Raw genomic sequence first — 72089 nt, 5'->3', positions numbered from 1 at the left:
CACAGATGATCATAATTAGCCTCCTTCCAAACCTGAGGAAAAGACAAAGCTTAGATGGTGGGAATGGAACAGCTGTTGCACAAAGAAACACAAAGTTTCTTAAAACTACAAATAATCAGAAATAACCAACAGCAATGGCTTTGTTGTTGTTCAAGGCTAATGCTAAGCTACTTGAGTCACATCTGACTTTTTGTTGGTTAATTGGAGATGTGTGTCATGGACATTCTTGCCTGCCTAGCTATGAACCACAATTCTCCAAGCCATGGGGATGGCTCTTTGTTGTGTTTTGCTGGCTTAGGAGAGATAATCCTGGGAGACCTGGCTAATTGTATTTGACACATTGTTCAGCTGGCACTGTTTATACCCTTCTCTTTTTTTGCTGGCATTGGGGCTTGAACTCAGGGCCTTTGAGCTGTCCCTGAGCTTCTTTTGCTCAAGGCTAGTACTCTACCACTTTGAGCCACAGTGCCACTTGGATTTTTCTGAGTAGTTTACTGGAGATAAGTGTCTCATGGCCTTTCCTGCCTGGGCTATATTTGAATCATGATCCTCAGATCACAGCCTCCTCAATAGCTAGGATTACAGGCATGAGTCCCTGGCACCTATTGGGTCAGTGATTGCATTCATTCAATTGGTACTTAGGCCAAATTTCTAAACAGTTTAGGTTTTTGTCTGTTTGTTTTGATATTGTCCAGTTGATACTGAGACTAAATTTCTAAGCAGACACTTTTCTTTTGATTTTAGATCTGGTTTCCAACCCCAAATTGCTAGCCTTTGAGAGGGAACCTGGGGGAGGGGGTCCCTGGGATCCAGCCTGTGTTCCATTCTAGAAGGCACAAGCCAAAAGACTGGGCCATTAAGACCAATTTTCTACCCTATAAGACATTTTGGCTTGAGTAGAATATCTAAAGAGAGAAGGAGACATCCCAAGAAAGTGTCCTGGCTGGAGCATGACCGGTGGCACCCCAATGGAACCAGATGCTCAAGCAGGGAGTCTGGTGAGGATGTAGGGGGTGGGAGTTGCATAGAAGGTGAAAGGGAGTAGTCATATAGGATGTAGAGGGAAGAAGCCTTGTAAGACATAGGGGCGTGGCTCTGTGGGAAGGAGAATGGGAAGAGTCTCTAAAGACATAGAGGGCCTGGTTCCAAAGGACCATAGAGGGATGGAGACAGTAGAAAGGTGTGGTCTCCTAGGTGTAGGGGAGTGTGGTTCTGCAGCACTTAGAGCTTGAGGTCATGTAGACCACAGAGGGAGAGGATTCTGATGAGTGTTAAAACCCTTAGGAATGGTTGATGCCTGATCCATTCCCAGAGGCTTTTCCAAAGTGAGGCTCTATACACAGGTTTGAGGTTTCTTCCTCTTTCTTAAGGGATCCTGGGATAAGAGACACAAGAAACTTATTTTTATTCTTGCTCAAATCTGAATTGTACTCTCCTCATTCATTTCTTTGTGTGACTTCAGAAACAGAACAAATAGTACTGGCAGGTAAAATAGAGGAGGCTGAACGATGTTGGAAAAAAAAAAAACCACACAGATCTTCATATACGTAAACCTGACCTGTGTATACCAAAGGTGCTTCTCCCATTGGTAAACAGTAGTTTAACTACGTATTTACACCATAGGAGATAAATTATAATACTGGAACTTCTAATACATTTAATACAGGTACTTAAATACATGGAATTAGCCTATCATACTGTCTACACAATAAAGTATCAAAATCAGATGTGGAACTCTAGGACTGTACATTTCTTGACCACAGCAATGGGAACACTGGGGAAACAACACATGGGATTTTTTCTCATGAGTGGCATCAGAATCATCGTCTGTTTAATTTGGATTTCTTGGTCATGAACAACATGCCACTTTCAAGAACAGGAAGGAAGAAAGTACCAGTGCAGAGCAAAGAATGCTCACAAAAGCTGCAGAGGAAAACACTAAACAAGATGAGGAATGAAGAACTATAACAGGGAAAGTCTGTCGAAAAAAAGAAAGGAAAATGGAGTTCTGGCTTTCATAGACTTATAGCAAGTCACAAAACAGTTTCAGTCAAAATGCAAATATGTATAGATTCACATGTCGATGACTTATACCTATACTTATGGCTGCTCAAGAGGCTGAGATCTGAGAATCACAATTCAAAGCCTATCCAGCCAGGAAGGTCCATGAGCCTATCTCCACTGAACCATAAAAAGCCAGAAGTGGAGGTGTGACTCAAGAGTAGAGCACTAACCCTTGAGCAAAAATAATGCTCAGGGATAGCATTCAGGCCCTGAACTCAAATCCCGGTACTGTCATAAAAAAGCAAGCAAGCAAGCAAGCAAGCTATACTTGAGAAACTACACATTAGTTTAGAACAGCATAGGGAAAACACTAGAAGAACCCCTTCTTGAGAGGAGGATGCTGCAATGCTATGTTAGGTGATAAGGAAATTCAGCCAACAATTTATTATATAAGCATTTTTCCTCATTCAAGATTCTACATTTAATTTCTAATATTTTTTTGCTTATGATATATCTCAGTGTAGGATATAGACATTATCTACTTAGATTTTATTGAGCCTCTTTGGATTTATATGTGGTTTCCCACTGATAGGGCACATTTTCTTCAAATCTCTATCCATTTCTCTCTTCTTCTGAGACTATCATAACATATATGTAGGTCTGTCTCATGCTATCCCTGAGACCTTTGTGTACTAGCCAGCTTTAACCTTCTTTCGTCGATTAGCCTTCTTTTTCTTCCTTTTTTTTGGTCAGTCCGGGGTTTTGAAATCAGGGCCTGTACACTATCCCTGAGATCCTTTTTCTCAAGGCTAGTGCTCTACCACTTGAACCACACAATACCACTTTGGCTTTTTCTGAGTAGTTTACAGAAGATAAGTCTCATGGACTTTCCTGCCCAGGCTGGCTTTGAACCATGATCCTCAGATCTCAGCCTCCTTAGTCGCTAGGATTACAGGTGTGAGACACCAGCACCGGACATTAACTGCTTGATCATTTCTACTGCTTTGTTTTTTCATGTCTATCCATGGAGTCTTATACTGGGTCTCAGCTTCCACTGAATCTCTCTAGTGACAAGTTTAATCTATTCATTTCAAGTTTTGATCTCAGATTCTAGTATATGCCTCTCTACAATTCCTCGCTTAGTATTGATATTACTACTTTTCATACATTGTTATGTCTTTATGTCTTCATACATCTTCTAGCTTATCTTTTTGAATATGCTTAAAATACTTGTTTGGAAGTGTTTCTCTAAGAAGTTGGATGTCTGTGCTTCTTCAGAGACCTTGGGGCATAGTTTTCTTTGAGTGGACTGTTTTTCTTCTTTATACATTGTGATCTGGTTGTTTTTGAAAACATTTGGTTAATATGATAGAGAGATTTGGGAATTTGATCCTCTGTCTTTCACATAGTTTTCTCTGTGTGTGTGTGTGTGTGTCTCTGTGTGTGTGTTTCCTATTGTGCAAAGATATAGCATTCTATATTGCCTGTGACTTTATCAGCCTTATTCTGCAGACTACTTGTCATTGTGAGCACTAAAGCCTTTTGTCCTACTGATCATGTTCATCTAAACTTTTGACACGTATTTCTTTGAATGTTCAAAGACATTTTTTGGCAAGCTGATTTTTTTTAACATAAGAACTTCTGGTAGACAAATTTACTCTGAGTTGAAGCTTCTCCAATGTGTGCATTTAAGATTTCCTTTTTTTGGCTTATTCATGAACTAAGGGCCTGGGCACTGTCTCTGAGCTTCTTTTCTGAAGGTTAGCACACTACTACTTGAGCCACAGCACCACTTCTGGCTTTTTCTAAGTAGTTTATTGAAGATAAATCTCACAGACATTCCTGCCTGGGCTCTCTTTGAATTGTCATCCTCATATCTCATCCTCCTGAGTAGCTAGGATTACAGGCATGAACCATCAGTGCCCAGCTTCCATGTAAGATCTTCATGTCCTCTAACAGAGAGTACTGTGAACCAGAAACTCACCTGTCTGTTAAATGGCCACATAGTGTATTTCCCAACAAAATCCCAAGTGTCAATATGAATTTACTTATTGAAGTTAGTAACTGAAGTTCACACACCAGGTCCCACTGAAAGAGAAGGAAATGAGCACAACAGAGCTTATAGTCTCTCAGTGTAATCTGAGCAAATCTGCCTAACATGACCTACAAGTTTCCTTTTTCAACCTAACAAGACTTCTCTCATTTAGGTTAAAACTTAACTGTCTCCAGCAAACTGCCTTTAAACGAATAGGTTTGCTATGGAAATGATCCCCTTTAATCCATGTTGAATTCATTTTGGGACCTTAAAGCATTTTCTGAATCCTGACTACCACAGTAGGTCCTCCAGGTGATTCTCCTAAAAGAACATTGTGAGCATGTACATTTGCTCCATCTCCAGGAAGTTGCTAATGTATAAACACATTTGTGTAACATGGACTGAGCCTAACATTTATAATGAAACACGAGTTGCTTATGCACTGTATTAATAGTGTCTATTTACTATTTACTGTCAAATTCATTAGACTCATTGTATATGTGTCTTATACTTAATAAAGATGCAGTCAATATAGACTAAAAGAAAGAAGAATCACCTTAAAGTGTGGGAAGGATTTGTGTTATTTCTAAACACCCAAATCCTGAACTCCTAACTGGAAAATGAAGCTTCCTACCTCAGTTACGATGGTGGAGACAAAGGAGCTGCGGTCATACACCCAGCCGTCCACACAGGGCTCTGTTTCTGCCTCACTCAGGTTCCAGAAGGTGCTGTTCAGGTGGAGGAGCTGCCATTGGGGATGGACAAAGCGCCGGCACTTCTCTGGCCTGAGGTTGGAGTCAAGTGGGATGGAGATTCTCAGGAGGTCCTCCTGGCTGAGGAGCCCAGTGCCATTGTCAGAGAGGGTGTCATTGTCGAGGATGCCCACCCAGCAGCGGTGCTCAGGCACGGCTGCCGTGAAATTCTCCAAGGCAACATGAGTGTAAGCCAAGATATTACATATTATAAAGAAAGCCAACTGAAGGATCTGGAATCTTCCCAGGCTTCCAACGTGATCCAGAATTTCCTGAAAGGCCATTGGGGCTAAATAAATATCTCCAGTTGGAGGCAAAAGTATAAAATCTAGACTGTTTAAGGAAAATTAGTGCCATTTCACGGGATACATGACGGGAGGTTGGTCCTGAACCAACTTCCTTTCTCTTCTGTAGCCAGGCGGTAGAATGAGTATCCTCTCGTGATTATTTTTCAAGTCACAGAAATGTTCGACTGGTTGGCTTTCTCTAATTTTATCTGTTAAAGATCAACTTTCTGGAAAATAATTGTGTCCTGAACAATGTTTCACATTCACCTGTGGACATTGATCTCCAGGTTCCCAGTAACAAACCAGAACAGACCTACTATTGATATGTAGTCTTTCACAAATACATAATTTATAAGACTCCAAAGTGAAGTGCTTTAAATTTTTATTTTTTATTTTTTTGTTGGCTTGAACTCTGAGCCTGGGTGCTGCCCCTGAGCTCTTCAGCTCAAGGCTAGCACTCTACCACTTGAGCTAGTGCACCACTTCCAGTTTTCTGAGTAGCTCATTAGAGATAAAAGTCTCATGGACTTTTGTGCCCAGGCTGGCTTTGAACCCTGATCTCAGCCTCCCGAGTAGCTAGGATTATAGACATGAGCCATCAGTGCCCAGTAATTTTTAAAATAATTTTTAATATTTCTTGAACAGCAGAAAATGTTTTGAAAGGACTGAATTTTATTAAAAAGAGCTCATGAAAACAATCTCGAGGTACAATTCTTTCTGTTGAGAAATTAGCAAACCAAAACAACACTGAGTTTCCATTTCATCCTAGTTAGAATGGCCATCATCAAGAACATAGACAAAACCAAATGCTGGCATGGAGGTGGGGAAAAGGAACCCTAATACATTGTTATTGGGAATGTAAACTGGTGTAACCACTCTGGAACACAGTTTGGAGATTCCTCAAAAAATTAAACAGAATTATCCTATGATCCTTTGATACTACTCTTGGGCCTTTAGCCAGAAGATTACAAATATGGATACAGCAAAGCAGCATGCACAACCATGCTCATTGCTGTATTATTCATGAGATCCAAGATATGGAAACAAGTCCAGATGCCCTCGATGGATGAATGGATCAAGAAAAAGTAGTATACATAGGTTGTGGAATTTTACTCATTCATAAAGAAGAATGATATTACATCATTTGCAACAAAATGAACAGATCTGAAAAAAATATGATGAGTGACGTAAGTCAGGTCCAGAGAAACAAAGGGTGCATATTATTTTTCATATATGGAAGCTAGGTCTGATTGGTAAATATTAAGGGAAAACATAAGGGATCATATGCATATGTACGCAAACACGTAACTAGATTTTCGAGAATGGAAATGGTGGAACACTTTAGAACCACTAACTCACAGTCTAACAAAATGAATACCAGACAGCTAATACTTGAGATGTGTATGGGAGAGGTCAAGGGGAGGGAGGTAGATAAATTCACACAGGAAGTGGTAAAGAATGCATTCATCATATTTAATGCATATTCTAGGAAACTAGGGAAATTGAGGGGAGGGATGAGGTTGAGAGGGATGAGAGAGAATGATGAAAGGAATATTACTGATCATGATGAATTATACTCAGAAACTGACATGCTGAATCCTTTTATACTACTAAAGATAATAAGTACATAATTAAAAAAATTCCTTCCCTATTGATAACTTACTTTCTGCTTCTGGTCAAACCATAGCAAATTTTTTTTTGAAATTATGTTTCTCCCCATGTGGTAATATTGGATGATGCCAGAAGTTAGCCAATTCTAACTGCAAAGTTTTTTTTTTTATTAATTGATTCAAATAGTAATTTCAGTTTCTGTTCTAATAGCATAAATAGAGTAAGTTAAAGACAACTTTTTGTTTTGTGTGGAGCTTAAATTCAGGGACTCATACTCTCTTATTTTTTTTTTGTCCGTCGTGGGGCCTGATCTCTGGGCCTGGGCTGTGTCCCTCAGCTCTTCAGCTCAAGGCTAGCACTCTACCACTTGACCCATAGCACTACTTCTGGCTCTTTCTGCTTATGTGGTACTGAGGAATCGAACGCATAGCCTCATGCATGCAAGGCAAGCACTCTACCACTGAGTCACCTTCCCAAACCGTTGGCTTTCTTTATATAAACACTTTAATTGTTATTATAAAGGTGATGTGCAGAGGTATTACAGTCATGTAAGTCACGTACAGAGTACATACCTTTTTGGACAATGCCATCTCTTCCCTCACTCTCTCCCAGTTTTTCCCTCCCGTCCCCACACACAAATTGTATAGTTCATTTTCAACATAGCGTCTAGTAAGTACCACTGCTGTGTTTGTTTACCCTTTGTCCCCCATTTATGTGCTCCCCCTTATCCTCCCAAATACAGATAAATGAACAAACAAGACAAAAAGAAAACAAAAACAAAGAAAAAACTTTTGTTTTCATTTCTTGGAGTTCATTTCAATAAATATTATTTTATATGATCAGAGACACATAGTCTCTGTACCTTGTGCTCCCCGTCTAAGAATATCCTCCTTTGATCTCACTGTGTGGCTCAGTATATTTTAGATATATCTAGTTTTACATATGAGAGAAAACCATGTGTCTCTCTGAGCTTGGTTTACCACATTTATGATGTATTTTAGGTTCATCCATTCACCTTGCCTTCTTGCTCAAGTCTGGTGCTTTTCAACTTGAGCCATGGTTTCCAGTCTAGCCTTTTCTGGCTAATTGGAGATAAGAGTCTGTCTCATAATGTTCAACCCAGTCTGACACTGGATTATGATTCTCTACTCTCACTCTCTGGGTAGCTAAGATTACAAGTGGGAACCACTGGCACTTGACTAAGACACATTTTAAGGAGTTCATAATTTAGTAAGATATGAAATACATAATTATTCTGTTATAAATATTTTTGTGTACATCTATGTATTTGTATGCATGTATATCTATGTATGTTTATATTTGTACACACATGTGAGTATATATTTCATGTCTGTATGTATATATGATATTCAATGCAGAGTGGACTGGAAAGAGTTGATGAAAAAATACGGTAGAAAATGTCATTGAAAAAGACTAAACATCTATTAACAATTATATTTCCATTAGCTAGAATTGTTTTACTATACAAGTAACTCTTTGAAACGTGTGCATGTATGTGTCTGTGTGTGTACGCACACATGTGCACGCTGGTCCTTGAGCCAGAACTCAGAGTCTAGCTGCTGTTCCTGTCTATGTGCTTTTATATCCCTCAAGGCTAGTGTTTGAGTTGGAGCTACGTCTGATTTAATAGCTTTTTTGTAGAGACTTTGGAATTTAGATTTTATTGTTGATTTTGGAACCAAGGAAACCTTTGGAGGGTGTTAGGATCAAATCAATACATTTTGGGGTAATTCAAATTCTTTTTAAAATCTTCATTTCATTCATCAGTGTTTCTCCAATTTTATCATAGAAGTGCTAACTTTTAGTCAAGTTAATTCCTAAATATGTTATATTTTTACAGCTGTTGCTTTGTTGATTCATTCTTTGGGTAGGTTGTTGCTGGTGTAGAGAAATTGCATTGATTTTTATAGATTGATTTTTTTGTGTCCTTTCACTTAAGAGAAGTGACTTTTAGTTCTCAGAAGATTTAAAAAAATTATGTTTTGTTGTATATAACATTACATCTACAAATAGATAGAATTTGACTTTTTGCTTTCCAAACTTGTATTTTTACTTTTCTCTCCCAATTACCCAAGCTATGAATATTCATTTTATGCTAAAGAGGTGAGTGCTCATCTTTTCCACATTTCAGATCTTAAGGGAAAAAAACTATCAGTGTTTCAAGTTCAATTGGTATTTTATTATATAAATTCTGCTTCATCTGCACCCACTTTATCTACTTTGTGTTCCATCTGTACCTACTTCATTGAGAATTTAAAATATATAATTGTATTATTGTTTGGGCCTCGTACAGAGGCATTACTATTTCCTAAGTCAGGTAATGAGTGTATTTCTTTTTGGGCACAATGTCATCCTAGTGAGAGTCTTAATTATAATTTCACTGATTGCTTTTTTTCTGTATCTACTGAGATCTCCTTTATATTGTGTTCTTCAATCTGTTGATGACATTGGTCATACTACTGATTTGCATATGTTGAGCTGTTTTGAAAGCCTGGGATAAATCTCACTTGGTGTACATAATGAGTAGTATGCTGTTTCATTCTGATTGCTAGTATTTTGTTTTTTAAAAGAGTGTTTCTAGTGACGCTGTAGCTCAAGTGGTAGAGCGCTCGCCTTGAGTTGAAGGGCTGAGGGACAATGCCCAGGCCCAGAGTTCAAGCCCCACGACCGACAAAAAAAGAAACCAACTATATAGAGCACTCAGAAGAGTGTTTCTGCTGGACACTGGTGGCTCACACCTGTAATCCTAGCTACTCAGGAGGCTGAGATCTATGGGTCGCAAAGTCCTGGACACCCTTGTCTCCAAATTAACCCCCAGAAAATGGGAAGTGGCACTGTGGCTCAAAGTGTTAGAGTGCTAGCCTTTAGCAAAAGGAGCTCAGCAACAACATCCAGGCCCTGAATTCAAGCCCCACAACAGAAAAAAAAGAAAAAAAAGTTTCTGTCAGTCCAACCTACTGGGTTTGGGGTTGGACAGCTCACTTGTCAGGAATCATTGCTAAAGCTTCAGAGTGAACTTCTTCAACTACTTGGAGCTTGTTGCCTTTCAGAGGCATATCCAGAGAGCATGAGAAACTTTAATAAGGCAGACCTCAGCCTTCTGAGTAACTAGGATTATAGGCATGAGCCACTGGTGCCCCCCGACTGAAATAGGCTTTTAAGCTACTTAGTGACATTAAAAAAAAAAAAAAAAACAGAAACTGCACACTTCTTTTCTGCTTACAAACAAAGGAATTTTGTTTCCTCCAAGTTATGAAGATTCCTGCAATCCTGATGTCTTAACATCACATTTATGATGCATAGATAGGGACCAGGGAGAAATGAGTCCCTAAAAATATCCTAATGTGAAAGACCCCACACACAAGAGAAGGGACCATCGTGTGCGAAATGGATACAATGCAAGTCCTAAACACTACATACTTCAATTTGTAGGGAACTCTAGAGTGGAGTTGTGAGGCCTGCAAAGGGTTCAAAGCTTGGAAGGCCAGCTCAAACAGTACCCAGAAGGCTGAGCACTGGGCCCTGGAAAGATTTTTAAAAAAGTCTAAGCAAACTAAAGGATCAACTTTCTACCCTAAGTATGAGTTGCTTGGGTTCCAAAAGTTTAAGACTTTAGAGATAAAAGTCTCTGTTGGAGTGTTTATTGCTCCCCTCTGCTTCCTAAAATCACAGGGGTCACTTAACACTTGTATGCAAACCATTTCTCCTTAATGGTTGTAACTTCAAAAGATGCATTGATACCCTAGTCTCTGCCCTTACCAGTGGTCACCTCCTCTGTACTGAACTAAATGAAAATATAAAAATCACGGGGGAGTGGGGCTGGGAAGGTGGCCCAGTGGTAGAGCGCTTGCCTTGCATGCCTGAGGCCCTGGGTTCGATTCCTCAGCACCACATAAGCAAAAAGAAAAAAGCTGGAAGTGGTGCTGTGGCTCTAGTGGTAGAGTGCTAGCCTTGAGCTGAAGAGCTGGGGGACAGTGCCCAGGCCCAGAGTTCAGGCCCCATGACTGGATTCCCACCCCCCCCCCAAAAAATAATGGGATCTCAGGACTCAGAAGCTGGCAGTGAGTTCTGAATCCCATGGCCCATCCCCCGCCACCTTTTCTATCCTTTCTGTTTTCTTATTTTTTGCCTTGGTAGTTCTTTTAGCTCTATCCACACAAGAGTCACTCTCCTTTTTGGCTGCTTGTCATAGCAGCAAATAATTACAGGAAATATCAATACTTAAAAATTTCATCACACAAAACATAAAAAAAGATAGAAAAGACTACTTTTCTCACACCATGACATTTATACATTAAAATGTTAGATTTGAACATGTTCACACACACACACACACACACACACACACATACACACACACACTTATGTTTAAGAGTTTTAAGGCTCACTTATGTTTGACAACTGAAAATTGGGGCTGGGAAGGTGGCTCAGTTGTAGAGTGCTTGCCTTGCATGCATGAGGCCCTGGGTTTGATTCCATAACACCACGTAAGCAGAAAAAGCCAGAAGTGGCAATGTGGCTCAAGTGGTAGAGTACTACCCTTGGGCTGAAGAGTTCACGGACAGCACCCAAGCAAGCCCAGGGTTCAGGCCCCACGACTGACAAAAATAAACATTTTTTTTTAAAAAAGAAAAATAAATTGGCTGTGTACATTTTCTGGATCTCCAGTGGCAAATGACATTGTTTTGCCCAATATGATAGAATCATGTGGTTAACACTAGAAAAATAAAGACTAAGCAACACAAATACAAAACAAAACACAAAACACAAAATTGTTGCCAACAACAACCAGGATCTTTTAGAGATAACCAAGAACAGAATATGTTTAGTCAACTTAGCTAGCAAGATATATTAGCTTATGAATTGACCTTTGACCATTTCCTAGAAGGGCCTCAGTCTCCAGGGTCTGTAAAGAGAATTGGGGAAAGGAAGGGCACCTCTCCTATATTACTTTGTAACAGAAGTCTATAGAAGGGTCTAGCAACCCATCCTACACCAAGAGAGTAATTTAACTTCTACAGGACTCCTTGCTAGGAGTTTTTATTTTCTCAACAATTCCTTTACATGTGCCCCATTATTCCACGTCCAAAACATTTTGTGTTTTTTGAGACCTGATTACTCAGGAGGCTGAGATCTGAGGATTGCCATTCAAGGCCACCCCTGGGTCAGAAAATCCCTGTGAGTCTCATCTCCAATTAACAACTCAAAACCCAGAGGTGGAGCTGAGGCTCAAAGTGATAGAGCACTACTAGCCTTGAGCACAAAAGGTCAGAGACAGTGTTCAGTCCTTGAGTTTAAGCCCCAGGACTGGTACTAAAAAACAAACAAACAACAAAATCAATTCAAAATGGATCTGAAACTTTTTTGTACTTTGCTGTGAAACTTTAGAACTCCCATAGGGAAATACCTGAAGATGTAAACAGAGGCCATGACTTTATGAATAGGACTAACAGCTCAAAGAATAAAAAGTGAGGAATGGCAAACTGGAATGCATCCAATCTCTCTCTTTTCTTTGGATGTGTTTGTCTCTAGTGACTTTGGAATTTAGCTTTGGACTCTGGCACATGCTTTTCTCTAAATCCAGAAAGTTTTGAAATATTACAGAAAGGAAATAATTAACAAATCAAGTCTATAGTATAATTAACAAATTATTATTTAACACAAAGTGGAATTTGTCCAGATTGCTATCTGTTGGTAACAGCTATTATATTTCAATTTCATTCTTAACAGGAACCAATAGTAATTTTTTAGACAGGTTCACTGCAGATTTATACTAGCCTCTAAAGAGCTAATAGATATGTCCCTTTCATAAAACAGGAAGGGAATAAGCTACCTGCCCATTATGCGACTTATTATTCTGATAGCAAAACTGCATAAGAACACAACATGAAAATATCAACACTTCTGATGAACATAGACATGAAAACTTTTTAATTTTGCATTTCTTTATATTAATTATAAAAGGAGGTTTACATTTTTGTACATCCACAGATTTACCTGCCTTCCTTTTCTTTCATTTCTTTCCCTCCCTTCCTTCCTTTTGCTCTGTCTTTCTCCCTTCCTTTCTCTCTCTCTCCCTCCCTCTCTTTTTTCTTTTTTTGTATATCCCTTCGCTCTGCCTTTTAATCTCCCCTTCTTTTTACTACCTTACAACACTCACTGACTCTCTCCACCCTCCCTTCCTTCCTTCCTTTGCGGTCTCCCTTCCTCTCTCTCCCTCCCTCTTTCTTTCTTTCTTTCTTCTTTCCTTCCTTCCTTCCTTCCTTGTTTCTTTCTTTCTTTGTATATCCCCTTTAACTTTGCCTTGCAATCTCTCTTTCTTTTTATTTCCCTCCAGCTCTCTCTCTTTCCCTCTCCCGGCCCCTCCTCCTTCTAGCCTTTCTGCCCACAATGACTTCAACAGGTTTTCTCCAGGACACCCTTCTGTTATGAGGTACAACCTCCCCAAAGCTCTGAAGCAGTATAACTGTAAGGTAAATTATAGAAGGCCCCCAATGAATGACGCCACCACTGTGGAATCCAGGCAGGAAGAGAAGTTATTTATTCCAAATTGCCTGCCCCACGTGCATGGTGGAGAAGCACAGGGCTGAAAAGGGGCCTGCCACCCCAGGGCCAGGACTTATCTAAGCCAGGGGACTGGGGGGCAAGGGAAGGTGTGTCTAGGTGTGGGAAAGCTGTAGAAACACTGGATTTGGATGAGAACTCAAGGCCACTGGATTTGGATGAGAACTCAAGGCCTGGGTCTCACTCACATTCTAAAAGGAGGCATGACCTGGGCAGCCCAGGATGTGACCTCAGAGGAGGGGGAGATGACTGCTACCAAGTATTCCAGTTACCTAGGTAACACAGACACTGGGCAGAGGATTATGCAGGAGGGGGGGAGATGTCTGCACAGGGCCTGAATAGTCAAGGGTCTATGGACTGAAAGCCCTGAATAACACTTTGCCCCTTTTCAGTGAGCTTTCTCAGGTGTTTGGTCACAGCCACGCAAAGCTGAATTAACGGCACCTCACCTGGAAAAGCAATACATAGCTACAAAAGTATTTCCTATCAGGATTGCTTTCAAGACATTCCAGTTTCCTTCAACTGTCAGATTCTGATTAAACTAGCTATTATATAGACAGGAGTTCAGTGTCAAACATTTAAATGTGATCCATGTTTTCTAATATGTCGATTCATTAAAAAATATTTACTAGTACGTGGGAAGAATACTGATTTTGTTTTTCCTTTTTCTTGTTCTTTCATAGATGTAGGTCAATTACCAGAATTGCTTAAAACTGTGTTACTTTGATGACGGTATCTTCCTGCTTTGCTTGTCTTGAGCCTTTCCTCCTGGAAAAGATACAAGAGAAACAGCAAGGCAACATGTAAATGAAAAGACACAAAGAAAACATGTTTCTCCTGCCTTCTTCAGAAAAAGCTTATCTTTCATGTCTTGGCATTGGCCATATCAATGCCTTGCCTAAAGATTCGAAACCAGTCTCTCTGGAAGTAGTTGCAAAGGCAGTTATGATCATTTCTACTACAAATTTTATACATTTTGACATAGTACAAGAGGATTGGTGTGTATGGGAAAATTGGGATGCATACCAAGGTCAAAATCCTCCTCATTCTTCATTTTCAAACCCTTTATAGCTAGTGCTGGTGGTTCATGCCTGTAATCCTACCTACTCAGGAGGCTGAGATCTGAGGATCCTATTTCAAAGCCAGCCTGGGCAGGAAAGTTGTTCAGACCCTTAGCTCCAATTATCTACCAGAAAACTGGAGGTGGTGTTGTGGCTCAATGTAGTAGAGTGCTAATCTTGAGCAAAAGAGTTCATGGACAGTGCCAAGACCCTGAGTTCAAGTACAACAACAAAGAAACCTTTTATTTACCACTCCCTTCCTCTCTTTTGTGAACACCTTCATTCACAATGAATCGCACAGACAACACAATTAGACTATTCCCCAATGCTACATAGTCACTTGCCAGAGGTTCTCTAGAGCTTTCTGTGATCTCCCCCAAGTGATGGAGCAGATCTGAAGCTACAGGAAATGCTGACTGCAAGTATCTTATCACCACTAGCTGGGATGGGGGGTTCCAGTGTCTAGAAGGTTATATAAGGTGCTAATGTTTGTTATCTGCCTGAATGTACCATATTTAGTGTGAGAAAAGCAACCTCTGCAATCACACTAAAATGTCTCCATCTTATAACCAGTCACCATTTTATACTAATATATTCTGGAATTATTTGCTTGTTCATTTCAATTGTAACTACCTTCTGTTTGTAAACAGCCAGCAATGTCAAAAGTATGAGTCCTTACCAATGGAGTTGAAGATTAGACATTCTTCCTTAAAGTGGGAACTCTGTGCTGACTTACCAGCCTCCTCCAACTGTGACCATCAGCAGTGTCCCTATTCCCAACCCTATTTCCAGCCAGCTGTGATGAGAACAATGTATACCTTTGCCCATTCCCTAGTAGCGTTCTTTCACTGATGCCTAGAGTGTTCTCTAACTTCCTTGTATTTATTACCCCATCACCCTGGTAAACTGATTGTAAAGAAAATGTGAGCCTGAATCCTTAGCAAAAGGAGAAGGGGCAGCATTACCCTTTGGGTTAGGCCAAACTGAGCTGGCCACTCTGCCCAGTGCACCGGCCTAGCTCTGGGGAGAGTGGCAGATCACCCTTGTATACAGAAGTAAAATGCCTTGACAAACTCTATCTTTTGGGTATCTATTCATTTTGTGACACTGGAGGGGTGTGCTTCCAACACTAAAATGGATAGGGTCATTGGGATGTATAGGGGAGAAGGAAATTTCCCTTACTTAGTACTTGTCTTGCTGTTACCCTCTGTGTAATCTAGAAAGCCTCCCGGGACAAGCAAAAACTACCACAAAACACATGAATGGATAAGATGAAACTAAACCATAATAGATATGATACTTCCTGTACCAATGGCACTGACTGGTTAGAAAGAGCCTCTCTAGGTCTGCTGGGAAACCATGGCCCTGAATGGTGTTTGGCCTTCCTCTTTCCAGACCCTTAGTACATGACTTCATGAGTAACAGCCAGAAGTTTAACTCACTCATTTTCCACATCTTGGATGGAGTCAGGCAGAGGTTGGTTTCTGGTTTCAGGAAGGAGGAGGACTATAAAGCCACCAAGAACAGAGAAGGCACCATAGATCATCCATGGCAAGGGAGCAGAATATATTGCAAGAATCATCAGCAGGGGAGCCAGTGAGGACCCAAGGCTACCAGCAATTCCAATGATTCCTAAAGCTGTGGCCCTTAGAGCACAAAGCACAATACAGAAACAAAATGTTAGAAATACTCACGTGGACTTTGGCACTTGTGACTTATCTTACAATATGGGATTGAGGAAGCAGTGTATTTAGGCATATGAAGATTGTGGATTGACTCTAGCCTTTGAAATTCCTGTTGCTTTGCTAGCATTTCCTCACAGCATACATAGACATCTGTGTATCATTTAGCAATGCCACTCTTCATGGCATCTACTTTTAGGTAATACCAAAGATTACAGGAGTGGGGCACCAACGGCTCATGCCTCTAATCCTAGGTACTTAGGAACATGGTTCAAGGCCAGCTTGGGCAGAAACGTCCACATGAGACTCTTCTCTCTAATTAACCACTCAAAAACTGGAGGTGGCACTGTGTCTCAAGGGTAGAGCCTAAGCCTTGAGCGCAAAGAGGCTCAGTGACAGTGCCCAGGCCTGGAGTTCAAGCCCAACAACTGACCAAAAATAAAAATCCAAACAACAGCAAGATTGCAAGAGGCCTAGTGGAAGGATACATTCAGCGGATTTCACAGTACCTTGGCAAAAGCAAGCTTTCACTCAACTGTGGCTGGAGGTGTTTTCATTGCAATGATTTGCCTTTGTGAAATATCCTGCCCCCTCCCTTTTTTAATTTTTTTAATTAGTTTGAAGAATGAAGGTGCTGAGAAAGGTCTGATCCTAACAGCAAACAGATGAGGTTCTGTACCTGATTACGGTGGGGACTAGTTCCTGTCCATGGGTTACAGAACAAGTAGTGGTAGCATATAGAAGTCCTCTTCCCAGAGTTGACAGAACTAGACGGAGGGTTTGCATTTCTGGAGAGAGGAAGAACCAGAGAGAGTCAGAAAGTCCCAGCTGCCACAATCAGCATTCCCTGCTCATAATGGCAAACACCTTGATTGGAATTGTGTACAGGGTTAAAGTGTATCCCAGAAGAACTAAACAGAGGCAGAGTTCTTGCAGTGGATAACAAGTGAGAAATGTGCCTTCTCTACACAGTTTGGTTTAGGATGGATCACTGATTCTGAATGATTGTACTCAGTCTCCTTGCATCTCTGACATTTGCTAAAGAGGGACAGAGGTTGAGGAATTGAAGCACAGTTCACTTTTCTCTTTTCTGTCCAGTGTCTCCTCTGTCCTTAGCATAATGTTGAACTGTCATGTGAGAAACTGCTGAGGGTGTGTGCAGGATCTATCTTGGCCCTCAAGGAGTTTACAGCCATGACCCATGTGCCCACAACACGAGGTTAGTACTGTGCAAGTCCTACACAGATGGAAAGCCTGGAGAGTAGCTAGATCTATGATGATGTGTCAAGAATCTTGAGTAAAGGCTTCTTTTAGTAAGAATTTCAGAGTTTAGAAAGAATAGTTTTCTCCACAATAGGAGAGCATGAGACATTGGGGTCATTATTGAGGCAAAGCAGCACACTGAAGTCCAGGCTGACATGTAAGAGGATTTTACAAAACACACTACTATTCTGTGAGTTCAGAAAAACATGGTGACCACTTGCACTTTTCTTTCTCATTACATGTGTCCACGTGATTTTGTAAAATTGACTCTAAGGTAGTCTGAGGTGATCCGTAACTGTGACTTGTATTTCTTCTTTATTTGAAGATAGGTAGTATCTACTTTCTCACAAGATAATTCTCCAAACTGAATTTGCATAAATGGTGCCCTGTGATGATATTCATAAGTGGATAAACAGAGTTTAGGAAATATGAATTGTCAATGAAGAGCAAGTAAGAAGACAGAGCTGGACAGAGAAAGGGACAGTCTAGTGTGGTCTTAGTAGGACCAAAATACTAGATGTAGACCTAATATGTCTATTGCTGGCCTAGAGGAAAGCTGGCAGAAATGACAGCTGTACCTACATACATATCAACTGTAATGAAGGAAATCTCTCCCTGCTGTTGAATGTCAGAATGTCAGCTAAATGCCTAGATTGGTCGCTGGGAATTGTTGGAACTCTATTTTTACAATTACAGAAATACATCATCTATGAACCCTTGAGAAAATTGGGTAGATATTTCTTTTCTACTCTGTGTGTTTTCCTTACCTTGAGGCACCAACACAGTAGCCAGAATGAAGGTCCCCATAAAGGACATGAAAAGAAATTGACTTATTCGACGGCCCAGGTGATTCAGTGCAATAAGTGTTAAACAATTAGCTGGGATGCTCTGGGCACCAAAGAGAATCTGCAGCAGAAAAGTATTACTTCCCAAGTTCTGGAGGTTGAGTAATAAGCCATAAGTGAGCAAGTATAATACAAATCTGTAGTGAACAGAGAGTAAAACATATAAAGTTTACAGACTATGTCCTATTGATTACAGCAACATTAGTGCAGATAGTCAGTTTTTGAAAACCAATGAAGGTATAATTTTTTATCAAAGTATTTCCTTGCAAGTGGTTATCATTTTTATAAATATAATAATGCTTATTATTATTGTTATTATTATTTTCCAGTTTGGGAGCTTGAACTCAGGAACTGGGCACTATTCTTGGGTTTTCCTTTTCTTTCCTCTCTGAAAGCTGGAGCTTTGACACTTCAGCCACAGCTCTACTTCTGGCTTTTTGGCTAATTGGAGATAAGAACGTGCCCAGGTTGGCTTTGAACTGTGATCTCAGCCTCCTGCATTGTTAGGATGCTGAGTTGCTCATGCCCAGCTACTAGTGAATATTTTTTAAAATCATCATAATGTAGGTGTATGCTGATAGAGCCCTTCATTGTAGTTAACCATTTTGGAGAGCAAAGGGCAGTATTGAGGACCAGATGGATATTTTTCCTTTATATTGTTCTAAGTGAATGGCTTAAGCTTATATATATAAATATTTGTTCAAATATCTATATCTCTATATATCTGTATATATTCACTTACCTGTTCAAAAATTTACCTGGAGTAATGGAAACTGAGCAACAGAAAAACTCAGAATCAAAATCTAGTTGTGCTTAAATTTCTCAGCATCAATCTCTGGTGACAAGCATAGCATGTCATATGATAAACATGAACATGAACATAATATGTTATCATGGTTATATAATCATGATAAACGTAATTAGTTTTATATTGGTGTCTTTAAAACTTTTGGGTACACCTAGCCATAGCAATTGTGGGCATGTTGCCCCTGCCTTTTATCTCTAAATCGACCACTCCCAAACATTGAGCCATTGAACAGGAGAAATACAAATCATGCCTCTTGAAATGAGAACAGTGAGAAGCCTACCTCACAAAGGCCAAGAGACAGATCCGCTTACGCAGGGCGGGAGCATGGAGCAGGTCGCGCAGAGAAGCTTTTTTCTTTGCCACCTCTAGCTCCTCCTTCATGGTGGCTCTCACCACCTTCAACAACAAGAACAGGAGACTCTTCAGTTGTCAGAAACTGGTAGGCATTAGAGGGAGCACCAGGCTCTCACAAGGACAAATTCAGTGCAAAGCCTTTCTGTGCAGTGGGAAAATGTAGACATCAAAAAATAAATGGCATATGGAAAATCATGGCTCACATCTGTAATCCTAGCTCCTAAGGAGACTGAGATCTAAGGAAAGTCCCTGTGAGACTCTTATCTCCAATTAACCATTCAAAAAGTGGAAGTGGAGCTGTGGCTGAAAGCAGTGGAGAGCTAGCCTTGAGTAAAACAGCCCAAGGACAGAGCTCAAGGCCTGAGTTCATGGCCCTTAAGTGAAAAATAATTCAGTGACAGTTTCTAGGCTCTGAGTTCTAGCTCAGGACAGGCACCCACGCGCGTGCGTGCACGCACACACACACAAACACACACACACACACACACAGAAATGTCAGGCATAAAAGTGGCAAGAAGGGTAACACAGAGGGTAAAGGAAGCTCAGGGAACTTCTCCAGTGAGGAAAAACTAAGCAGGAGACAGAAGGAGGCTGAAATTTGAGGATCACGGTTTAAAGCCAGTCCAGGCAGGAAACACTTATCTCCAATAAACATTCTTATCTCCAATAAACCACCAGAAAACCAGAACTGGCTCAAGAGTTAGAGTGCTAACCTTGAGCTGAAGAGCTGAGGAACAGCACCCAGGCCCAGAATTCAAGCCCCATGACTCACAAAAGAAAAAAAGAAAAGAAAAGAAAAAAAAAGAAAAGATAACGAAGAGAAGAGTATGTTAGAGAAAAATATGAAGAATGAAACTTTATAGTCCAGTGTTCAATATACACTTGATAAGTATGAGGATGTGAAAAATAAACTTGATTTTCTACTGTTGCCTGTTGTAGAAATCCTTATATCTTTCAGTTTGGGGAAAAAAAGAATAATTTTCTGAGGGGTATTATTGCAGATGTGAGTGTATATCAATACTATTTCTAGTAGTGCTCAGGGCTCTTATTAGTTACTGCTTGCTCCAAAATATTAGCTACATTGCCATCCCACCTCTACAAATAAAACAGTTAAATCAGGGAGAGAATATCTGATGAGGCACTGTAAAGAAAAGATACTATCCTAAATTAGATTTTTACACTATCAGGAATGACTTCTTGAGCTGGGCATAGTAATACTAGTTACTTAGGAGTCATAGATTTATTTACAGGATCATAATTTCTGGCCATCTTAGGAAGAAAAGCCCATGAGACTGAATCTTGAAGACAATCCGCAAAAAGCCAGGTTAGAGGGTAGCCCAAGTGGTAGACAGAAGAAGGGAGTATGCCAAAGAAGCATGAAGCACTGAGTTCTAACCCTACCACCACCAAACACTTCCAGCTTGTAGCCCAACAGCCTCTTCAACAAAGTATTGGGCCTAAATTCATTAGGGAGGAATTGTGGTGGTATCTTCCACATCTGGGCGTGAAAGCCCTTGACTGCTATTATTATTATTTTGAGAATGGGCTCCAAGGGCACCTTAAACCTGGGCCATCTGTTGGCTCTAGAGAATATGAGTCCGGCCTTCAAACACATCCAATATCAGAATAATATATCAAGGTATGCTGGGGTTATTTTTGTATTGTTTACTCAATTAAAAATTGAGATAGTAAAGTATTTCAGATGATAGATTTCAACTAATTAAAAGGAAAGACCATTGTTTGCACTGTAATTGTCTGAAATTATATTTGAATTGTAATTTATCTTAAAGCAGGTTCTTTATGTTTTCCTCTAATAGTTTCAAATTTAAGGGTTTACATTAACATCTTTAATCTACTATGTATGTGTGTGTGTGTGAGAGAGAGAGAGAGAGAGAGACAGACAGACAGAGAGACAGAGAGATATAGAGAGAGAGTCCTAAAGCTTGAAATAAAAGCCTGGGTGTTGTTCTTGAGCTTGTTTTTTCACAGCTAGTGCTCTACCACTTACGTTACAGCTCCACTTCTGGCATTTTGATGATTACTTGTAGATAAAAAGTCTCATAAACTGGGCTGGTTTTGAATCACAATCCATAGATCTTAGTTTCCTGAGTAACTAAGATTAAAGGGATGAGCTATTTATGTCCAGCATCTTTTTGTTTTGTGTGTGTGTGTGTGTGTGTGTGTGTGTGTGTGTGTGTGTGTGTGTGTGTGTGTGTGTGTGTGTGTATACCTGTCCTGTGACTTGACCTCAAGGCCTGAGTGCTGTGTCTGAGATTTTTTCCTCAAGGATAGCACTCTACCATTTTGAGCTATAGCATCTCTTCTGGTTTTCTGGTGGTTAATTGGAAAGAAGTCTCATGGACTTTCTTGCCTGGGCTGGCTTTCAACCTGGATCTTCAGATCTTAGTCTCGTGAGTAGCTAGTTAGGATTACAGGTGTGAGCCATCAATGCCTAGAGGTCATCATTATTTCATTCCTGGTTGTAGAGGATTTGATTTTATTGATTATAGGTCTATCATGCATTGCTTTTAGTATATTGAAGGGGAAACTATATTTCTACTCTCTTTGGGGATTCTTTCAGAAAAGGATGTTAGATTTTTTCAGAGGCTTTTTTCCCAAGTGGAGATATCCATGTTACAATGCATTTGATTATGCCCTTTATTATATTTATCAATTCAAATTTATCTAGCCATTCTTACATTTTGAAATGAAGCCTATTTGATTACAATTTATCATGTTGTAAATTGTTTCTCAATTTGGTTTGCAAGAAATTTTTGTGTGCCAGTACTAAGGCTTGAACTCAGGGGAACTACCCTTTAGCATTTTTGCTCAAGGCTAGGGCTCTACCACTTGAACCCTGACTCTTTGGTGGTTAATTAGAGATAAGAGTCTCACAGCTTTCCTGCCTGGGATGTCTTGGAACCTCAGCCCTCAGATATCAGCCTCCTGATTGGCTAGGATGACAGTCATGGGCCACTGGTACCTAGCTACAAGAATTTTATTGACAAGTTTTCATCTATACTCATCATGGAAATTTCCCTGTAGTATTTCTTTTGTTTTATGCCCTTATCTATTTGAAACAGAGCAATATAAAATTTGTAAAATAAACTTGAAGGTAATAATTTGTATTTTATGAAATAGTTTGGGGAATATTGATGTTAGTTTTTTAATGAGTGCATACAATGAAATAGTGACTCTATTAGGCATTAATTTGTTGGGAGTTTTTTTTCTAACTCTTTGATAATTCTTGCACATTATTGATCCATTTAGGTTGATTAGTTGTTGTTGTTGTTGGTCATGGAACTTGAGCTCTGGGCATGGGCACTGTCCCTCAACTTTTCAGCGCAAGGCTAGCACTCTACTGCTTGAGCCTGGTTCTCTGGTGGTTTATTGGAGATAAAAGAGTCTCATGGTTTTTCCTGCCCAGGCTGGCTTTGAACTGTGATGCTCAGATCTCAGCCTCCTGAGTAGCTAGGATTAGAGGCATGAGCCACAGCATTTTTGTCTCCATTTTTTTTAATGTGTTTTCTCATTTTTTTGTGTTCAGTTTGGTGAAGAGTCTGTTTATTACATTTATTCTGTCAAAGAACCAAAACTGTGTTTCAACTGTCCCTTCATATATTTATTGCTTCCATTTCATTAATTTTATCTCTGATCATGGTTCTTTCTATATTTCTCCTAATTTTGGAACTGGTCTGTTCTTGTTTTCCCAAGACATTGAGTTTCCTCAACAGGTTATTCCTGATTTCCCTGAATTTTTACTGAAGGCATTCATAAGTGTGAACTTCATTTATATAATGACTTGATATTTCTTTTTCTTTCTTTCTTTCTTTTTGTTGGTTGTGGGGCTCAAACTCTGGACCTGTATGCTGTCCCTCAGCTCTTCAGCTCAAGGCGAGTGCTCTACCACTTGAGCTACAGTGCCACTTCTGGTTTTCAGAGTGGTTTACTAGAGATAAGAGTCTCATGGACTTTCCTAGCTGGGCTGGCTTTGAACTGTGATCCTCGGATCTCAGCCTCCTCAGTAGCTAGGATTACAGGCATGAGCCACCGATGCCTGGCTTCAACATTTCTTTTCTTGAAGCCCTCATTATTTTTTCCTTGTTTTGTTTATGTAACACCTTTAATTATACTATGATATGGGAAGTTCTTTTCTTGTCATGTCTGTTTGGTGTCCTAAAAGCCCTTTGTCCATTGATAACCATCCTACCCAGAACTGGTAGAATGTCTTGGTATTGTTTTATTAAATGTGTTCTATGGTTTCAACTTGCACATCTTCTCCTTGTTAAATGCTCATGATTTGTTGTTTGGCCTTTAAATGGAGTTCGTGTATGTTGTGTGTTTTTCTTTATTGTTGTCCAATGACCTCAAGGTACCAGCTTATCTACAAGACCTCGAAATCTGTATTCTTCTGATCCAATTTGTATGGAGGCTCTTAAATGGATTTCTTATTTGTCTTCATAAGACAAATTTGAAGCTGTTTCAGAATTACTACTTTATTACATTCATTTTGTAGATGATTTGTTTTCCTTCTTTCAAGGAATTTTTTATTCATGTTCTCTTTCGATTCATTCAGATGTTTATTTGGATGCTCTTTCATTTCTTTTGATCATTTCATTTCTTTTAATCAGTCTTGTGAACTTTTAGTCTTGGATTTGATCACTTCCCTGGCATTATTGTGAGTTGGTTGACTTTTGGGGGCTTCATGTTGACAATTTTTCATATTTCCAATTTTTTTCTACTTTGTGATGTGCATTTTGTCCATATTACATGGGAAATTTTTGTATCCACTAAGTTTTTCAGTTGACATATTTCCAATGACTGAAACAGCAGGTTTCAGGTATAATTTTTTACTACTGGACTAGGGGTGTAGCTCAGTAGCTGCGCATTTGCCCCAAGTGGTAAAGGACCCAATTCTAGTGAGAGGCGAGAGAATTACCTGCTGTAACAACTACAACTGACAGATATATCCAATAGGGAAACACAATGTTAAGTAATTAAGGGGGAAAAAAGCAAAGACATTGAGACTACAAATATACCAAATAAGGGTAGGAATGGAAGGAAATTAGGAGGAATTACAGCACTCAGTAGTGTAAGAAATACTGAGAAATAAAAACGGCAACAGATAACCAAGTGATGTTGGCCTAGGTCTGTCATTGTAGCTACTCAGGAGGCTGAGATCTCAAAATCAAGCCTGCCCTGGAAGGATAGTTGGTAAGACGTTTATCTCCAATTAACCATCAGAAAACTCCAAGTGTACCTGTGGTTTAAAGTGGTGCAGTACTAAACTTGAGCAGAAGAACTCAGGGATAGCATTCAGGTCCTGATTTCGAGCCCCACAACTGAGAAAAAGAAAAAAAAGCCACTGATGTGGAATGTGTACTTAGAAGAAGGAAATGTAAGTAGAGAGACAAATCCAATAAGAATAAAGTGACAATGAAAAACAAAGGAATAATTAAACTTAGCAAACAATGCATAACTATGACAATAAAGAGTTGTCAGAGGGTAAAATTAAAATAAGAAATAGAGAAAGAAAAAACATGTAAAGAAATAAAAGTGAAGGAAGGAGAGGAAGAAAGAAGGAAGAAGAGGGGATATATATCTCTATATTTACATATAATACGTATGTAACTGTAAAAATATGTAACACACATATATTAATCCACACACCAGTGGCCTGTGCCTATAATCCTATTCAGGAAACAAAAATCAGAGGGTCAAGGTTAGGAAGGTCTGTGAGACCATCATCTCCAATTAACCACACACAAAAAAAAAGGAAAAAAAGGAAAAATGAAAAAAATAGGAAAAAAGTGGAGCTGTGGCTCAAGTGATGAAGTGTTAGCAGAAAGCTCAGGAAACAGTACTCAGGCCCTGAGTTCAAGCCCCAGGACCAGCTTACACATAAAATAAGCAATCAAGAAAAAGGAGTAAGAAACCGAAGGGAAAAATTTGATGAAGAATGTGTTAGACTTCCAGGCCCCTAAGGATGCTAATCTCATGAGCCACAGAGCAATGTCTTCATTAGTACCAGCTGTTCGTCCGTCCTTCCTTCCTTCCTTCCTTCCTTCCTTCCTTCCTTCCTTCCTTCCTTCCTTCCTTCCTTCCTTCCTTCCTCCCTCCCTCCCTCACTTCCTTCCTTCCTCCCTCCCTTCCTTCCTTCTTTCCTTCCTTCCTCCCCTTTTGTCAGTTATGGGGCTTGAATTCTGGGCCTGTGTGCTGTCCTTCAGCTCTTCAGCTCAAGGCTAATGCTCTACCACTTAAACTACTATACCACTTCTGGTTTTCTGGGGATTTATTAGAGGTAAGAGTCTCAGATTTTCCTGCCTGGGCTAGCTTTGAGCCATGATCCTCAGACCTCAGCCTCCTGAGTAGCTAGGATTACAGGCATCAGCCACCAGCTCCTGGCCCAAATGTTATTTCTTTGCTTGGTGAGGTCAGTATGTGTGCTACTTCAGCTTCCTGTATTTTCTGTCATGTTCATCCACCAACCAGAGTGTGTGGTTATAGGGAAACTGAGCTGTACACCAGAGATGCAGAATGCCCCATAGGATGAGCTCTAGCCTACAGTGTGTCCCCCTCCCAGGCCACTGCCCAGATGGGAAGCAATTTGTACCACCCAGTACAACTTTGACTAGCTTCCAATCCCGCAGAGCTCCCCGCCTCGCTGGCTTTACTGTGAAGCTATGTTAGATTTCCCAGTCAGCACACAAATAAGCAACAGCCCCCCCCCCCCCAATCCTTGCTGTGTTCTCTCAGACCAAATGATGGGGGTGGGGGGGTTGAGATGTCCACACAAGTTCTTAGACAATGGCTCTCTGCCTTTGGGTTGTGACCAAATGCCTGGGAGATGAGAGAATTTTCTTTTTTTGGGGGTCTGGTTGTCTTTTTTTTTTTTTTATATTACTTATGTGGTGCTGAGGAATCCAACCCAAGGCCTCAGGCATGAAAGGCAAGCGCTCTACCACTGAGCCATCTTCCCAACCCCGAGATGAGAGAATTTTCTAAGTGTGTGTTTGCTATGCAGATTTCACGACCTCTGTCCATATTACTGTTTATTTAGCCCAGTTTTAAATAACTCTTGTTCTTTTTCTTCTGTTTCCTCCTTCTGCTCCCCCTTTCTGCCAAGACCTCTTTCCCATTCTGTTCTGAAAGATTCTCTGTGGCTTTTTTCAAAAAATAAGATACACTGCCCTTGAGCTTTTTCTCTCAAAGCTAGTGTTCTACCATTTTGAGATAAAGCAGCACTGCTGGTCAATTAGCTGGGGGCCAATTAGCAGCTTTGAATGATTCGATAATCAATACATGTATATTTATTCAGAATACAAAGGCTAAATGTATACATATATGTATTATTACATTTTAATAATTAAAAAACAAACAAGGTTATCTTTCAATTAAACATTGAATTATGTTGGAGGGTGAAGTTGTTCAGAGGACATCAGGTGCAGGTAGGAAAATAGCTCCAGGAAGAATCCCATATACAACTGCATTTATCTCGAAACTTTTTAACTGAATTAAATGAATGTAAGAATAAAATTCTGTAGTGGGTGTTTCATAAATTACATTCAAGGGAAAGGAATAAATAGTCAGAGTGCTTTTAACTTCTTTCAGATAAGAAAATACATGTCCAACGCTTTTAGCACAGTTCATCTTTGTCACTAAGGAGTACACAGGTTGGGCTATGTCTTCCCTGTGTCTTATAACCAACAGCCATCTCACTCACCTCCACAGTTAGCGTGTCTCTATAATTCTTCATTCCATTTATGCGCGCAGCTCTCCACAGCTCCTTTAAGGCTTCCTGGGGTTTGTTGGTGCTAATGAGCCACCGAGCAGACTCTGCCAGACACCTGATCAAAGACGAGGATGGAAATGTAGTCAGCTCTCACACGCTCACTTCCACTCCCCCTTCAACCTTCAGATTCCTTTCTCCTTCATTCTCATCCCTTCCATTTGTTCAGGTGGACCAAGAACTAGCATCATGCGTCATGTGTCATCATACCTCGGGAAACAGGAAATGACCTCTGCACATGATACTCTGGGCTCCCGGGAATGCAGGCCTGGAGTCATGCTGACTCCATGGTGAGTTCTGTGAAAATTGACTACCCAGCTCACAGAGCTGGCGTATGAGGGACACTCATATTTCCCTGAATATGGATACCCCAATTAATTATTATTAATTTTTACTAAATGTCTCATTCAGATGGGAGCCAGTTCTGATCCTCATGGCTGTGGTAACTTTTGGAACACCAGCAAGATAAATTGGCCTTAGTTTAATGAGGGCACAGAATTGCAAAGACTTGTGGAGGACAAATGTCACAATGGATGAGTTGGCTAAAGGAACATGCTGTTTATCTGGAGTTTGCTCACAGTATTAATGAAATCTACAGTCACTTCTGAGGATCACTCCTAACTCAACAGGCTTTCTGTCCTGAACTAACACCATAGCCCTTTTTAACTCTCTCAAGACTCTTTAAGGAGAGGAAAGGAAGAGGATCCAAAAACAAAGGATGTAAGTTGTCCATTCTGCCTAGGATTTTCAACTGAGGAATCCATACTGCTCCATAATTGAACAGCACTAGAGGTACATTTGCGTCTCAATTCTGTCCTCCAAAGACAATAACCATCGTGTTTTTTTTCCCAAACCATACATACAAATGCAAACCATAGACAAAGAAATACCATCTTCAAATGTTTTCCCCATGAAGGCAAATTCTTTTGCAAAAGTTCTATTACCATCTTACCAATTAAGTCTACTGGCAAGGAGAGCCAAGAAGATCTGTAACATTCAGGAAACGATTCATAGCAACTTTTGGGTCATAGAGATGCTTATTCTAGTAATTAGAGTAAACACATTCACATTTGAAATTCAAATAGCCTATACTATTTTTTATAACGATACTGAATTTTGTATGTGCTTACACTAAAATGTTTTAATCTCTAATTTGAATATTGTGAGATATATTTTATGTAGTACAGAACCCTCCTGTATTTATTTTTTTAATTTTTTTTGTTTATGTGTTATTGAAGAATTGAACCCAGGGCCTTATAAATGCTAGGCAAGCACTCTACCACTAAGCCACAATCTTAGTCCTAGAATCCTCCTTTAAACAGGAATTTCATCTCATAAATAATTGTTAATATGACTGCATCTGTTACAATTTGCTGACATAGTAACTTCAAACATAATTCAGTTTCTTCAATTTTACCTAACAACACTTTTTGTCCCGTTGCTCAAGTCACACATTGCTATGAATAAGGAGAGCACAACATCAGAAGTTGATCAAGGATCCAAATGAATTTCTTATGTCCTTCATTCAAGATCTCTTCAAGAAGAAAGCTCATACCTTGTGAATGGAAGCAAGAAGAAGACAGCTATAGACAGTGCAAGCTGAAGGATCTGCCAATTTCGAACAAAATAAGCCAGGCCTCCCAACAATACTTGTCCTACGCCAGTTGAACATAATAATAAGAGCACCGTCATGGCTTGGAATTTGCGTCCTGTCCATTCTACACCTGAAAGACAGCACCAGTGAATTTTCTTCTCAAACCAAAGTAGAGTGTTAAGTTCGCATTCAAGGTGAGGAAAATGCACATGGTGGGAAGACATACTTACCGAGCACCATACTGTTTGTTAGGATGACTGTGATGGACATACCAGCCAGAAAGCGCAGGACACAGTAAAGGAGGAAGGTGGGAGCAAAGGCTGCACCTGTGTCAGCAATGGCCAATTTCAGCACACAGATGATCATAATTAGCCTCCTTCCAAACCTGAGGAAAAGACAAAGCTTAGATGGTGGGAATGGAACAGCTGTTGCACAAAGAAACACAAAGTTTCTTAAAACTACAAATAATCAGAAATAACCAACAGCAATGGCTTTGTTGTTGTTCAAGGCTAATGCTAAGCTACTTGAGTCACATCTGACTTTTTGTTGGTTAATTGGAGATGTGTGTCATGGACATTCTTGCCTGCCTAGCTATGAACCACAATTCTCCAAGCCATGGGGATGGCTCTTTGTTGTGTTTTGCTGGCTTAGGAGAGATAATCCTGGGAGACCTGGCTAATTGTATTTGACACATTGTTCAGCTGGCACTGTTTATACCCTTCTCTTTTTTTGCTGGCATTGGGGCTTGAACTCAGGGCCTTTGAGCTGTCCCTGAGCTTCTTTTGCTCAAGGCTAGTACTCTACCACTTTGAGCCACAGTGCCACTTGGATTTTTCTGAGTAGTTTACTGGAGATAAGTGTCTCATGGCCTTTCCTGCCTGGGCTATATTTGAATCATGATCCTCAGATCACAGCCTCCTCAATAGCTAGGATTACAGGCATGAGTCCCTGGCACCTATTGGGTCAGTGATTGCATTCATTCAATTGGTACTTAGGCCAAATTTCTAAACAGTTTAGGTTTTTGTCTGTTTGTTTTGATATTTTCCAGTTGATACTGAGACTAAATTTCTAAGCAGACACTTTTCTTTTGATTTTAGATCTGGTTTCCAACCCCAAATTGCTAGCCTTTGAGAGGGAACCTGGGGGAGGGGGTCCCTGGGATCCAGCCTGTGTTCCATTCTAGAAGGCACAAGCCAAAAGACTGGGCCATTAAGACCAATTTTCTACCCTATAAGACATTTTGGCTTGAGTAGAATATCTAAAGAGAGAAGGAGACATCCCAAGAGAGTGTCCTGGCTGGAGCATGACCGGTGGCATCCCAATGGAACCAGATGCTCAAGCAGGGAGTCTGGTGAGGATGTAGGGGGTGGGAGTTGCATAGAAGGTGAAAGGGAGTAGTCATATAGGATGTAGAGGGAAGAAGCCTTGTAAGACATAGGGGCGTGGCTCTGTGGGAAGGAGAATGGGAAGAGTCTCTAAAGACATAGAGGGCCTGGTTCCAAAGGACCATAGAGGGATGGAGACAGTAGAAAGGTGTGGTCTCCTAGGTGTAGGGGAGTGTGGTTCTGCAGCACTTAGAGCTTGAGGTCATGTAGACCACAGAGGGAGAGGATTCTGATGAGTGTTAAAACCCTTAGGAATGGTTGATGCCTGATCCATTCCCAGAGGCTTTTCCAAAGTGAGGCTCTATACACAGGTTTGAGGTTTCTTCCTCTTTCTTAAGGGATCCTGGGATAAGAGACACAAGAAACTTATTTTTATTCTTGCTCAAATCTGAATTGTACTCTCCTCATTCATTTCTTTGTGTGACTTCAGAAACAGAACAAATAGTACTGGCAGGTAAAATAGAGGAGGCTGAACGATGTTGGAAAAAAAAAAAACCACACAGATCTTCATATACGTAAACCTGACCTGTGTATACCAAAGGTGCTTCTCCCATTGGTAAACAGTAGTTTAACTACGTATTTACACCATAGGAGATAAATTATAATACTGGAACTTCTAATACATTTAATACAGGTACTTAAATACATGGAATTAGCCTATCATACTGTCTACACAATAAAGTATCAAAATCAGATGTGGAACTCTAGGACTGTACATTTCTTGACCACAGCAATGGGAACACTGGGGAAACAACACATGGGATTTTTTCTCATGAGTGGCATCAGAATCATCGTCTGTTTAATTTGGATTTCTTGGTCATGAACAACATGCCACTTTCAAGAACAGGAAGGAAGAAAGTCCTAGTGCAGAGCAAAGAATGCTCACAAAAGCTACAGAGGAAAACACTAAACAAGATGAGGAATGAAGAACTATAGCAGGGAAAGTCTGTCGAAAAAAAGAAAGGAAAAGGGAGTTCTGACTTTCATAGACTTATAGCAAGTCACAAAACAGTTTCAGTCAAAATGCAAATATGTATAGATTCACATGTCGATGACTTATACCTATACTTATGGCTGCTCAAGAGGCTGAGATCTGAGAATCACAATTCAAAGCCTATCCAGCCAGGAAGGTCCATGAGCCTATCTCCACTGAACCATAAAAAGCCAGAAGTGGAGGTGTGACTCAAGAGTAGAGCACTAACCCTTGAGCAAAAATAATGCTCAGGGATAGCATTCAGGCCCTGAACTCAAATCCCGGTACTGTCATAAAATAGAAAGCAAATAAGCAAGCAAGCTATACTTGAGAAACTACACATTAGTTTAGAACAGCATAGGGAAAACACTAGAAGAACCCCTTCTTGAGAGGAGGATGCTGCAATGCTATGTTAGGTGATAAGGAAATTCAGCCAACAATTTATTATATAAGCATTTTTCCTCATTCAAGATTCTACATTTAATTTCTAATATTTTTTTGCTTATGATATATCTCAGTGTAGGATATAGACATTATCTACTTAGATTTTATTGAGCCTCTTTGGATTTATATGTGGTTTCCCACTGATAGGGCACATTTTCTTCAAATCTCTATCCATTTCTCTCTTCTTCTGAGACTATCATAACATATATGTAGGTCTGTCTCATGCTATCCCTGAGACCTTTGTGTACTAGCCAGCTTTAACCTTCTTTCGTCGATTAGCCTTCTTTTTCTTCCTTTTTTTTGGTCAGTCCGGGGTTTTGAAATCAGGGCCTGTACACTATCCCTGAGATCCTTTTTCTCAAGGCTAGTGCTCTACCACTTGAACCACACAATACCACTTTGGCTTTTTCTGAGTAGTTTACAGAAGATAAGTCTCATGGACTTTCCTGCCCAGGCTGGCTTTGAACCATGATCCTCAGATCTCAGCCTCCTTAGTCGCTAGGATTACAGGTGTGAGACACCAGCACCGGACATTAACTGCTTGATCATTTCTACTGCTTTGTTTTTTCATGTCTATCCATGGAGTCTTATACTGGGTCTCAGCTTCCACTGAATCTCTCTAGTGACAAGTTTAATCTATTCATTTCAAGTTTTGATCTCAGATTCTAGTATATGCCTCTCTACAATTCCTCGCTTAGTATTGATATTACTACTTTTCATACATTGTTATGTCTTTATGTCTTCATACATCTTCTAGCTTATCTTTTTGAATATGCTTAAAATACTTGTTTGGAAGTGTTTCTCTAAGAAGTTGGATGTCTGTGCTTCTTCAGAGACCTTGGGGCATAGTTTTCTTTGAGTGGACTGTTTTTCTTCTTTATACATTGTGATCTGGTTGTTTTTGAAAACATTTGGTTAATATGATAGAGAGATTTGGGAATGTTGATCCTCTGTCTTTCACATAGTTTTCTCTGTGTGTGTGTGTGTGTGTCTCTGTGTGTGTGTTTCCTATTGTGCAAAGATATAGCATTCTATATTGCCTGTGACTTTACCAGCCTTATTCTGCAGACTACTCCTTGTCATTGTGAGCACTAAAGCCTTTTTTCCTACTGATCATGTTCATCTAAACTTTTGACACGTATTTCTTTGAATGTTCAAAGACATTTTTTGGCAAGCTGATTTTTTTTAACATAAGAACTTCTGGTAGACAAATTTACTCTGAGTTGAAGCTTCTCCAATGTGTGCATTTAAGATTTCCTTTTTTTGGCTTATTCATGAACTAAGGGCCTGGGCACTGTCTCTGAGCTTCTTTTCTGAAGGTTAGCACACTACTACTTGAGCCACAGCACCACTTCTGGCTTTTTCTAAGTAGTTTATTGAAGATAAATCTCACAGACATTCCTGCCTGGGCTCTCTTTGAATTGTCATCCTCATATCTCATCCTCCTGAGTAGCTAGGATTACAGGCATGAACCATCAGTGCCCAGCTTCCATGTAAGATCTTCATGTCCTCTAACAGAGAGTACTGTGAACCAGAAACTCACCTGTCTGTTAAAGGGCCACATAGTGTATTTCCCAACAAAATCCCAAGTGTCAATATGAATTTACTTATTGAAGTTAGTAACTGAAGTTCACACACCAGGTCCCACTGAAAGAGAAGGAAATGAGCACAACAGAGCTTATAGTCTTTCAGTGTAATCTGAGCAAATCTGCCTAACATGACCTACACGTTTCCTTTTCCAACCTAACAAGACTTCTCTCATTTAGGTTAAAACTTAACTGTCTCCAGCAAACTGCCTTTAACGAATAGGTTTGCTATGGAAATGATCCCCTTTAATCCATGTTGAATTCATTTTGGGACCTTAAAGCATTTTCTGAATCCTGACTACCACAGTAGGTCCTCCAGGTGATTCTCCTAAAAGAACATTGTGAGCATGTACATTTGCTCCATCTCCAGGAAGTTGCTAATGTATAAACACATTTGTGTAACATGGACTGAGCCTAACATTTATAATGAAACACGAGTTGCTTATGCACTGTATTAATAGTGTCTATTTACTATTTACTGTCAAATTCATTAGACTCATTGTATATGTGTCTTATACTTAATAAAGATGCAGTCAATATAGACTAAAAGAAAGAAGAATCACCTTAAAGTGTGGGAAGGATTTGTGTTATTTCTAAACACCCAAATCCTGAACTCCTAACTGGAAAATGAAGCTTCCTACCTCAGTTACGATGGTGGAGACAAAGGAGCTGCGGTCATACACCCAGCCGTTCACACAGGGCTCTGTTTCTGCCTCACTCAGGTTCCAGAAGGTGCTGTTCAGGTGGAGGAGCTGCCATTGGGGATGGACAAAGCGCCGGCACTTCTCTGGCCTGAGGTTGGAGTCAAGTGGGATGGAGATTCTCAGGAGGTCCTCCTGGCTGAGGAGCCCAGTGCCATTGTCAGAGAGGGTGTCATTGTCGAGGATGCCCACCCAGCAGCGGTGCTCAGGCTCGGCTGCCGTGAAGTTCTCCAAGGCAACATGAGTGTAAGCCAAGATATTACATATTATAAAGAAAGCCAACTGAAGGATCTGGAATCTTCCCAGGCTTCCAACTTGATCCAGAATTTCCTGAAAGGCCATTGGGGCTAAATAAATATCTCCAGTTGGAGGCAAAAGTATAAAATCTAGACTGCTTAAGGAAAATTAGTGCCATTTCACGGGATACATGACGTGAGGCTGGTCCTGAACCAACTTCCTTTCTCTTCTGTAGCCAGGCGGTAGAATGAGTATCCTCTCGTGATTATTTTTCAAGTCACAGAAATGTTCGACTGGTTGGCTTTCTCTAATTTTATCTGTTAAAGATCAACTTTCTGGAAAATAATTATGTCCTGAACAATGTTTCACATTCACCTGTGGACATTGATCTCCAGGTTCCCAGTAACAAACCAGAACAGACCTACTATTGATATGTAGTCTTTCACAAATACATAATTTATAAGACTCCAAAGTGAAGTGCTTTAAATTTTTATTTTTTATTTTTTTGTTGGCTTGAACTCTGGGCCTGGGTGCTGCCCCTGAGCTCTTCAGCTCAAGGCTAGCACTCTACCACTTGAGCTAGTGCACCACTTCCAGTTTTCTGAGTAGCTCATTAGAGATAAAAGTCTCATGGACTTTTGTGCCCAGGCTGGCTTTGAACCGCGATCTCAGCCTCCTGAGTAGCTAGGATTACAGACATGAGCCATCAGTGCCCAGTAATTTTTAAAATAATTTTTAATATTTCTTAAATGGCAGAAAATGTTTTGAAAGGACTGAATTTTATTGAAAAGAGCTCATGGAAACAATCTCGAGGTACAATTCTTTCTGTTGAGAAATTAGCAAACCAAAACAACACTGAGTTTCCATTTCATCCCAGTTAGAATGGCCATCATCAAGAACATAGACAAAACCAAATGCTGGCATGGAGGTGGGGAAAAGGAACCCTAATACATTGTTATTGGGAATGTAAACTGGTGTAACCACTCTGGAACACAGTTCGGAGATTCCTCAAAAAATTAAACAGAATTATCCTATGATCCTTTGATACTACTCTTGGGCCTTTAGCCAGAAGATTACAAATATGGATACAGGAAAGCAGCATGCACAACCATGCTCATTGCTGTATTATTCATGAGAGCCAAGATATGGCAACAAGTCCAGATGCCCTCGATGGATGAATGGATCAAGAAAACGTAGTATACATAGGTTGTGGAATTTTACTCATGCGTAAGGAAGAATGATATTACATCATTTGCAACAAAATGAACAGATCTGAAAAAAATATGATGAGTGACGTAAGTCAGGTCCAGAGAAACAAAGGGTGCATATTATTTTTCATATATGGAAGCTAGGTCTGATTGGTAAATATTAAGGGAAAACATATGGGATCATATGCATATGTACGCAAACACATACCTAGATTTTCGAGAATGGAAATGGTGGAACACTTTAGAACCACTAACTCACAGTCTAACAAAATGAATACCAGACAGCTAATACTTGAGATGTGTATGGGAGAGGTCAAGGGGAGGGAGGTAGATAAATTCACACAGGAAGTGGTAAAGAATGCATTCATCATATTTAATGCATATTCTAGGAAACTAGGGAAATTGAGGGGAGGGATGAGGTTGAGAGGGATGAGAGAGAATGATGAAAGGAATATTACTGATCATGATGAATTATACTCAGAAACTGACATGCTGAATCCTTTTATACTACTAAGGATAATAAATACATAATTTAAAAAATTCCTTCCCTATTGATAACTTACTTTCTGCTTCTGGTCAAAGGATAGCAAATTTTTTTTTGAAATTATGTTTCTCCCCATGTGGTAATATTGGATGATGCCAGAATTTAGGCAATTCTAACTGCATAGTTTTTTTTTTTTATTAATCGATTCAAATAGTAATTTCAGTTTCTGTTCTAATAGCATAAATAGAGTAAGTTAAAGACAACTTTTTGTTTTGTGTGGAGCTTTAATTCAGGGACTCATACTCTCTTATTTTTTTTTTGTCCGTCGTGGGGCCTGATCTCTGGGCCTGGGCTGTGTCCCTCAGCTCTTCAGCTCAAGGCTAGCACTCTACCACTTGACCCATAGCACTACTTCTGGCTCTTTCTGCTTATGTGGTACTGAGGAATCGAACACATAGCCTCATGCATGCAAGGCAAGCACTCTACCACTGAGTCACCTTCCCAAACCGTTGGCTTTCTTTATATAAACACTTTAATTGTTGTTATAAAGGTGACGTGCAGAGGTATTATAGTCATGTAAGTCAGGTACAGAGTACATACCTTTTTGGACAATGTCATCTGTTCCCTCACTCTCTCCCAGTTTTTCCCTCCCGTCCCCACACACAAATTGTATAGTTCATTTTCAACATAGCGTCTAGTAAGTACCACTGCTGTGTTTGTTTACCCTTTGTCCCCCATTTATGTGCTCCCCCTTATCCTCCCAAATACAGATAAATGAACAAACAAGACAAAAAGAAAACAAAAACAAAGAAAAAACTTTTGTTTTCATTTCTTGGAGTTCATTTCAATAAATATTATTTTATATGATTAGAGACACATAGGCTCTGTACCTTGTGCTCCCCGCCTAAGAACATCCTCCTTTGATCTCACTGTGTGGCTCAGTATATTTTAGATATATCTAGCTTTTACATATGAGAGAAAACCATGTGTCTCTCTGAGCTTGGTTTACCACATTTATGATGTATTTTAGGTTCATCCATTCACCTTGCCTTCTTGCTCATGTCTGGTGCTTTTCAACTTGAGCCATGGTTTCCAGTCTAGCCTTTTCTGGCTAGTTGGAGGTGAGAGTCTGTCTCACAGTGCTCTACCCAGTCTGACACTGGATCATGATCCTCTACTCTCACTCTCTGGGTAGCTAAGATTACAAGTGGGAGCCACTGGCACTTGGCTAAGACACATTTTAAGGAGTTCATAATTCAATAAGTAATGAAATACAAAACTGTTGTGTTATAAATATTTTTGTGTACACCTATGTATTTGTACGCATGTATATCTATGTTTAAGGAGTTCATAATTTAGTAAGTAATGAAATACAAAATTGTTCGTTATAAATATTTTTGTGTACACCTATGTATTTGTACACATGTATATCTATGTATGTTTATCTTTGTATACACATGTGAGTATATATTTCATGTCTGTATGTATATATGATATTCAATGCAGAATGGACTGGAAAGAGTTGGTGAAAAAATACGGTAGAAAATGTCATTGAAAAAGACTAAACATCTATTAACAATTATATTTCCATTAGCTAGAATTGTTTTACCATGCAAGTTACTCTTTGAAAGGTATGTATGTATACATGTGTGGGTGAGCACGAGTGCGTGCGTGTGCACGCTGGTCCTGGGGCCTGAACTCAAGAGTCTAGCTGCTGTTCTTGTCTATGTGCTTTTATATCCCTCAAGGCTAGTGTTTGAGTTAGAGCTACATCTGATTTAATAGCTTTTTTGTAGAGACTTTGGAATTTAGATTTTATTGTTGATTTTGGAACCAAGGAAACCTTTGGAGGGGGTTAGGATCAAATCAATACATTTTGGGGTAATTCAAATTCTTTTTAAAATCTTCATTTCATTCATCAGTGTTTCTCCAATTTTATCATAGAAGTGCTAACTTTTAGTCAAGTTAATTCCTAAATATGTTATATTTTTACAGCTGTTGCTTTGTTGATTCATTCTTTGGGTAGGTTGTTGCTGGTGTAGAGAAATTGCATTGATTTTTATAGATTGATTTTTTTGTGTCCTTTCACTTAAGAGATGTGACTTTTAGTTCTCAGAGGATTTTAAAAAATTATGTTTTGTTGTATATAACATTACATCTACAAATAGATACAATTTGACTTTTTGCTTCCCAAACTTGTATTTTTACTTTTTTCTCCTAATTACCCAAGCTATGAATATTCATTTTATGCTAAAGAGGTGAGTGCTCATCTTTTCCACATTTCAGATCTTAAGGGGAAAGAAACTATCAGTGTTTCAAGTTCAATTGGTATTTTATTATATAAACTCTGCTTCATCTGCACCCACTTTACCTACATTGTGTTCCAAAACTGTACCTACTTCATTGAGAATTTAAAATACTTAATTGCATTATTGTTTGGGCCTCGGACAGAGGCATTACTATTTCCTAAGTCAGGTAATGAGTGTATTTCTTTTGGGGCACAATGTCATCCTAGTGATAGTCTTAATTATAATTTCACTGATTGCTTTTTTTCTGTATCTACTGAGATCTCCTTTATATTGTGTTCTTCAATCTGTTGATGACATTGGTCATACTACTGATTTGCATATGTTGAGCTGTTTTGAAAGCCTGGGATAAATCTCACTTGGTGTACATAATATGTAGTATGCTGTTTCATTCTGATTGCTAGTATTTTGTTTTTTAAAAGAGTGTTTCTAGTGGCGCTGTAGCTAAAGTGGTAGAGCGCTCGCCTTGAGTTGAAGGGCTGAGGGACAACGCCCAGGCCCAGAGTTCAAGCTCCACGACCGACAAAAAAAAAAAAAACAACTATACAGAGCACTCAGAAGAGTGTTTCTGCTGGACACTGGTGGCTCACACCTGTAATCCTAGCTACTCAGGAGGCTGAGATCTATAGGTCGCAAAGTCCTTGAGACCCTTGTCTCCAAATTAACCCCCAGAAAATGGGAAGTGGCACTGTGGCTCAAAGTGTTAGAGTGCTAGCCTTTAGCGAAAGGAGCTCAGCAACAACATCCAGGCCCTGAATTCAAGCCCCACAACAGAAAAAAAAAGAAAAAAAAGTTTCTGTCAGTCCAACCTACTGGGTTTGGGGTTGGACAGCTCACTTGTCCAGAATCATTGCTAAAGCTTCAGAGTGAACTTCTTCAACTACTTGGAGCTTGTTGCCTTTCAGAGATATATCCAGAAAGCATGAGAAACTTTAATAAGGCAGACCTCAGCCTTCTGAGTAACTAGGATTATAGCATGAGCCACTGGTGCCCCCGACTGAAATAGGCTTTTAAGCTACTTAGTGACATTAAAAAAAAACAAAAAAAACAGAAACTGCACACTTCTTTTCTGCTTACAAACAAAGGAATTTTGTTTCCTCCAAGTTATGAAGATTCCTGCAATCCTGATGTCTTAACATCACATTTATGATGCATAGAGACCAGGGAGAAATGAGTCCCTAAAAATATCCTAACGTGAAAGACCTCACACACAAGAGAAGGGACCATCGTGTGTGAAATGGATCAATGCAAGCCCTAAACACTACACACTTCAATTTGTAGGGAACTCTAGAGTGGAGTTGTGAGGCCTGGAAAGGGTTCAAAGCTTGGAAGGCCAGCTCAAACAGTACCCAGAAGGCTGAGTGCTGGGCCCTGGAAAGATTTTTAAAAATGTCTAAGCAAAACAAGGGATCAACTTTCTACCCTAGGTATGAGTTGCTTGGGTACCAAAAGTTTAAGACTTTAGAGATAAAAGTCTCTGTTGGAGTGTTTATTGCTCCCCTCTGCTTCCTAAAATCACAGGGGTCACTTAACACTTGTATGCAAACCATTTCTCCTTAATGTTTGTAACTTCAAAAGATGCATTGATACCCTAGTCTCTGCCCTTACAAGTGGTCACCTCCTCTGTACTGAACTAAATGAAAATATAAAAATCACGGGGGAGTGGGGCTGGGAAGGTGGCTCAGTGGTAGAGCGCTTGCCTTGCATGCCTGAGGCCCTGGGTTCGATTTCTCAGCACCACATAAGCAAAAAGAAAAGAGCTGGAAGTGGCGCTCTGGCTCTAGTGGTAGAGTGCTAGACTTGAGCTGAAGAGCTGGGGGACAGCGCCCAGGCCCAGAGTTCAGGCCCCATGACCGGAACACCCTCCCCCCCCCCCAAAAAAAAAATAATAACGGGATCTCAGGACTCAGAAGCTGGCAGTGAGTTCTGATTCCCATGGCCCATCCCCAGCCCCCTTTCCTATCCTTTCTGCTTTCTTATTTCTTTGGCTTGGTAGTTCTTTTAGCTCTATCCACACAAGAGTCACTCTCCTCGTTTGGCTGCTTGTCATAACAGTAAATAATTCCAGGAATTATCAATACCTAAAAATTTCATCACACAAAACATAGAAAAAGATAGAAAAGACTACTTTTCTCACACCATGAAATTTATACATTAAAATGTCAGATTTGAACATGTTCACACACACATACACACACTTGTGAACATGTTCACACACACACATACATACACTTGTGTACAAGAGGTTTAAGGCTCACTTAGGTTTTACAACTGAAAATTGGGGCTGGGAAGGTGGCTCAGTGGTACAGTGCTTGCCTTGCATGCATGAGGCCTGGGTGTGATTCCATAGCACCACGTAAGCAGAAAAAGCCGGAAGTGGCAATGTGGCTCAAGTGGTAGAATACTACCCTTGGGCTGAAGAATTCAGGGACAGCACCCAAGCAAGCCCAGGGTTCAGGCCCCATGACTGACAAAAATAAACATTTTTTTTTAAAAAAGAAAAATAAATTGGCTGTGTACATTTTCTGGATCTCCAGTGGCAAATGACATTGTTTTGCCCAATATGATAGAATCATGTGGTTAACACTAGAAAAATAAAGACTAAGCAACACAAATACAAAACAAAACACAAAACACAAAATTGTTGCCAACAACAACCAGGATCTTTTAGAGATAACCAAGAACAGAATATGTTTAGTCAACTTAGCTAGCAAGATATATTAGCTTATGAATTGACCTTTGACCATTTCCTAGAAGGGCCTCAGTCTCCAGGGTCTGTAAAGACAATTGGGGAAAGGAAGGGCACCTCTCCTATATTACTTTGTAACAGAAGTCTATAGAAGGGTCTAGCAACCCATCCTACACCAAGAGAGTAATTTAACTTCTACAGGACTCCTTGCTAGGAGTTTTTATTTTCTCAACAATTCCTTTTCACGTGCCCCATTATTCCACATAAAAAACAGTTTGTGTTTTTTGAGACCTGATTACTCAGGAGGCTGAGATCTGAGGATTGCCATTCAAGGCCACCCCTGGGTCAGAAAATCCCTGTGAGTCTTATCTCCAATTAACAACTCAAAACCCAGAGGTGGAGCTGAGGCTCAAAGTGGTAGAGCACTACTCTCCTTGAGCACAAAAGGTCAGAGACAGTGTTCAGTCCTTGAGTTTAAGCCCCAGGACTGGTACCAAAAAACAAACAAACAACAAAATCAATTCAAAATGGATCTGAAACTTTTTTGTACTTTGCTGTGAAACTTTAGAACTCCTATAGGGAAATACCTGAAGATGTAAACAGAGGCCATGACTTTATGAATAGGACTAACAGCTCAAAGAATAAAAAGTGAGGAATGGCAAACTGGAATGCATCCAATCTCTCTCTTTTCTTTGGATGTGTTTGTCTCTAGTGACTTTGGAATTTAGCTTTGGACTTTGGCACATGCTGTTCTCTAAATCCAGAAAGTTTTGAAGTATTACAGAAAGGAAATAATTAACAAATCAAGTTTATAGTATAATTAACAAATTATTATTTAACACAAGGTGGAATTTGTCTAGATTGCTATCTGTTGGTAACAGCTATTATGTTTCAATTTCATTCTTAACAGGAACCAATAGTAATTTTTTAGACAGGTTCACTGCAGATTTATACTAGCCTCTAAAGAGCTAATAGATATGTCCCTTTCATAAAACAGGAAGGGAATAAGCTACCTGCCCATTATGCGACTTATTATTCTGATAGCAAAACTGTATAAGAACACAGCACAAAAAGATCAACACTTCTGATGAACATAGACATGAAAACTTTTTAATTTTGCATTTCTTTATATTAATTATAAAAGGAGGTTTACATTTTTGTATATCCACAGATTTACCTGCCTTCCTTTTCTTTCATTTCTTTCCCTCCCTTCCTTCCTTTGCTCTGTCTTTCTCCCTTCCTTTCTCTCTCCCTCCCTCCCTCTCTTTTTTCTTTCTTTGTATATCCCTTCTCTCTGCATTTTAATCTCTCCTGCTTTTTACTTCCCTACAACACTCACTGACTCTTCCTTTGCGGTCTCCCTTCCTCTCTCTCTCTCCCTCTTTCTTTCTTTCTTTCTTCCTTCCTTCCTTTTTTTCCTTCCTTCCTTCTTTGTTTCTTTCTTTGTATATCCCCTTTCTCTTTGCCTTGCAATCTCTCTTTCTTTTTATTTCCCTCCAGCTCTCTCTCTTCCCCTCTCCCGGCTCTTCCTCCTTCTAGCCTTCCTGCCCACAATGACTTCAACAGGTTTTCTCTAGGACACCCTTCTGCTATGAGGTACAACCTCCCCAAAGCTCTGAAGCAGTATAACTGTAAGGTAAATTAAAGAAGGCCCCCAATGAATGACGCCACCACTGTGGAATCCAGGCAGGAAGAGAAGGTATTTATTCCAACTTGCCTGCCCCACGTGCATGGTGGAGAAGCACAGGGCTGAAAAGGGGCCTGCCACCCCAGGGCCAGGACTTATCTAGGCCAGGGGACTGGGGGGCAGGGGAAGGTGTGGCCAGGTGTGGGAAAGCTGTAGAAACACTGGATTGGGATGAGAACTCAAGGCCTGGGTCTCACTCACATTCTAAAAGGAGGCATGACCTGGGCAGCCTAGGATGTGACCTCAGAGGAGGGGAAGATGACTGCTACCAAGTATTCCAGTTACCTAGGTAACACAGACACTGGGCAGAGGATTATGCAGGAGGGGGGAGATGTCTGCACAGGGCCTGAATAGTCAAGGGTCTATGGACTGAAAGCCCTGAATAACACTTTGCCCCTTTTCAGTGAGCTTTCTCAGGTGTTTGGTCACAGCCACGCAAAGCTGAATTAACGGCATCTCACCTGGAAAAGCAATACATAGCTACAAAAGTATTTCCTATCAGGATTCCTTTCAAGACATTCCAGTTTCCTTCAACTGTCTGATTCTGATTAAACTAGCTATTATATAGACAGTAGTTCCGTGTCAAACATTTAAATGTGATCCATGTTTTCTAATACAGTGTCAAACATTTAAATGTGGTCCACGTTTTCTAATTTGTCAATTCATTAAAAAAATTTACTAGTACGTGGGAAGAATACTGATCTTGTTTTTCCTTTTTCTTGTTCTTTCAGTAGATCTAGGTCAATTACCAGAATTGCTTAAAACTGTGTTACTTTGATGACGGTATCTTCCTGCTTTGCTTGTCTTGAGCCTTTCCTCCTGGAAAAGATACAAGAGAAACAGCAAGGCAACATGTAAATGAAAAGACACAAAGAAAACATGTTTCTCCTGCCTTCTTTAGGAAAAGCTTATCTTTCATGTCTTGGCATTGGCCATATCAATGCCTTGCCTAAAGATTCGAAACCAGTCTCTCTGGAAGTAGTTGCAAAGGCAGTTATGAGCATTTCTACGACAAATTGTATACATTTTGACATAGTCCAAGAGGAGTGGCGTGTGTGGGAAAACTGGGATGCATACCAAGGTCAAAATCCTCCTCATTCTTCATTTTTAAACCCTTTATAGCTGAGTGCTGGTGGTTCATGCCTGTAATCCTACCTACTCAGGAGGCTGAGATCTGAGGATCCCATTTCAAAGCCAGCCTGGGCAGGAAAGTTGTTGAGACCCTTAGCTCCAATTAACTACCAGAAAACTGGAAGTGGTGCTGTGGCTCAATATAGTAGAGTGCTAATCTTGAGCAAAAGAGTTCATGGACAGTGCCAAGACCCTGAGTTCAAGCCCAATAATACAACAAAAAGAAAAAAAAAGGAACCCTTTATTTACCACTCCCTTCTTCTCTTTTGTGAATACCTTCATTCACAATGAATCGCACAGACAACACAATTAGACTATTCCCCAATGCTACATAGTCACTTGCCAGAGGTTCTCTAGAGATTTCTGTGATCTTCCCCAAGTAATGGAGCAGATCTGAAGCTACAGGAAATGCTGACTGCAAGCATCTGATCACCACTTGCTGGGATGAGGGGTTCCAGTGTCTAGAGGGTTGTATAGGGTGCTAATGTTTGTTATCTGCCTGAATGTACCATATTTAGTGTGAGAAAAGCAACCTCTGCAATCACACTAAAATGTCTCCATCTTATAACCAGTCACCATCTTATAACCAGTCACCATTTTATACTAATATATTCTGGAATTATTTGCTTGTTCATTTCAATTGTAACTACTTTCTGTTTGTAAACAGCCAGCAATGTCAAAAGTATGAGTCCTTACCAATGGAGTTGAAGATTAGACATTCTTCCTTAAAGTGGGAACTCTGTGCTGACTTACCAGCCTCCTCCAACTGTGACCATCAGCAGTGTCCCTATTCCCAACCCTATTTCCAGCCAGCTGTGATGAGAACAATGTATACCTTTGCCCATTCTCTAGTCGCGTTCTTTCACTGATGCCTAGAGTGTTCTCTAACTTCCTTGTATTTATTACCCCATCACCCTGGTCACCGATTGTAAAGAAAATGTGAGGCCGAATCCTTAGCAAAAAGGATAAGGGGCAGCATTACCCTTTGGGTTAGGCCAAACTGAGCTGGCCACTCTGCCCAGTGCACCGGCCTAGCTCTGGGGAGAGTGGCAGATCACCCTTCTATACAGAGGTAAAATGCCTTGACAAACTCTATCTTTTGGGTATCTATTCATTTTGTGACACTGGAGGGGTATGCTTCCAACACTAAAATGGATAGGGTCATTGGGATGTATAGGGGAGAAGGAAATTTCCCTTACTTATAACTTGTCTTGGTGTTACCCTCTGTGTAATCTAGAAAGCCTCCTGGGACAAGCAAAAACTACCACAAAACACATAAACGGATAAGATGAAACTAAACCATAATAGATATGATACTTCCTGCACCAATGGCACTGACTGGTTAGAAAGAGCCTCTCTAGGTCTGTTGGGAAACCATGGCCCTGAATGGTGTTTGGCCTTCCTCTTCCCACACCCATAGCACACGATTTTGTGAGGAACACCCAGAAGTTTAACTCACTCATTTTCCACATCTTGGATGGAGTCAGGTAGTGGTTGGTTCCTGGTTTCAGGAAGGAGGAGGACTATAAAGCCACCAAGAACAGAGAAGGCACCATAGATGATCCAGGGCACGGGAGCAGAATAAATTGTGAGAATCATCAGCAGGGGACCCAGCAAGGACCCAAGGCTACCAGCAAGTCCAATGATTCCTAAAGCTGTGGCCCTTAGAGCACAAAGCACAATACAGAAACAAAATGTTAGAAATACTCACGTGGACTTTGGCACTTGTGACTTATCTTACAATATGGGATTGAGGAAGCAGTGTATTTAGACATATGGAAATTGTGAACTGACTCTAGCCTTTGAAATTCCTGTTGCTTTGCTAGCATTTCCTCACAGCATACATAGACATCTGTGTATCATTTAGCAATGCCACTCTTCATGGCATCTACTTTTAAGTAATACCAAAGATTACAGGAGTGGGGCACCAACGGCTCATGCCTCTAATCCTAGGTACTTAGGAACATGGTTCAAGGCCAGCTTGGGCAGAAAAGTCCACATGAGACTCTTCTCTCCAATTAACCACTCAAAAACTGGAAGTGGCACTGTGGCTCAAGGGGTAGAGCCTAAGCCTTGAGCACAAAGAGGCTCAGGGACAGTGCCCAGGCCTGGAGTTCAAGCCCAACAACTGACCAAAAAAAAAATCTAAACAACAGCAAGATTGCAAGAGGCCTAGTGGAAGGATACATTCAGTGGATTTCACAGTACCTTGGCAAAAGCAAGCTTTCACTCAACTGTGGCTGGAGTTGTTTTCATTGCAATGATTTGCCTTTGCGAAATATACTGTTCTTTTACTTATTTATTTTTTAACTTATTTTGAAGAATGAAGGTGCTGAGAAAGGTCTGATCCTAACAGCAAACAGATGAGGTTCTGTACCTTATTACGGTGGGGAGTAGTTCCTGTCCATGGGTTATAGAAATAGTAGTGGTAGCATATAGAAGTCCTCTTCCTAGAGTTGACAGAACTAGACGGAGGGTTTGCATTTCTGGAGAGAGGAAGAACCAGAGAGAGTCAGGAAGTCCCAGCTGCCACAATCAGCATTCCCTGCTCATAATGGCAAACACCTTGATTGGAATTGTGTACAGGGTTAAAGTGTATCACAGAAGAACTAAACAGAGGCAGAGTTCCTGCAGTGGATAACAAGTGAGAAATGTGCCTTCTCTACACAGTTTGGTTTAGGATGGATCACTGATTCTGAATGATTGTACTCAGTCTCCTTGCATCTCTGACATTTGCTAAAGAGGGACAGAGGTTGAGGAATTGAAGCACAGTTCACTTTTCTCTTTTCTGTCCAGTGTCTCCTCTGTCCTTAGCATAATGTTGAACTGTCATGTGAGAAACTGCTGAGGGTGTGTGCAGGATCTATCTTGGCCCTCAAGGAGTTTACAGCCATGATCCATGTGCCCATAACACGGGGTTAGTACTGTGCAAGTCCTACACAGATGGAAAGCCTGGAGAGTAGCTAGATCTATGATGATGTGTCAAGAATCTTGAGTAAGGGCTTCTTTTAGTTAGAATTTCAGAGTTTAGGAACAATAGTGTTCTCCACAATAGGAGAGCCTGAGACATTGAAGTCATTATTGAGGCAAAGCAGCACACTGAAATCCAGGCTGACATGTAAGAGGATCTGAGCCTATCAGTTTGGGATTTTACAAAACACACCACTATTCTGTGAGTTCAGAAAAACATGGTGACCACCTGCACTTTTCTTTCTCATTACATATGTCCACTTGATTTTGTAAAATTGACTCTAAGGTAGTCTGAGGTGATCCGTAACTGTGACTTGTATTTCTTCTTTATTTGAAGACAAGTAGTATCTACTTTCTCACGAGATAATTCTCCAAACTGAATTTGCATAAATGGTGCCCTGTGATGATATTCATAAGTGGATAAACAGAGTTTAGGAAATATGAATTGTCAATGAAGAGCAAGTAAGAAGACAGAGCTGGACAGAGAAAGGGACAGTGTAGTGTGGTCTTAGTAGGACCAAAATACAAGATGTAGACCTAATATGTCTATTGCTGGCCTAGAGGAAAGCTGGCAGAAATGACAGCTGTACCTACATACATATCAACTGTAATGAAGGAAATCTCTCCCTGCTGTTGAATGTCAGAATGTCAGCTAAATGCCTAGATTGGTCGCTGGGAATTGTTGGAACTCTATTTTTACAATTACAGAAATACATCATCTATGAACCCTTGAGAAAATTGGGTAGATATTTCTTTTCTACTCTGTGTGTTTTCCTTACCTTGAGGCACCAATGCAGTAGCCAGAATGAAGGTCCCCATAAAGGACATGAAAAGAAATTGACTTATTCGACGGCCCAGGTGATTCAGTGCAATAAGTGTTAAACAATTAGCTGGGATGCTCTGGGCACCAAAGAGAATCAGCAGCAGAAAAGTATTACTTCCCAAGTTCTGGAGGTTGAGTATTAAGCCATAAGTGACCAAGTATAATACAAATCTGTAGTGAACAGAGAGTAAAACATATAAAGTTTACAGACTATGTCCTATTGATTACAGCAACATTAGTGCAGATAGTCAGTTTTTGAAAACCAATGAAGGTATAATTTTTTATCAAAGTATTTCCTGGCAAGTGATTATCCTTGTACTCAGGAACTGGGCACTATTCTTGGGTTTTCCTTTTCTTTCCTTTCTGAAAGCTGGAGCTTTGACACTTCAGCCACAGCTCTACTTCTGGCTTTTTGGCTAATTGGAGATAAGAACATGCCCAGGTTGGCTTTGAACTGTGATCTCAGCCTCCTGTGTTGTTAGGATGCTGAGTTGCTCATGCCCAGCTACTTGTGAATATTTTTTTTAACTCATCATAAAGTAGGTGTATGCTGATAGAGCCCTTCATTGTAGTTAACCATTTTGGAGAGCAAAGGGCAGTTTTGAGGACCAGATGGATATTTTTCCTTTATATTGTTCTAGGTGAATGGCTTAAGCCTATATATATAAATATTTGTTAAAATAGCTATATCTCTATATACCTGTATATATTCACTTACCTGTTCAAAAATTTACCTGGAGTAATGGAAACTAAGCAACAGAAAAACTCAGAATCAAAATCTAGTTGTGCTTAAATTTCTCAGCATCAATCTCTGGTGACAAGCATAGCATGTCATATGATAAACATGAACATGAACATAATATGTTATCATGGTTATATAATCATGATAAACATAATTAGTTTTATATTGGTGTCTTTAAAACTTTTGGGTACACCTAGCCATAGCAATTGTGGGCATGTTGCCCCTGCCTTTTATCTCTAAATCGACCACTCCCAAACATTGAGCCATTGAACAGGAGAAATACAAATCATGCCTCTTGAAATGAGAACAGTGAGAAGCCTACCTCACAAAGGCCAAGAGACAGATCCGCTTACGCAGGGCGGGAGCATGGAGCAGGTCGCGCAGAGAAGCTTTTTTCTTTGCCACCTCTAGCTCCTCCTTCATAGTGGCTCTCACCACCTTCAACAACAAGAACAGGAGACTCTTCAGTTGTCAGAAACTGGTAGGCATTAGAGGGAGCACCAGGCTCTCACAAGGACAAATTCAGTGCAAAGCCTTTCTGTGCAGTGGGAAAATGTAGACATCAAAAAATAAATGGCATATGGAAAATCATGGCTCACATCTGTAATCCTAGCTCCTAAGGAGACTGAGACCTAAGGATCATGGTCAAAGACAGCCAGAGCAGGAAAGTCCCTGTGAGACTCTTATCTCCAATTAACCATTCAAAAAGTGGAAGTGGAGCTGTGGCTGAAAGCAGTGGAGAGCTAGCCTTGAGTAAAACAGCCCAAGGACAGAGCTCAAGGCCTGAGTTCAAGGCCCTTAAGTGAAAAATAATTCAGTGACAGTTTCTAGGCTCTGAGTTCTAGCTCAGGACAGGCGCGCGCACAGACACACAGACACATACACAGACATAGACACAGACACACACACAGACACACACAGACATACACACACACACACACACAGAAATGTAGCCATAAAAGTGGCAAGAAGTGTATCACAGAGGGTAAAGGAAGCTCAGGGAACTTCTCCAGTGAGGAAAAACTAAGCAGGAGACAGAAGGAGGCTGATATTTGAGGATTACAGTTTAAAGCCTGTCCACGCAGGAAACACTTATCTCCAATAAACATTCTTATCTCTAATAAACCAGCAGAAAACCAGAACTGGCTCAAGAGTTAGAGCGCTAACCTTGAGCTGAAGAGCTGAGGAACAGCACCCAGGCCCAGAATTCAAGCCCCATGACTCAAAAAAAAAAAGAAAAAAAGAAAAGAAAAGAAAAGATAATGAAAAGAAGAGTATGTTAGAGAAAAATATGAGGAATGAAACTTTATAGTCCAGTGTTCAATATACACTTGATAAGTATGAGGATGTGAAAAATAAACTTGATTTTCTACTGTTGCCTGTTGTAGAAATCCTTATATCTTTCAGTTTGGGGAAAAAAAGAATAATTTTCTGAGGGGTATTATTGCAGATGTGAGTGTATATCAATACTATTTCTAGTAGTGCTCAGGGCTCTTATTAGTTAATGCTTGCTCCAAAATATTAGCTACATTGCCATCCCACCTCTACAAATAAAACAGTTAAATCAGGGAGAGAACATCCTGATGAGATACTATCCTAAATTAGATTTTTACACTATCAGGAATGACTTCTTGAGCTGGGCATAGTAATACTAGTTACTTAGGAGTCATAGATTTATTTACAGGATCATAATTTCTGGCCATCTTAGGAAGAAAAGCCCATGAGACTGAATCTTGAAGACAATCCACAAAAAGCCAGGTTAGAGGGTAGCCCAAGTGATAGACAGAAGAAGGGAGTATGCCAAAGAAGCATGAAGCACTGAGTTCTAACCCTACCACCACCAAACACTTCCAGCTTGTAGCCCAACAGCCTCTTCAACAAAGTATTGGACCTAAATTCATTAGGGAGGAGTTGTGGTGGTATCTTCCACATCTGGGCGTGAAAGCCCTGGACTGTTATTATTATTATTATTAATTACTTTGAGAATGGGCTCCAAGGGCACCTTAAACCTGGGCCATCTGTTGGCTCTAGAGAATATGAGTTCGGCCTTCAAACACATCCAATATCAGAATAATATATCAAGGTATGCTGGGGTTATTTTGTATTGTTTACTCAATTAAAAATTGAGATAGTAAAGTATTTCAGATGATAGATTTCAACTAATTAAAAGGAAAGTCCATTGTTTGCACTGTAATTGTCTGAAATTATATTTGAATTGTAATTTATCTTAAAGCAGGTTCTTTATGTTTTCCTCTAGTAGTTTCAAATTTAAGGGTTTACATTAACGTCTTTAATCTACTATGTGTGTGTGTGTGTGTGTGTGTGTGTGTGAGAGAGAGAGAGACAGAGAGATATAGAGAGAGAGTCCTAAAGCTTGAAATAAAAGCCTGGGTGTTGTTCTTGAGCTTGTTTTTTCACAGCTAGTGCTCTACCACTTACGTTACAGCTCCACTTCTGGCATTTTGATGATTACTTGCAGATAAAAATTCTCATAGACTGGGCTGGTTTTGAATCACAATCCATAGATCTTAGTTTCCTGAGTAACTAAGATTAAAGGGATGAGCCATTTATGTCCAGCATCTTTTTGTTTTGTTTTGTTTGTGTGTGTTTTGTGTGTGTGTGTGTGTGTGTGTGTGTGTGTGTGTGTGTGTGTGTGTGTGTGTGTGTGTGTGTGTGTATGTGTGTACCTGTCCTGTGACTTGGACTCAAGGCCTGAGTGCTGTGTCTGAGCTTTTTTTCCTCAAGGATAGCACTCTACCATTTTGAGCTATAGCACCTCTTCTGGTTTTCTGGTGGTTACCTGGAAAGAAGTCTCATGGACTTTCTTGCCTGGGCTGGCTTTCAACCCGGATCTTCAGATCTTAAGTCTCCTGAGTAGCTAGTTAGGATTACAGGTGTGAGCCATCAATGCCTAGAAGTCATCATTATTTCATTCCTGGTTTTAGAGGATTTGATTTTATTGACTATAGGTCTATCATGCATTGCTTTTAGTATGTTGAAGAGGAAACTATATTTCTACTCTCTTTGGGGATTCTTTCAGAAAAGGATATTAGATTTTGTCAGAGGCTTTTTTCCCAAGTGGAGATATCTATGTTATAATGCATTTGATTATGCCCTTTATTATATTTATCAATTCAAATTTATCTAGCCATTCTTACATTTTGAAATGAAGCCTATTTGATTATAATTTTTCATGTTGTAAATTGTTTCTCAATTTGGTTTGCAAGAATTTTTTTGTGTGCCAGTATTAAGGCTTGAACTCAGGGGTACTATCCTTTAGCATTTTTGCTCAAGGCTAGGGCTCTACCACTTGAACCCTGACTCTTTGGTGGTTAATTAGAGATAAGAGTCTCACAGCTTTCCTGCCTGGGATGTCTTGGAACCTCAGCCCTCAGATATCAGCCTCCTGATTGGCTAGGATGACAGTCATGGGCCACTGGTACCTAGCTACAAGAATTTTATTGACAAGTTTTCATCTATACTCATCATGGAAATTTCCCTGTAGTATTTCTTTTGTTTTATGCCTTTATCTATTTAAATCAGAGCAAAATAAAATTTGTAAAATAAACTTGAAGGTAATAATTTGTATTTTATGAAATAGTTTGGGGAATATTGATGTTAGTTTTTTAATGAGTGCATACAATGAAATAGTGACTCTATTCACTTGGGCTTTAATTTGTTGGGAGTTTTTTTTTTCCTAACTCTTTGATAATTCTTGCACATTATTGATCCATTTAGGTTGATTAGTTGTTGTTGTTGGTCATGGAACTTGAGCTCTGGGCATGGGCAGTGTCCCTCAACTCTTCAGCTCAAGGCTAGGACTCTACTGCTTGAGCCTGGTTTTCTGGTGGTTTATTGGAGATAAAAGAGTCTCATGGTTTTTCCTGCCCAGGCTGGCTTTGAACCGTGATGCTCAGATCTCATCCTCCTGAGTAGCTAGGATTAGAGGAATGAGCCACAGCATTTTTGTCTCCAATTTTTTTTTATGTGTTTTCTCATTTGTTTGTGCTCAGTTTGGTCAACAGTCTGTCCATTACATTTATTCTCTCAAAGAACCAAAACTGTGTTTCATCTGTCCCTTCATATATTTATTGCTTCCATTTCATTAATTTTATCTCTGATCATGATTCTTTCTATATTTCTCCTAATTTTGGAACTGGTCTGTTCTTGTTTTCCCAAGACATTGAGTTTCCTCAACAGGTTATTCCTGATTTCCCTGAATTTTTACTGAAGGCATTCATAAGTGTGAACTTCATTTATATAATGACTTGATAGTTCTTTTTCTTTCTTTCTTTCTTTTTGTTGGTTGTGGGGCTCAAACTCTGGTCCTGTATGCTGTCCCTCAGCTCTTCAGCTCAAGGCGAGTGCTCTACCACTTGAGCTACAGTGCCACTTCTGGTTTTCAGAGTGGTTTACTAGAGATAAGAGTCTCATGGACTTTCCTAGCTGGGCTGGCTTTGAACTGTGATCCTCGGATCTCAGCCTCCTCAGTAGCTAGGATTACAGGCATGAGCCACTGGCGCCTGGCTTCGACATTTCTTTTCTTGAAGCCCTCAATATTTTTTCCTTGTTTTATGTAACACCTTTAATTATACTATGATATGGGAAGTTCTTTTCTTGTCATGTCTGTTTGGTGTCCTAAAAGCCCTTTGTCCATTGATAACCATCCTACCCAAAACTGGTAGAATGTCTTGGTATTGTTTTATTAAATGTGTTCTATGGTTTCAACTTGCACATCTTCTCCTTGTTAAATGCTCATGATTTGTTGTTTGGCCTTTAAATGGAGGTCTTGTATGTTGTGTGTTTTTCTTTATTGTTGTCCAATGACCTCAAGGTACCAGCTTATCTACAAGACCTCGAAATCTGTATTCTTCTGATCCAATTTGTATGGAGGCTCTTAAATGGGTTTCTTATTTGTCTTCATAAGAAAAATTTGAAGCTGTTTCAGAATTACTACTTTATTACATTCATTTTGTAGATGATTTGTTTTCCTTCTTTCAAGGAATTATTTATTCACGTTCTCTTTCGATTCATTCAGATGTTTATTTGGATGTTCTTTCATTTCTTTTGATCATTTCATTTCTTTTAATCATTCTCGTGAACTTTTAGTCTTGGATTTGATCACTTCCCTGGCATTATTGTGAGTTGGTTGACTTTTGGGGGCTTCATGTTGACAATTTTTCATATTTCCAATTTTTTTCTACTTTGTGATGTGCATTTTTGTCCATATTAGATTGGAAATTTTTGTATCCACTAAGTTTTTCAGTTGACATATTTCCAACGACTGGGCAGGGAGTGATAGCAGGTTTCAGGTATAATTTTTTACTACTGGACTAGGGGTGTAGCTCAGTAGCTGTGCATTTGCCCCAAGTGGTAAAGGACCCAATTCTAGTGAGAGGCGAGAGAATTACCTGCTGTAACAACTACAACTGACAGATATATCCAATAGGGAAACACAATGTTAAGTAATTAAGGGGGAAAAAGCAAAGACATTGAGACTACAAATATACCAAATAAGGGTAGGAATGGAAGGAAATTAGGAGGAATTACAGTACTCAGTAGTGTAAGAAATACTGAGAAATAAAAACGGCAACATATAACCAAGTGATGTTGGCCTAGGTCTGTCATTGTAGCTACTCAGGAGGCTGAGATCTCAAAATCAAGCCTGCCCTGGAAGGATAGTTGGTAAGACGTTTATCTCCAATTTACCATCAGAAAACTCCAAGTGTACCTGTGGTTTAAATTGGTGCAGTACTAAACTTGAGCAGAAGAACTCAGGGATAGCATTCAGGTCCTGATTTCGAGCCCCACAACTGAGAAAAAAAAAAAGGCACTGATGTGGAAAATGTACTTAGAGGAAGGAAATGTAAGTAGAGAGACAAATCCAATAAGAATAAAGTGACAATGAAAAACAAAGGAATAATAAAACTTAGCAAACAATAAAGAGTTGTAAGAGGGTAAAATTAAAATGAGAAATAGAGAAAGAGAAAACGTAAAGAAATAAAAGTGAAGGAAGGAGAGGAAGAAAGTTGGAAGAAGAGGGGATATCTCTCTCTCTCTATTTACATATAATACGTATCTAAATTTAAAAATACATAACACACATATATTAATCCACACACCAGTGGCCTGTGCCTATAATCCTATTCAGGAAACAAAGATCAGAGGGTCAAGGTTAGGAAAGTCTGTGAGACCATCATCTCCAATTAACCACACACAAAAAAAGGAAAAAAAGGAAAAAAGATAAAAATAGGAACCAGAAGTGGAGCTGTGGCTCAAATGATAATGTGTTAGCAGAAAGCTCAGGAAACAGTACTCAGGTCCTGAGTTCAAGCCCCAGGACCAGCTTACACATAAAATAACTAAGCGATCAAGAAAAAGGAGGAAGAAACAGAAGGGAAAAATTTGATGAAGAATGTGTTAGACTTCCAGGCCCCTAAGGATGCTAATCTCATGAGCCACAGAGCAATGTCTTCATTAGTACCAACTGTTCGTCTGTCCTTCCTTCCTTCCTTCCTTCCTTCCTTCCTTCCTTCCTTCCTTCCTTCCTTCCTTCCTTCCTTCCTCCCTCCGTCACTCCCTCCCTTCCTTCCTTCTTTCCTTCCTTCCTCCCCTTTTGTCAGTTATGGGGCTTGAATTCTAGGCCTGGGTGCTATCCGTCAGCTCTTCAGCTCAAGGCTAATGCTCTATCACTTAAACCACTATACCACTTCTGGTTTTCTGGGGATTTATTAGAGATAAGAGTCTCACAGATTTTCCTGCCTGGTCTAGCTTTGAGCCGTGATCCTCAGACCTCAGCCTCCTGAGTAGCTAGGATTACAGGCATTAGCCACCAGCTCCTGGCCCAACTGTTATTTCTTTGCTTGGTGAGGTCAGTATGTGTGCTACTTCAGCTTCCTGTATTTTCTGTCATGTTCATCCACCAACCAGAGTGTGTGGTTATAGGGAAACTGAGCTGTACACCAGAGATGCAGAATGCCCCATAGGATGAGCTCTAGCCTGCAGTGTGTCCTCCACCCAGCCCACTGCCCAGATGGGAAGCACTTTGTACCACCCAGTACAACTTTGACTAGCTTCCAATCCCGCAGAGCTCCCCGCCTTGCTGGCTTTCCTGTGCAGCTATGTTAGATTTCCCAGTCAGCACACAAATAAACAACAGCCCCCCCCCCCACCACAATCCTTGCTGTGTTCTCTCAGACCAAATGATGGGGGTGGGGGGGTTGAGATGTCCACACAAGGTCTTAGACAATGGCTCTCTGCCATTGGGTTGTGACCAAATGCCTGGGAGATGAGAGAATTTTCTTTTTTTGGGGGGGTCCGGTTGTCTTTTTTTAAAAATATATATATATTACCTATGTGGTGCTGAGGAATCCAACCCAGGACCTCAGGCATGAAAGGCAAGCGCTCTACCACTGAGCCATCTTCCCTGCCCCGAGAAGAGAGAATTTTCTAAGTGTGTGTATGCTATGCAGATTTCAGCACCTCTGTCCACATTACTGTTTATTTAGCTCAGTTTTAAATAACTCTTGCTCTGTTTTTTCTGTTTCCTCCATCTGCTCCACCCTTTCTGCCAAGACCTCTTTCCCATTCTGTTCTGAAAGATTCTCTGTGGCTTTTTTCAAAAAATAACATACACTGCCCCTGAGCTTTTTCTCTCAAAGCTAGTGTTCTACCACTTTGAGACACAGCAGCACTGCTGGTCAATTAGCTGGGGGCCAATTAGCAGCTTTGAATGATTCGATAATCAATACATGTATATTTATTCAGAATACAAAGGCTAAATGTATACATATATGTATTATTACATTGTAATAATTAAAAAACAAACAAGGTTATCTTTCAATTAAACATTGAATTATGTTGGAGGGTGAAGTTGTTCAGAGGACATCAGGTGCAGGTAGGAAAATAGCTCAAGGAAGCATCCCATATACAACTGCATTTATCTCGAAACTTTTTAACTGAATTAAATAAATGTAACAATAAAATTCTGTGGTGGGTGTTACATAAATTACATTCAAGGGAAAGGAATAAATAGTCAGAGTGCTTTTAACTTCTTTCAGATAAGAAAATACATGTCCAACGCTTTTAGCACAGTTCATCTTTGTCACTAAGGAGTACACATGTTGGGCTATGTCTTCCCTGTGTCTTATAACCAACAGCCATCTCACTCACCTTCACAGTTAGCGTGTCTCTATAATTCTTCATTCCATTTATGCGCGCAGCTCTCCACAGCTCCTTTAAGGCTTCCTGGGGTTTGTTGGTGCTAATGAGCCACCGAGCAGACTCTGCCAGACACCTGCCCAAAGACGAGGATGGAAATGTAGTCAGCTCTCACACGCTCACTTCCACTCCCCCTTCAACCTTCAGATTCCTTTCTCCTTCATTCTCATCCCTTCCATTTATTCAGGTGGACCAAGAACTAGCATCATGCGTCATGTGTCATCATACCTCGGGAAACAGGAAATGACCTCTGCACATGATACTCTGGGCTCCCGGGAATGCAGGCCTGGAGTCATGCTGACTCCATGGTGAGTTCTGTGAAAATTGACTACCCAGCTCACAGAGCTGGCGTATGAGGGACACTCATATTTCCCTGAATATGGATACCCCAATTAATTATTATTAATTTTTGCTAAATGTCTCATTCAGATGGGAGCCAGTTCTGATCCTCATGGCTGTGGTAACTTTTGGAACACCAGCAAGATAAATTGGCCTTAGTTTAATGAGGGCACAGAATTGCAAAGACTTGTGGAGGACAAATGTCACAATGGATGAGTTGGCTAAAGGAACATGCTGTTTATCTGGATTTTGCTCACAGTATTAATGAAATCTACAGTCACTTCTGAGGATCACTCCTAACTCAACAGGCTTTCTGTCCTGAACTAACACCATAGCCCTTTTTAACTCTCTCAAGACTCTTTAAGGAGAGGAAAGGAAGAGGATCCAAAAACAAAGGATGTAAGTTGTCCATTCTGCCTAGGATTTTCAACTGAGGAATCCATACTGCTCCATAATTGAACAGCACTAGAGGTACATATGCGTCTCAATTCTGTCCTCCAAAGACAATAACCATCGTGTTTTTTTCCCAAACCATACATACAAATGCAAACCACAGACAAAGATATACCATCTTCAAATGTTTTCCCCATGAAGGCAAATTCTTTTGCAAAAGTTCTATTACCATCTTACCAATTAAGTCTACTGGCAAGGACAGCCAAGAAGATCTGTAACATTCAGAAGACGATTCATAGCCACTTTTGGGTCATAGAGATGCTTATTCTAGTAATTAGAGTAAATACATTCACATTTGAAATTCAAATAGCCTATACTATTTTTTATAACGATACTGAATTTTGTATGTGCTTACACTAAAAGGTTTTAATCTCTAATTTGAATATTGTGAGATATATTTTATGTAGTACAGAACCCTCCTGTATTTATTTTTTTAATTTTTTTTGTTTATGTGTTATTGAAGAATTGAACCCAGGGCCTTATAAATGCTAGGCAAGCACTCTACCACTAAGCCACAATCTTAGTCCTAGAATCCTCCTTTAAACAGGAATTTCATCTCATAAATAATTGTTAATATGACTGCATCTGTTGCAATATGCTGACATAGTAACTTCAAACATAATTTAGTTTCCTCAATTTTACCTAACAACACTTTTTGTCCCGTTGCTCAAGTCACACATTGCTATGAATAAGGAGAGCACAACATCAGAAGTTGATCAAGGATCCAAATGAATTTCTTGTGTCCTTCATTCAAGATCTCTTCAAAAAGAAAGCTCATACCTTGTGAATGGAAGCAAGAAGAAGACAGGTATAGACAGTGCAAGCTGAAGGATCTGCCAATTTCGAACAAAATAAGCCAGGCCTCCCAACAATACTTGTCCTACGCCAGTTGAACATAACAATAAGAGCACCATCATGGGTTGGAATTTGCGTCCTGTCCATTCTACACCTGAAAGACAGCACCAGTGAATTTTCATCTCAAACCAAAGTAGAGTATTAAGTTCGCATTCAAGGTGAGGAAAATGCACATGGTGGGAAGACATACTTACTGAGCAATGTACTGTTTGCTAGGATGCCTGTGTTGGACATACCAGCCAGAAAGCGCAGGACACAGTAAAGGAGGAAGGTGGGAGCAAAGGCTGCACCTGTGTCAGCAATGGCCAAATTCAGCACACAGATGATCATAATTAGCCTCCTTCCAAACCTGAGGAAAAGACAAAGCTTAGATGGTGGGAATGGAACAGCTGTTGCACAAAGAAACACAAAGTTTCTTAAAACTACAAATAATCAGAAATAACCAACAGCAATGGCTTTGTTGTTGTTCAAGGCTAATGCTAAGCTACTTGAGTCACATCTGACTTTTTGTTGGTTAATTGGAGATGTTTGTCATGGACCTTCTTGCCTGCCTAGCTATGAACCACAATTCTCCAAGCCATGGGGATGGCTCTTTGTTGTGTTTTGCTGGCTTCGGAGAGATAATCCTGGGAGACCTGGCTAATTGTATTTGACACATCCTTCAGCTGGCACTGTTTATACCCTTCTTTTTTTTTTCTTTTCTTTTTTTTTTCTGGCATTGGGGCTTGAATTCAGGCCTTTGATCTGTCCCTGAGCTTCTTTTGCTCAAGACTAGTACTCTACCACTTTGAGCCACAGTGCCACTTGGATTTTTCTGAGTAGTTTACTGGAGATAAGTGTCTCATGGCCTTTCCTGCCTGGGCTATATTTGAATCATGATCCTCAGATCACAGCCTCCTCAGTAGCTAGGATTACAGGCGTGAGTCCTTGGCACCTATTGGGTCAGTGATTGCATTCATTCAATTGGTACTTAGGCCAAATTTCTAAGCAGTTTAGGTTTTTGTTTGTTTGTTTTGATATTGTCCAGTTGATACTGAGACTAAATTTCTAAGCAGATACTTTTCTTTTGATTTTAGATCTGGTTTCCAACCCCAAATTACTAGCCTTTGAGAGGGAACCTGGGGGAGGGGGTCCCTGGGATCCAGCCTGTGTTCCATTCTAGAAGGCACAAGCCAAAAGACTGGGCCATTAAGACCAATTTTCTACCCTATAAGACATTTTGGCTTGAGTAGAATATCTAAAGAGAGAAGGAGACATCCCAAGAGAGTGTCCTGGCTGGAGCATGACCGGTGGCATCCCTATGGAACCAGATGCTCAAGCAGGGAGTCTGGTGAGGATGTGGGGGGTGGGAGTTCCATAGAAGGTAAAAGGGAGTAGTCATAAAAGACGTAGAGGGAAGAAGCCTTCTAAGATAATATGGGCGTGGCTCTGTGGGATGGGGAAGGGGAAGAGTCTCTGAAGATATAGAGGGCCTGGGTCCATAGGACCATAGAGGGATGGAGACAGTAGAAAGGTGTGGTCTCCTAGGTGTAGGGGAGTGTGGTTCTGCAGCACTTAGAGCTTGAGGTCATGTACACCACAGAGGGAGAGGATTCTGATGAGTGTTAAAACCCTTAGGAATCGCTGATGCCTGATCCATTCCCAGAGGTTTTTCCAAAGTGAGGCTCTATACACACGTTTGAGGTTTCTTCCTCTTTCTTAAGGGATCCTGGATGAGAGACTCAAGAAATTAATTTTTATTCTTGCTCAAATCTGAACTGTACTCTCCTCATTCATTTCTTTGTGTGACTTCAGAAACAGAACAAATAGTACTGGCAGGTAAAATAGAGGAGGCTGACCGAAGTTTGAATTTAGGGTGGAATTGGAAAATAAAAACCACACAGATCTTCATATATGTAAACCCTCCCATTGGTAAACAGTAGTTTAGCTACTCATTCACACCATAGGAGATAAGTTATAGTACTGGAACTTCTAATACATTTAATACAGGTACTTAAATACATGGACTTAGCCTATCATATTGTCTACACAATAAAGTACCAAAAATCAGATGTGGAACTCTAGGACTGTACATTTCTTGACCACAGCAATGGGAACACTGGGGAAACAACACATGGGATTTTTTCTCATGAGTGGCATCAGAATCATCCTCTGCTGAATTTGGATTTCTTGTTCGTGAACAACATGCCACTTTCAAGAACAGGAAGGAAGGATGTGCCAGTGCAGAGCAAAGAATGCTCAGAAAACCTGCAGAGGAAAACACTAAACAAGATGAGGAATGAAGAACTATAACAGGGAAAGCCTACAGAAAAAATGAAAGGAAAATGGAGTTTTGACTTTCATAGACTTATAGGAAGTCACAAAACAGTTTCAGTCAAAGTGCAAATATGTATAGATTCGCATGTCGATGACTTATACCTATACTTATGGCTGCTCAAGAGGCTGAGATCTGAGAATCACAGTTCAAAGCCTATCCAGCCAGGAAGGTCCATGAGCCTATCTCCACTGAACCATAAAAAGCCAGAAGTGGAGGTGTGACTCAAGAGTAGAGCACTAACCCTTGAGCAAAAATAATGCTCAGGGATAGCATTCAGGCCCTGAACTCAAATCCCGGTACTGTCATAAAAAAGCAAGCAAGCAAGCAAGCAAGCTATACTTGAGAAACTACACATTAGTTTAGAACAGCATAGGGAAAACACTAGAAGAACCCCTTCTTGAGAGGAGGATGCTGCAATGCTATGTTAGGTGATAAGGAAATTCAGCCAACAATTTATTATATAAGCATTTTTCCTCATTCAAGATTCTACGGTTAATTTCTAATACTTTTTTGCTTATGATATATCTCAGTGTAGGATATAGACATTATCTACTTAGATTTTATTGAGCCTCTTTAGATTTATATGTGGTTTCCCACTGATAGGGCGCATTTTCTTCAAATCTCTATCCATTTCTCTCTTCATCTGAGACTATCATAACATATATGTAGGTCTGCCTCATGCTATCCCTGAGTCCTTTGTGTGCTAGCCACCTTCAAACTTCTCTCGTGGATTAGCCTTCTTTTTTTTCCTTTTTTTTGGTCAGTCCTGGGTCTTGAAATCAGGGCCTGTACATTGTCCCTGAGATTCTTTTTCTCAAGGCTAGTGCTCTACCACTTGAACCACACAATACCACTTTGGCTTTTTCTGAGTAGTTTACAGAAGATAAGTCTCATGGACTTTCCTGCCCAGGCTGGCTTTGAACCATGATCCTCAGATCTCAGCCTCCTGAGTCGCTAGGATTACAGGTGTGAGACACCAGCACCAGATATTAACTGCTTGATCATTTCTACTGCTTTGTTTTTTCATGTCTATCCATGGATTCTTATACTGGGTCTCAGCTTCCACTGAATCTCTCTAGTGACAAGTTTAATCTATTCATTTCAAGTTTTGATCTCAGATTCTAGTATATGCCTCTCTACAATTCCTCGCTTAGTATTGATATTACTACTTTTCATACATTGTTATGTCTTTATGTCTTCATACATCTTCTAGCTTATCTTTTTGAATATGCTTAAAATACTTGTTTGGAAGTGTTTCTCTAAGAAGCTGGATGTCTGTGCTTCTTCAGAGACCTTGGGCATAGTTTTCTTTGAGTGGACTGTTTTTCTTCTTTATACATTGTGATCTGGTTGTTTTTGAAAACATTTGGTTAATATGATAGAGAGATTTGGGAATGCTGATCCTCTGTCTTTCACATAGTTTTCTCTGTGTGTGTGTGTGTCTGTGTGTGTGTGTTTCCTATTGTGCAAAGATATAGCATTCTATATTGCCTGTGACTTTACCAGCCTTATTCTGCAGACTACTCCTTATCATTGTGGTCACTAAAGCCTTTTGTCCTACTGATCATGTTCATCTAAACTTTTGACATGTGTTTCTTTGAATGTTCAAATACATTTTTTGGCAGGCTGATTTTTTTTTTTTAACATAAGAACTTCTGGCAGACAAATTTACTCTGAGTTGAAGCTTCTCCAATGTGTGCATTTAAGATTTCCTTTTTTTGGCTTATTCATGAACTGAGGGCCTGGGCACTGTCTCTGAGCTTCTTTTCTGAAGGTTAGCACACTACTACTTGAGCCACAGCACCACTTCTGGCTTTTTCTAAGTAGTTTATTGAAGATAAATCTCACAGACATTCCTGCCTGGGCTTTCTTTGAATTGCCATCCTCATATTTCATCCTTCAGAGTAGCTAGGATTACAGGCATGAACCATCAGTGCCCAGCTTCAAGTAAGATCTTCATGTCCTCTCACAGAGAGTACTGTGAACCCGAAACTCACCTGTCTGTTAAATGGCCACATAGTAGGCTTCCCAACGAAATCCCAAGTGTCAATATGAATTTACTTATTGAAGTTAGTGACTGAAATTCACACACCAGGTCCCACTGAAAGAGAAGGAAATGAGCACAACAGAGCTTATAGTCTCTCAGTGTGATCTGAGCAAATCTGCCTAACATGACCTACAAGTTTCCTTTTTCAACCTAACAAGACTTCTCTCATTTAGGTTAAAACTTAACTGTCTCCAGCAAACTTCCTTTAAACGAATAGGTTTGCTATGGAAATGATCCCCTTTAATCCATGTTGAATTCATTGGGGGACCTTAAAGCATTTTCTGAATCCTGACTATCACAGTAAATCCTCCAGATAATTCTCCTAAAAGAACATTGTGAGCATGTGGATTTGCTCAATCTCCAGGAAGTTGCTAATGTATAAACACATTTGTGTAAAATGGACTGAGCCTAACATTTATAATGAAACACATGAGTTGCTTATGTACTGTATTAATAGTGTCTATTTACTATCTACTGTCAAATTCATTAGACTCATTGTATATGTGTCTTATATTTAATAAAGATGCAGTCAGTATTGGCTAAAAGAAAGAAGAATCACCTTAAAGTGTGGGAGGGACTTGTGTTATTTCTAAACACCCAAATCCTGAACTCCTAACTGGAAAATGAAGCTTCCTACCTTGGTCACGATGGTGGAGATGAAGGAGCTGCGGTCATACACCCAGCCGTCCACACAGGGCTCTGTTTCTGCCTCACTCAGGTTCCAGAAGGTGCTGTTCAGGTGGAGGAGCTGCCATTGCGGATGGACAAAGCGCCGGCACTTCTCTGGCCTGAGGTTGGAATCGAGTGGGATGGAGATTCTCAGGAGGTCCTCCTTGCTGAGGAGCCCAGTGCCATTGTCAGAGAGCGTGTCATTGTCGAGGATGTGCACCCAGCAGCGGTGCTCAGGCTCGGCTGCTGTGAAATTCTCTAAGGAAACATGAGTTGCAGCCAAGATATTACATATTATAAAGAAAGCCAACTGAAGGATCTGGAATCTTCCCAGGCTTCCAACTTGATCCAGAATTTCCTGAAAGGCCATTGGGGTTAAATAAATATCTCCAGTTGGAGGCAAAAGTATAAAATCTAGACTGCTTAAGGAAAATTAGTGCCATTTCACAGGATACATGATGGGAGGTTGGTCCTGAACCAACTTCCTTTCTCTTCTGTAGCCAGGCAGTAGAATGACTATCCTCTCGTGATTATTTTTCAAGTCAGAGAAATGTTTGACTGGTTGGCATTCTCTAATTTTATCTGTTAAAAATCAACTTTCTGGAAAATAATTGTGTCCTGAACAATGTTTCACATTCACCTGTGGACATTGATCTCCAGGTTCCCAGTAACAAACCAGAACAGACCTACTATTGATATGTAGTCTTTCACAAATACATAATTTATAAGACTCCAAAGTGCAGTGCTTTAAATTTTTATTTTTTATTTTTTTGTTGGCTTGAACTCTGGGCCTGGATGCTGTCCCTGAGCTCTTCAGCTCAAGGCTAGCACTCTACCACTTGAGCTACTGAGCCATTCCAGTTTTCTGAGTAGCTCATTAGAGATAAAAGTCTCATGGACTTTTGTGCCCAGGCTGGCTTTGAACCGCGATCTCAGCCTCCTGAGTAGCTAGGATTATAGACATGAGCCATCAGTGCCCAGTAATTTTTAAAATAATTTTAATATTTCTTAAATGGCAGAAAATGTTTTCAAAGGACTGAATTTTATTAAAAAGAGCTCATGAAAACAATCTCGAGGTACAATTCTTTCTGTTGAGAAATTAGCAAACAAAAACAACACTGAGTTTCCATTTCATTCCAGTTAGAATGGCCATCATCAAGAACATAGACAAAACCAAATGCTGGCATGGAGGTGGGGAAAAAAGAAACCTAATACATTGTTAGTGGGAATGTAAACTGGTGTAACCACTCTGGAACACAGTTTGGAGATTCCTCAAAAAATTAAACAGAATTATCCTATGATCCTTTGATACTATTCTTGGGCTTTTAGCCAGAATATTACAAATATGGATACAGGAAAGCAGCATGCACAACCATGCTCACTGCTGCATTAATCAAGAGAGCCATGATATGGAAATAAGTCCAGATGCCCTCGATGGATGAATGGATCAAGAAAATGTAGTATACATATGCTGTGGAATTTTACTCATTCATAAAGAAGAATGATATTACATCATTTGCAACAAAATGAACAGATCTGAAAAAAATATGATGAGTGACGTAAGTCAGGTCCAGAGAAACAAAGGGTGCATATTATTTTTCATATATGGAAGCTAGGTCTGATTGGTAAATATTAAGGGAAAACATATGGGATCATATGCATATGTACGCAAACACATACCTAGATTTTCGAGAATGGAAATGGTGGAACACTTTAGAACCACTAACTCACAGTCTAACAAAATGAATACCAGACAGCTAATACTTGAGATGTGTATGGGAGAGGTCAAGGGGAGGGAGGTAGATAAATTCACACAGGAAGTGGTAAAGAATGCATTCATCATATTTAATGCATATTCTAGGAAACTAGGGAAATTGAGGGGAGGGATGAGGTTGAGAGGGATGAGAGAGAATGATGAAAGGAATATTACTGATCATGATGAATTATACTCAGAAACTGACATGCTGAATCCTTTTATACTACTAAGGATAATAAATACATAATTTAAAAAATTCCTTCCCTATTGATAACTTACTTTCTGCTTCTGGTCAAAGGATAGCAAATTTTTTTTTGAAATTATGTTTCTCCCCATGTGGTAATATTGGATGATGCCAGAAGTTAGCCAATTCTAACTGCATAGTTTTTTTTTTTTTATTAATCAATTCAAATAGTAATTTCAGTTTCTGTTCTAATAGCATAAATAGAGTAAGTTAAAGACAACTTTTTGTTTTGTGTGGAGCTTAAATTCAGGGACTCATACTCTCTTATTTTTTTTTTGTCCGTCGTGGGGCCTGATCTCTGGGCCTGGGCTATGTCCCTCAGCTCTTCAGCTCAAGGCTAGCACTCTACCACTTGACCCATAGCACTACTTCTGGCTCTTTCTGCTTATGTGGTACTGAGGAATCGAATGCATAGCCTCATGCATGCAAGGCAAGCACTCTACCACTGAGTCACCTTCCCAAACCGTTGGCTTTCTTTATATAAACACTTTAATTGTTATTATAAAGGTGATGTGCAGAGGTATTACAGTCATGTAAGTCAGGTACAGAGTACATACCTTTTTGGACAATGTCATCTCTTCCCTCACTCTCTCCCAGTTTTTCCCTCCCGTCCCCACACACAAATTGTATAGTTCATTTTCAACATAGCGTCTAGTAAGTACCACTGCTGTGTTTGTTTACCCTTTGTCCCCCATTTATGTGCTCCCCCTTATCCTCCCAAATACAGATAAATGAACAAAGAAGACAAAAAGAAAACAAAAACAAAGAAAAAACTTCTGTTTTCATTTCTTGGAGTTCATTTCAATAAATATTATTTTATATGATTAGAGGCACATAGGCTCTGTACCTTGTGCTCCCCGCCTAAGAACATCCTCCTTTGATCTCACTGTGTGGCTCAGTATATTTTAGATATATCTAGCTTTTACATATGAGAGAAAACCATGTGTCTCTCTGAGCTTGGTTTACCACATTTATGATGTATTTTAGGTTCATCCATTCACCTTGCCTTCTTGCTCATGTCTGGTGCTTTTCAACTTGAGCCATGGTTTCCAGTCTAGCCTTTTCTGGCTAGTTGGAGGTAAGAGTCTGTCTCACAGTGCTCTACCCAGTCTGACACTGGATGATGATTCTCCACTCTCACTCTCTGGGTAGCTAAGATTACAAGTGGGAGCCACTGGCACTTGGCTAAGACACATTTTAAGGAGTTCATAATTCAGTAAGTAATGAAATACAAAACTGTTCTGTTATAAATACTTTTGTGTACACCTATGTATTTGTATGCATGTATATCTATGTTTAAGGAGTTCATAATTTAGTAAGTTATGAAATACATAATTATTCTGTTATAAATACTTTTGTGTACACCTATGTATTTGTATGCATGTATATCTATGTATGTTTATCTTTGTATACACATGTGAGTATATATTTCATGTCTGTATGTATATATGATATTCAATGCAGAATGGACTGGAAAGAGTTGGTGAAAAAATACGGTAGAAAATGTCATTGAAAAAGACTAAACATCTATTAACAATTATATTTCCTTTAGCTAGAATTGTTTTACCATGCAAGTTACTCTTTGAAAGGTATGTATGTATACATGTGTGGGTGAGCACGCATGCGTGCATGTGCACGCTGGTCCTGGGGCCTGAACTCAAGAGTCTAGCTGCTGTTCCTGTCCATGATCTTTTATATCCCTCAAGGCTAGTGTTTGAGTTAGAGCTACATCTGATTTAATAGCTTTTTTGTAGAGACTTTGGAATTTAGATTTTATTGTTGATTTTGGAACCAAGGAAACCTTTGGAGGGTGTTAGGATCAAATCAATACATTTTGGGGTAATTCAAATTCATGAATAATAGGTTATCTTTTTAAAATCTTCTTCATTTCATTCATCAGTGTTTCACCAATTTTATCATAGAAGTGCTAACTTTTAGTCAAGTTAATTCCTAAATATCTTATATTTTTTAAAGCTGCTGCTTTGTTGATTCATTCTTTGGGTAGGTTGTTGCTGGTGTAGAGAAATTGCATTGATTTTTATAGATTGATTTTTTGTGTCCTTTCACTTACGAGAGTGACTTTTAGTTCTCAGAGGATTTTAAAAACATAATGTTTTGTTGTATATAACATTACATCTACAAATAGATACAATTCGACTTTTTGCTTCCCAAACTTGTATTTTTACTTTTCTCTCCCAATTACCCAAGCTATGAATATTCATTTTTTGCTAAAGAGGTGAGTGCTCATCTTTTTCACATTTTAGATCTTAAGGGGAAAAAAACTATCAGTGTTTCAAATTCAATTGGTATTTTATTATATAAATTCTGCTTTATCTGCATCCACTTACCTACATTGTGTTCCATCTGTACCTACTTCATTGAGAATTTAAAATATATAATTGTATTATTGTTTGGGCCTCGTACAGAGGCATTACTATTTCCTAAGTCAGGTAATGAGTGTATTTCTTTTTGGGCACAATGTCATCCTAGTGAGAGTCTTAATTATAATTTCACTGATTGCTTTTTTTCTGTATCTACTGAGATCTCCTTTATATTGTGTTCTTCAATCTGTTGATGACATTGGTCATACTTACTGATTTGTATATGTTGAGCTGTTTTGAAAGCCTGGGATAAATCTCACTTGGTGTACATAATGAGTAGTATGCTGTTTTATTCTGATTGTTAGTATTTTGTTTTTTAAAAAAGTGTTTCTGCTGGACACTGGTGGCTCACACCTGTAATCCTAGCTACTCAGGAGGCTGAGATCTATGGGTCGCAAAGTCCTTGAGACCCTTGTTTCCAAATTAACCCCCAGAAAACGGGAAGTGGCACTGTGGCTCAAAGTGTTAGAGGGCTAGCCTTTAGCAAAAGGAGTTCAGCAACAACGTCCAGGCCCTGAATTCAAGCCTAACAACAGAAAAAAAAAAGAAAAAAAGTTTCTGTCAGTCCAACCTACTGGGTTTGGGGTTGGATAGCTCACTTGTCCAGAATCATTGCTAAAGCTTCAGAGTGAACTTCTTCAACTACTTGGAGCTTGTTGCCTTTCAGAGGCATATCCAGAAAGCATGAGAAACTTTAATAAGGCAGACCTCAGCCCTCTGAGTAACTAGGATTATAGCATGAGCCACTGGTGCCCCCGACTGAAATAGGCTTTTAAGCTACTTAGTGACATTAAAAAAAAACAAAAAAAACAGAAACTGCACACTTCTTTTCTGCTTACAAACAAAGGAATTTTGTTTCCTCCAAGTTATGAAGATTCCTGCAATCCTGATGTCTTAACATCACATTTATGATGCATAGAGACCAGGGAGAAATGAGTCCCTAAAAATATCCTAACGTGAAAGACCCCACACACAAGAGAAGGGACCATCGTGTGTGAAATGGATCAATGCAAGCCCTAAACACTACACACTTCAATTTGTAGGGAACTCTAGAGTGGAGTTTTGAGGCCTGGAAAGGGTTCAAAGCTTGGAAGGCCAGCTCAAACAGTACCCAGAAGGCTGAGCGCTGGGCCCTGGAAAGATTTTTAAAAATGTCTAAGCAAAACAAGGGATCAACTTTCTACCCTAAGTATGAGTTGCTTGGGTACCAAAAGTTTAAGACTTTAGAGATAAAAGTCTCTGTTGGAGTGTTTATTGCTCCCCTCTGCTTCCTAAAATAACGGGGTCACTTAACACTTGTGTGCAAACCATTTCTCCTTAATGGTTGTAACTTCAAAAGATGCATTGATACCCTAGTCTCTGCCCCTACCAGTGGTCACCTCCTCTGTACTGAACTAAATAAAAATACAAAAATAACGGGATCTCAGGACTCAGAAGCTGGCAGTGAGTTCTGAATCCCATGGCCCATCCCCAGCCCCCTTTCCTATCCTTTCTGCTTTCTTATTTCGTTGGCTTGGTAGTTCTTTTAGCTCTATCCACACAAGAGTCACTCTCCTTTTTGGCTGCTAATCATAACAGCAAATAAATCCAGGAAATATCAATACTTAAAAATTTCATCACACAAAACATAGAAAAAGATAGAAAAGACTACTTTTCTCACACCATGACATTTATACATTAAAATGTTAGATTTGAACATGTTCACACACACACACACACACACACACACACACACACACACACACACACACACACTTGTGTTTAAGAGTTTTAAGGCTCACTTAGGTTTTACAACTGAAAATTGGGGCTGGGAAGGTGGCTCAGTGGTAGAGTGCTTGCCTTGCATGCATGAGGCCCTGGGTTTGATTCCATAGCACCACGTAAGCAGAAAAAGCCGGAAGTGGCACTGTGGCTCAAGTGGTAGAGTACTACCCTTGAGCTGAATAGTTCAGGGACAGCACCCAAGCAAGCCCAGGGTTCAGGCCCCACGACTGACAAAAAAAGAAAATTTTTTAAAAAAAGAAAAATAAATTGGCTGTGTACATTTTCTGGAACTCCAGTGGCAAATGACATTGTTTTGCCCAATATGATAGAATCATGTGGTTAACACTAGAAAAATAAAGACTAAGCAACACAAATAGAAAACAAAACACAAAACACAAAATTGTTGCCAACAACAACCAGGATCTTTTAGAGATAACCAAGAACAGAATATGTTTAGTCAACATAGCTAGCAAGATATATTATCTTATGAATTGACCTTTGACCATTTCCTAGAAGGGCCTCAGTCTCCAGGGTCTGTAAAGAGAATTGGGGAAAGGAAGGGCACCTCTCCTATACTACTTTATAACAGAAGTCTATAGAAGGGTCTAGGAACCCATCCTACACCAAGAGAGTAATGTAACTTCTACAGGACTCCTTGCTAGGAGTTTTTATTTTCATGTGCCCCATTATTCCACATCCAAAACATTTTGTGTTTTTTGAGACCTGATTACTCAGGAGGCTGAGATCTGAGGATTGCCATTCAAGGCCACCCCTGGGTCAGAACATCCCTGTGAGTCTCATCTCCAATTAACAACTCAAAAACCAGAGGTGGAGCTGAGGCTCAAAGTGGTAGAGCACTACTAGCCTTGAGCACAAAAGTCAGAGACAGTGTTCAATCCTTGAGTATAAGCCCCAGGACTGGTACTAAAAAACAAACAAACAACAAAATCAATTCAAAATGGATCTGAAACTTTTTTGTACTTTGCTGTGAAACTTTAGAACTACTAGAGGGAAATACCTGAAGATGTAAACAGAGGCCATGACTTTATGAATAGGACTAACAGCTCAAAGAATAAAAAGTGAGGAATGGCAAACTGGAATGCATCCAATCTCTCTCTTTTCTTTGGATGTGTTTGTCTCTAGTGACTTTGGAATTTAGCTTTGGACTCTGGCACATGCTTTTCTCTAAATCCAGAAAGTTTTGAAGTATTACAGAAAGGAAATAATTAACAAATCAAGTTTATAGTATAATTACAAATTATTATTTAACACAAGGTGGAATTTGTCCAGATTGCTATCTGTTGGTAACAGCTATTATGTTTCAATTTCATTCTTAACAGGAACCAATAGTAATTTTTTAGACAGGTTCACTGCAGATTTATACTAGCCTCTAAAGAGCTAATAGATATGTCCCTTTCATAAAACAGGAAGGGAATAAGCTACCTGCCCATTATGCGACTTATTATTCTGATAGCAAAACTGTATAAGAACACAACACGAAAATATCAACACTTCTGATGAACATAGACATGAAAACTTTTTAATTTTGCATTTCTTTATATTAATTATAAAAGGAGGTTTAGATTTTTGTACATCCACAGATTTACCTGCCTTCCTTTTCTTTCATTTCTTTCCCTCCCTTCCTTCTTTGCTCTGTCTTTCTCCCTTCCTTTCTCTCTCCCTCCATCCCTCTCTTTTTTCTCTTTGTATATCCCTTCTCTCTGCCTTTTAATCTCCCCTTCTTTTTACTTCCCTCCAACTCTCACTGACTTTCCCCACCCTACCTTCCTTCCTTTGCTATCTCCCTTCCTTCCTTCCTTCCTTCTTTCCTTCCTTCCTTTTCTTCCTTCTTTGTTTCTTTCTTTCTTTGTATATCCCCTTTCTCTTTGCCTTGCAATCTCTCTTTCTTTTTATTTCCCTCCAGCTCTCTCTCTTTCCCTCTCCCGGCCCTTCCTCCTTCTAGCCTTCTTGCCCACAATGACTTCAACAGGTTTTCTCTAGGACACCCTTCTGTTATGAGGTACAACCTCCCCAAAGCTCTGAAGCAGTGTAACTGTAAGGTAAATTAAAGTAGGCTCCCAGTGAATGACGCCACCACTGTGGAATCCAGGCAAGAAGAGAAGGTATTTATTCCAAATTGCCTGCCCCACGTGCATGGTGGAGAAGCACAGGGCTGAAAAGGGGCCTGCCACCCCAGGGCCAGGACTTATCTAGGCCAGGGGACTGGGGGGCAGGGGAAGGTGTGGCCAGGTGTGGGAAAGCTGTAGAAACACTGGATTTGGATGAGAACTCAAGGCCTGGTTCTCACTCACATTCTAAAAGGAGGCATGACCTGGGCAGCCCAGGATGTGACCTCAGAGGAGGGGAAGATGACTGTTACCAAGTATTCCAGTTACCTAGGTAACACAGACACTGGGCAGAGGATTATGCAGGAGGGGGGGAGATGTCTGCACAGGGCCTGAATAGTCAAGGGTCTATGGACTGAAAGCCCTGAATAACACTTTGCCCCTTTTCAGTGAGCTTTCTCAGGTGTTTGGTCACAGCCACGCAAAGCTGAATTAACGGCACCTCACCGGGAAAAGCAATACATAGCTACAAAAGTATTTCCTATCAGGATTCCTTTCAAGACATTCCAGTTTCCTTCAACTGTCTGATTCTGATTAAACTAGCTATTATATAGACAGGAGTTCAGTGTCAAACATTTAAATGTGATCCATGTTTTCTAATATGTCAATTCATTTAAAAAAACATTTACTAGTACGTGGGAAGAATACTGATTTTGTTTTTCCTTTTTCTTGCTCTTTCAGTAGATCTAGGTCAATTACCAGAATTGCTTAAAACTGTGTTACTTTGATGACGGTATCTTCCTGCTTTGCTTGTCTTGAGCCTTTCCTCCTGGAAAAGATACAAGAGAAACAGCAAGGCAACATGTAAATGAAAAGACACAAGGAACACATATATCTCCTGCCTTCTTCAGGAAAAGCTTATCTTTCATGTCTCGGCATTGG

At 39.9% G+C, this 72089-nt stretch overlaps 3 protein-coding genes across 3 annotated transcripts in view; all 3 read right to left on the bottom strand.

The window, feature by feature from the left end:
* LOC122104791 (solute carrier family 22 member 9-like) overlaps positions 1-5206 on the bottom strand; it is a 22321-nt gene extending 17115 nt beyond the window's left edge. The window contains exons 1-3 of the mRNA XM_042675723.1: positions 4674-5206; positions 3989-4092; positions 1-32 (exon numbers count right to left, since the gene is read on the bottom strand). The exon at positions 1-32 is cut by the window's left edge and continues 123 nt beyond it. Coding sequence (XP_042531657.1) covers positions 1-32; positions 3989-4092; positions 4674-5075 — 538 coding nt within the window. The 5' untranslated portion in view covers positions 5076-5206. The remainder of the gene's footprint in view (positions 33-3988; positions 4093-4673) is intronic.
* A 7406-nt stretch (positions 5207-12612) lies between these two features.
* Positions 12613-34252, bottom strand: LOC122104789 (solute carrier family 22 member 9-like). The gene is made up of 10 exons (XM_042675722.1): positions 33700-34252; positions 33016-33119; positions 28901-29055; positions 28632-28800; positions 27011-27134; positions 19214-19329; positions 18048-18262; positions 16697-16805; positions 15778-15981; positions 12613-14042 (listed from the first exon to the last, which is right to left on the bottom strand). Exons 1-10 carry the CDS (start codon positions 34099-34101, stop codon positions 13982-13984), a joined length of 1659 nt encoding a protein of 552 aa, XP_042531656.1. The 5' UTR covers positions 34102-34252; the 3' UTR covers positions 12613-13981.
* An 8112-nt stretch (positions 34253-42364) lies between these two features.
* Positions 42365-63456, bottom strand: LOC122104788 (solute carrier family 22 member 9-like). Its single transcript, XM_042675721.1, has 10 exons — positions 62905-63456; positions 62218-62321; positions 58098-58252; positions 57829-57997; positions 56209-56332; positions 48359-48474; positions 47251-47465; positions 45879-45987; positions 44961-45164; positions 42365-43189 (listed from the first exon to the last, which is right to left on the bottom strand). The coding sequence occupies exons 1-10, from the start codon at positions 63304-63306 to the stop codon at positions 43129-43131; spliced, it is 1659 nt and encodes a 552-aa protein (XP_042531655.1). The 5' UTR covers positions 63307-63456; the 3' UTR covers positions 42365-43128.
* Positions 63457-72089: the final 8633 nt, after the last annotated feature.

This window comes from Dipodomys spectabilis, unplaced genomic scaffold, assembly GCF_019054845.1.
Source record: "Dipodomys spectabilis isolate Male_0828 unplaced genomic scaffold, ASM1905484v1 ptg000030l, whole genome shotgun sequence".
NCBI classification, from domain to species: Eukaryota; Metazoa; Chordata; class Mammalia; order Rodentia; family Heteromyidae; genus Dipodomys; species Dipodomys spectabilis.
This window is presented reverse-complemented; position numbering and strand designations above follow the sequence as displayed.

Excerpts from the sequence above, each read along its gene's own strand:
- LOC122104788 (XM_042675721.1), bottom strand. The coding sequence starts at position 63,306 with ATGGCCTTTCAGGAAATTCTGGATCAAGTTGGAAGCCTGGGAAGATTC. Across the intron at positions 57,998-58,097 it reads AGCAAACAGTACATTGCTCA|GTGTAGAATGGACAGGACGC; the intron begins GTAAGTATGTCT and ends GCTGTCTTTCAG. Across the intron at positions 45,988-47,250 it reads TACTGCATTGGTGCCTCAAG|AAATGCAAACCCTCCGTCTA; the intron begins GTAAGGAAAACA and ends TCCTCTCTCCAG.
- LOC122104789 (XM_042675722.1), bottom strand. The coding sequence starts at position 34,101 with ATGGCCTTTCAGGAAATTCTGGATCAAGTTGGAAGCCTGGGAAGATTC. Across the intron at positions 19,330-27,010 it reads GAGACACGCTAACTGTGGAG|GTGGTGAGAGCCACCATGAA; the intron begins GTGAGTGAGATG and ends TTGTTGTTGAAG. Across the intron at positions 18,263-19,213 it reads TGTCTCTTGGCCTTTGTGAG|ATTTGTATTATACTTGCTCA; the intron begins GTAGGCTTCTCA and ends TGTTCACTACAG.